Source organism: Epinephelus moara, chromosome 7 (assembly GCF_006386435.1).
Source record: "Epinephelus moara isolate mb chromosome 7, YSFRI_EMoa_1.0, whole genome shotgun sequence".
Lineage (NCBI taxonomy): Eukaryota > Metazoa > Chordata > Actinopteri > Perciformes > Serranidae > Epinephelus > Epinephelus moara.
In genome coordinates this window covers 10,638,090-10,707,064 of record NC_065512.1, presented here as the reverse complement: position 1 = coordinate 10,707,064, position 68,975 = coordinate 10,638,090, and the positions used below count along the sequence as shown (strand labels likewise).

Below are 68,975 nucleotides of genomic sequence, written 5' to 3'. Positions count from 1 at the left end.
ATAGTCTTCTCACACAAGTAGCGCGATGACGGACCTACATGTTGATCTCTTTGTTTGCAGGTGTGATGGTTGCGGCGCTGTGTTCCACACCGAGTGTCGTCAGAAAGCTCAGCCGTGTCCTCGCTGCGTTCGCCGAGAGCTCCACCACAAGAGGCCGTCCTCCTTCTGGTCACCTGACGACGACAGCCCTGGGTGCTTTCACCTGCCATACCAGGACACCTGAGAGTCAGAAACACAAACGCAGTAACAGTCAGGGTGCTGCCCGGCCATGACGCTGGACAAAGTGCCTGTTCTTCTGATTCATGTGTGTCTACGGGACAAATTCTTTGACAGAGCTTGAAGCGTCGTCAGGTTTGTGTTCATGTGTGTGTACCTACTAACACACACACACCTAAGCAAAGTCCTCTTTGTCCTTCTGTAAAGAGCAGGGAGAAAACCAACTGAAGAACTGCTGCACCGGACTGAACCACCTGTATTTTGTAGTCAAACATCACACGTCAAGGTCGTCCTCCGCCATCTTCGTCCCTTTACCACCTCACTACCTTCACTTATTCCACATCACAGCTGATGAACTGGAGACATTCAGACTTAATTCTTACCAAAGTCTTCCGGCACAAGTTTAGTGATGAAATGAATTTTCAACGGACAGAAAATAATCTGATGAATCATTTATCCAAAAGGCGTTCTCTGGTTCCAGCCTCTCAAATGTGAAGATCTGCTGTTTTTCTTTTGTTCTTTAACCTGTTGGTCAAACAAATAAGTAAACTGAAAACATCTCTTTGCCTTTGGGAACAGGTGATCAAGTTTTTTGTCTTTGTTTACAGACTAAATGATTGATTAAAAAAACAACTGACTAATCTATGATGCAGCCCAACTCATGTTAAAGTTACTCCACCCAGAAGTGTTTCAGTGTATGACCCTGACGCACTGTAGCATCTAAACATGGCTGTAAAAGGTTTGTAGTTTCCTTCTTCACAGAGAAAAACAGCTGCAGTCAACGTGAATTCATGTCATGTTATAATGGAGTCACATATTAAAGGGCAGGTCCACATTTTTTCAAGTCTGTCAAAAAAGAATAAATGATGTGCTCATGTGAGCAGCGAAACAGGTTTTGCTTTCTGTAGTATTTCCTTCTGTTCAGACTGGCAATTAAAAAGATCCCTTTCTAAATAGATTTCAGTGGAAGTTACTGTGAAGCTTCAGCAGACTGAGGCCCCGATCACACAGAAAGGGTTTTTCAGGTTGCAAAAGGTGAGGTGCACCGAACACTTGCTGCGCCTTTTTATTGCCAGGCAACCGCGCCATCGCGTCCTTACACTAACCTTCCCGGGTAATCAATCCACCGTTTTCTTATGTCACAGTAATTAGTATCCAGTTCCTAAAATGTTGAGGCAGAGGGTACTTGCTGTAGCTCTGGTTGAGGGTGAGAGGCTGTCAGCAGATAAACAGAGATCTGTGTGGGAACATGAGACCCTAAAAAAGAGGGTGGATCATGGGGAGTACCACCAGGAGACCCTAAAAAAGAGGGTGGATCATGGGGAGTACCACCAGTTGGTCCAGGAGCTTCTCCTTGTTTCCAGGCATATTTTAGGATGACTCGGGGGCAGTTTGACAACCTGCTGTCTGTTGTCGGGCCGTATAGCTGCTACCACCAGTTTCTCCTCCATTGTTTACCAACTGTAAACTTGTTGTCGTGACCACCACAGAAGGCCCGCTTCTCAAAACATCCGATTGGACAATGGGGGAAAAAAATGACGAAAAAAGAGGTGACATAGGGCGCTTTTTCGCTGTGTTGAAATTTTTCAGCTTGAGGAGGTGAATTATAGGTCTTCAATAAATAGGTGCCTGGAGCGCAGATACATGAGGTGTGTAGTAACGCAGAAACCGTGAGCAAAAAGGTTAATTTTCATTAAAAACAATCACAAAAAGCCACCTCCAACTAGACTCACAAGTCAGTGTGAGTCAGTTTAGACGCTTTGCTTAACTAAAGACTGATGTCTTTCTCCCTGATTTTGTGTTTAGATGGGCGGATACAATTTCAGAGTTTAAAAAAACTCCCTACGTTGCAGAACCAATAGTAAATCCGCAGGGCGGTCCTTCAGTGGCTCGCTGAACTCTTGTGCTCGTAAACATAGTCTGACTGCGTTAAAAGTTTTAAGCAAAGTCGCTGTAAGTCCTTCATTTCCACAATCTTGTGGACTGAGCACACGTTTGATAAAACGGAGTCAAATCTCTCGGCATCCATTTTCAAGCTCTCTCTGTGTTTATTGCCTTGCAGACGAGAAAAGGGGGAGAGCACATTTCCGGGAGGGCGTGTCCTTTTAAAAAATGTAAGAGGTGTTGCTTTGTTGCCGGCCGTTTTCTCCGGTGTGTTAAACACACTTTAGAAAGGAGAGTCCCCAGACTATCAGAACGCGGAGATCTCTGATTGTCTGGTGGCGAGACTAGCCTCCGACTGTTAAAACACTTTCTGTGTGTTGGGAGCCATAGTCAAATAGTTGGTATATTCCAAAGTGAAGGTCTGTTAAATACAAAATGTCCTCTTAGTGTCACTGCTCCTCTGCTTCAGATCAACAAGGAACCCGCTCGGGAATTAAAAAAGAAGGAAACTTTTGTACTAAAAACACCATAACTTTAGAATATTTCCACTTGATCTGACTCAGACAGCTGAAGCCTCATATAAACTTCAGAACAAGGACTGTGGATTTTGTCCAATCTGAAGAACTTTTATTTTAATGCCCAGTATGAACAGGAGGAATCATGTACGTGTGGGTTTCAAGACAGACTTGAATAAGTATGCACCTGCCTTTAACGTTGAGGAAAACAGAACATCAGAATCTTTTCAAACCAATCCTGCAGTACAATCCACCATTTCACCGTCTGTCTGTATGAACTGTGCATTCCAAACATACCATTATATTAGCATAATATTGCTAAATATGCAAGTTTGCAAGTTCCAGGTCTTTAAATGGGAGAATTCTTTTGCACGCGTAATGCATTGATTTCAGACAAAAAGGTATTTGCCCTGTTTTCCCGAATTAACAAGGAAAAAAATATCTTGTTAATTTAGAAAAAAGAAGTAATTTTTTTCCGTGATAACATTCGTCAGAGTTGTGAGATAATAATCTTGGTAATTCACTAAAACAATACAATTTTTTTCCTGTATTCTTCTTCTTCTTTCTTTGGGTTTAGACTTTTGGTTAGACAAAGAAAATTACCAATAATTTTGAAGATGTTGCCGTAAACTTGAGGAAATTGTGAGGAATTTATGTATTTATAAAGAAAATTAATTGATAACATAAATCATAAAACCACAGTTAAATAATATTTAGTGCTCATTTTTCCAAAACTGTGACATCACCTCTTTCTGTACAACATTACCTTGTGTCTTAAGTTGTATTTTAGAGAGTGTTTGGAACAAATGGATCCACAGTGGGGAGGTGTTTCATACTGCAGGGATGGTTTCATAAGCTTCTATGGACATTTTGTATACAATACAAAAGTTTTACAGTCATATTTGAGTCTTCGGGGGAGTATTTGATTACACTTGGGTTTACTTGGAAAATAACTGGAGCCATTCTTGTGGTGTTTTACAAATAATCATAATAAGATAATAAACTAAATGATGGCTGTGATTGACGTATAGAACCCCCTCTTCATCTCTTCTCCTTTTCCCTGAACTTGTAGACGTGGACTGAACGATGTTTGAACTCATTTTAAATCGATGTTCTTTTAATGTAAAAGACTTTAACTTGAACGAGACTCTGTCGGTCTGTCTGAGCACATTTTCTTCCCTCCATCAGTCGAACTGTAAAATAACAGAGGCAATAATCTACTGTAACTTCTTCTTTCATTGTTGCCTTTTCCCTCTCCTCTTCCTCCTCCTGTGATTCTACTTCCTGTCGTGCTTTATCCATGCAGAATCTATCAAACATGATAGCAGCTTTAGCTTTTAGTATCTCTATGCAACCTAGATGGCCTTTATGACTCACTGCTTTCATGTGTAAAGGTCTGGAAACGCTTTACGTTTACATTTTCACCGCAGAGCCGGCTGCGTTTCCATCCAGGCTAAGTTTACTGAAACGTTGGGAAAATAAATATTAGTAAGGTTTGTTTCTGTCAGCTGGCTGTAGCTGATAAATCCTGAGTGTCCAAACATAAAATTTACATGGAAAATGAAACAGAAAAAGAAAGATTTTATAAATTTTGTCAATTTCTTTTCTGAATCAATTCATGTTTTGGGCTTTGTTTAAAGTTTTTGGTGGGTTTCCAAAACTTTTGATGAGGCTAATCCCACTACGTTAATTTTTATTGTCAGATACATTTATCTTTCCTAAACAACCCGGTCTCACTCCGAATACGTTGAAAGCGTACCAAACCGAACTGTACCTTAGCGTAGTGCTTGGTGGCGTAACAGAGCTGTCAGTCAAAGAGCCCGGTCTCACTCTGAAGTCGTCGAAATCCAGCGCTTGGGCAGTGTCTTGCGGCGTCTGAAACAAACAAAAAAATAAGGCGTCCTTTAACGTCAGTATGATACGTGGCCGGTTGTGTTACAGTTTAACGGCACTTAGTGGTGTCAGGGGGAAACTTGGCGGGACAAGAACAAAAGTTAAGGTGGCGAAAGTCCGAGGTGGATGGGTGGGAGAGGTGGCGGATAGGTCCAACAAACACGGACTTCCACCCGGGAGAGTGGTGTTTGTGTCCCAGATTTTAGACCCTGATCTTTTTTCCTAAACCTGCATGCGTTTGTTGTTGGAGGAAAAATACTGTCAATTCGTGTTGTTGCACTGACGTTAGGGATGTTCCTGGCGACTAATTTCCCTGTCGACTAAACAAAATTTTTAATAAAGACTAGGCGACTAGTCCAAAAAAAGGAAAACACTCAGAAAACGGTTAACATTTAGCACAATATGTCTAACTTATGGTGCTTTAAAGATGCCAGAATCTGTAATAACCTGGATGGAAACGTAGCTGCTGTTTCTTCCTGCTTCCTGTTTCCTTTCCTCAGTGCTGATTTTACCTCACCTTCTCTTTTACGTCTTGTCTCTCTGCTCCTCGTCCTCATTTCTCCAGCTTGTTTGAGCCATAAACACACGTTAACCTTGAAGGGAAATAAGTTGCTGCGCTCAGCAGTGAGTTTATTCGTGAATATGTATTTTTGTGAGCAGACTGAGTTGTTCATGTTTATGAAGCATGTCAGATACTGTAGACTAAAACTAAATAACCCAGTGTAGTTAAAAATATGTCAGGAAACGTGCACTGATGTGTCGATGACATTTCTGTTGTTTGTGTTTTGTTTCGAGGGTCACACAGGGGATATTACAACAATAAATGTTTAAGTTATTATTGACTGCTGCATTAAGACTGATGAAGGGTTGTGAAGCCTTTGGTTGAAGTATTTTTGAATCTGTTTTTTGACTGTGTGAAGTTTTATTTTTTATCTGTTTTTTTGTTTGTTTTTGTAAATCATGCTGTTGATTTGTGTCCATGGAGCCCTGCAGGTTTTAAAGGATCTTTATTTTATTTTTTAATGTGTGCACACAGATTATAGCGCTCCTGGCAAAGTGTTTCAGGCAGCAGGGTGTATACAGGTTAAATTCAAGACTTTAAGACCAGTTTGATGCAACTTTAAATAAAATTTAAGACCAAACTTGCGATAGAATACACGCCAAAAGTGAAAATATACTCCACATCGATTTCAGTTCAAAATGAACAGTAAGGTAAAACGATGCTGATGATTTCAACAAAAATCACTATTAAGAATTTCAGGTATGTAGGTATTAAGACGTAGACCCTAATTAGAGCGTGTTAAGCTAATTTGTCAGTAATTATTTGGCTCACAACTAACTGAGGAAAATCACATACTGGACTGTAACGTACTGAACCAAACTGTTCGGGACAAATAGTTCCTGTTGTTATGTAACATTTGATGCTTACTGGAGAGCGTTATTTACTGATGTGTGCACACAAATTAACAAAACATAAAGACCCCACTACCTGCTGGGCTCTGTGGTGTGTGTATGTAGCCACAGTAGCCGACTCGTGCATCTGATCACTTTAAAACTTTAATTTATTTGCTTGTTTTATGCAGTTTGTTCATTCATACATAAGAAGTGTAGGTTTGTGTTTAGTTAAGTTTTTCTCTCTACAGTTTTGCCAATTTTCATTTCCATGTGGACACATAAATAAGAACATGTTGACGACCCTGTCATGAATGATGTTTACCTGTTATCATGACCCTGTAGTGACGAGTACACTGATCTGTATTTACAGGACTGAGAGTGTTCTTTATGTTGCGACACATTTCCATCAGCGCAGTATGTTTTACTTGATGTGTTTGGAGAAGAATATATTGTACAGTATTTAAGAAGAGGAACTGGACTCAACTTCTTCTCTCTTTTTGCACTTTTAAGTTATTTTTCTTGTTTTAAATCATTGTGGGTTTTTTTTTCTTTTCACCGCAGCCAAACCTCTTATGCAAATACAGGGAGTTGATTTTCTGATTTTGATCCTCCTGTCTGGTTCTGTTCAAGTTTGTCCGCTAGCCACTGATGCCAATAAAGACAAATTCTTAATAGTCAAAGTGTTTGAATCCTGTGTGGAGACATGCTGATGTTGTTTGTGGGTTCAGCTTCGTTTTACTTCTTCAGTTTTCCTTTGTGCAGGTTTATTTTGGCTAAATATTTGTGATGTTAGCAGTGTTGGCTTACAGTGGTGAGCTACCAGTGCTAGCTACACATAGAAGCTTGGATGAAGACCAGACAAGTGGATTATGCAGCAGGAGTGACTTAAAAAGTTTTAATGTTTGAGTCTTTCTAATTGTTCACCATAAAACTGGATTATTATGAATTCCAGCCACAGTCCTCAACAAAGGAACAACATAATAACACAATCTTTGTTAGCAGGTGAAGTTTGTCCAGTTTTAAATTGTCGGTCAAAAACAAAAAAAAACTATTAATCGCAGTTTAACCCTTTGAAACCCAAGAAAATTGGCTTTATTTCCTTTTAAAACATGGGAAGAAGGCAATGAGCAACGGAAGAACCCAAAGTACCCGAAAATTAGCAAGAAATTAGTAATAAGAGAAACTTAAAAACAAGAAAATGAGTAAAAAAGAAAGGAAATGCCGTGGACAAGTGCTTAAAATGATAATAATTCTGTAATATAATTTTAAAATGTAATAATACTAATTACTAATTTTCCCTATTTTTTTTAAATTCTAAATCTACTAATTTTTTAAAAAAATCCAAAATCTATTTTTTATATATTTATTTATTTATTTTAAATCTAACTCTATTAATTTTTTTGCAATTTGTCGGACATTTCTTAACAAGTTGCTCACTGCCTTTTTTCCCCATGTTTTGAAAAGACAAATCCCAACCAAGACTGACAGAAAGTAAGTTGCTTACCTCTACCATCATTAAACTCCTCCTGCTTCACGTTGGTTTCCATGTCAACCAGCAACAGCCGCTCTTGTCGAAGCATCCTCGGCTCTCTGTCTACAAATGTGCAGGAACAGGAAAACAGTTTGTTACAGTCACAATATCACTGACGCACAAAATGTTAAAGGTCCCATTAAACAGTGTTAATACTTCCCTGATGAAAAGCATTGGTGGAGATCATGAAACAGTCAGTACGCTGAGCAAGGAAAGAAGAAATAACCCAGAAAAATTAGCAAGAAATTAGTAAAAAGGGAAAATTAAAAACAAGAACTGACTGTTCACTGGGAGAGCTCTGGAGACAGTTCTTGAGTCTTACCTGAATGTAATTAATATAAGGGTGTGTTCACACCTGCCCAGTTGGTTCGGTTTAATCAAACTCAAGTTTGTTTGCCCCCTAAGTGTGGTTTGTTTGGGCAGGTGTGAACACAGCAATCACACTCAGGTGTGCACCAAAACAACCGGACTGAGACCTTCTTGAAGAGGTGGTCTCAGTCCGGTTACAAACAAACTCTGGTGCGGTTCGTTTGTGGTGAGAACGTGTTCCGACCTGGATCTGAACCAACTGCAGTCACATGACACATTGTTTGGGTTAAACATGAGCATGTTACAGTCCTGGAGGATTATTAATGTGCACCTCCTCCTGTACTGCCTTAATATGCACATTCAGCACATCCAATGCATCAAAACATTGTTTTCTAGTTGGAGCCGCGCCTCGTTTTCAAACTGTATGGTTTGACTAAAATGAACAATGACAGCAATATAGTCCACGATGAGCAGCGCTAAAATCAACCTGCGTAGTTGTCCCTCCATTGTGACATTAGAAAGTGTCACATTTATCTTGCAAGTGTACTCTTCTTCAACGTTTGCTTTACTTCCTGGATTTTTCCCACATGGAAATTCTGACCAATCAAGAGCAGCTTTCTCACACAAGGCATTTGATCTGGTCCGCTTGTAAACGCTGCCGTGAGAACATGAACCAACTCTAGGCAATTATACAACTTTGTAACAACATTAGTCCCTGATTCAGACCAAAGCAAGACAACTCTAGGTCTGAAAGCAGCCTGAATCTCAAATCTTAAATTTGTTGTAACTACTGTAGTTTGCTGTTTCTGCGCTAATTCAGCATGTTAGCACTGCATTAGCATTTAGCATTTTAACATCTCCATTTCACAACACTCTTCTTGACAAATGGTTTAAACTCAGGCTGCTGAAAAAGACTGTTCGATGTGATTGAAAGCTCCAGAGCAGCCACTAATGGACATTTTGGTGAGACTGTTTTGAGGCTCCAAAACCAGCTCAAAGTTTGGTGAGATGACAAACGATAACGTGTCAGTTTGTGGCTGGCTGTCAGGTTGTGATTCCCGTGAATAAAAAGGTGCACGTAAACCTGCCTGAGTGAATATGCATATTGTCTGAGAGCACGGGGAGCTCAGGGCTTGAATCATTTGCCTGTGATGTATGTCAAGCAGCGGGCAAATTGAAGCTGAGTGTTGACCACGCTTAATTGTCATCGCCAATTAGTGCATTGTGGGACGCCCACAATGGATCAACTGTAGCGAGTAGAAGGAAGTCCTTTGTGCTTCTCCAATGGCCCGCGGGCCAGTCAAGACTCATTTAGGGCCCGAACAACGACGGAGCAGAAATGCCAACGAAAATGAAAACAAAAGACAGTTTAAGGAGAAAAAGAGGACAGAGGAAAGAAAAAGAGAGGAGGAGGGGGGGAGGTGGACAACGGTCACAGGGGAGTGAAGGACTGGGCCTCTGCTCTCCCAACATGAGAGGAGGGTGTACACACACACACACACACACATAGTGCCCCCTCCCCTGACATTTAGCGAGCTGCTACACAAAAGCTGGCAGGGCCCCAGTGTTCCCAGTGACCCGGTTGTTCAGAGGCTCGTTTGGCCACGTCGAAGCTTTCAGCAGGTTCGAGCTGAACAGATTGTCTGTGTGCTTTTGTCAGTGTTAAAGGGTACATCCACTGTTTTTTTCTGCTACTCAAACTCTTATTAAAATGTGTTCGTAATGTGGCATAACATAACTTCCTCACCAGGCGACAGCACGGTCACAACAGGAAATCACTGAAGCAACAAACAGGAGTAAATTAATCTTATTAAGTTTACAGGTGGCGTGATAACCGGGAAATATTTGACTAGCCGCTGCCCAGTTTGTATGTCTACAGCTCACAAGCAGTGATTGACATGACTGACAGCTGCGTTAAGCCCTGTTAACCCCGTTCTGTGGACGATAAACGAGGTGCAGACTTCCATCTGTGTCACCAGTAATGAGGAAATACAGTGAGTGCTGGACGGAGCAGTGAGTGACAACAACCCTGCCCACATTTAAGAGCAAGTTTGTGGTGGAAACTCTAGGGTCTAGGTAGGTCTGGTTAAATCAGTAGTACCAGATTAATGTTAATGGAGGGACTGACTGAATTTAAACAGAACCGAGTTCACCTATCGCTGGTTTTAATAGACTGTAGCTCCGCCTCTGTCAGAAAAAAATAAAACTGAAAACAATAAACTACAATCCAAATATAACTGATAACACTAAACGATTGATGAGAGATTAAATCAGTTACTATTAAACATTTGTCAGAGTCTTATCACACATCAAAATGTGTGCATGTGTGCATGTGTGTGTGTGTGTGTGTGTGTGTGTGCAGAGGCTTTGTGCAGACACCTGTATGAGCCGACAGGGAGGGGAAATTAAACCACAGAGGAACAGATGTTGTTTCAAAAGGCTTTGACATGTAACAACTCTGATATCTGAAGCTGACAGCAGCTGTTTCAAGTGACATCTCACTGTTAAAACAATATCATACTGAGGCATGCTAACGTTTGGGCACCCCTGGTCAAAATGTCTTTTACTGTGGAAAGTGAACTGAAGACGAACTGATCTCCAAAAGGCATGGAGTTTAAGATGACACATGCTTAGCGACTTTTTAAGCAAGATTACTGCATTAATTTTTGTTTTGTGCAATTTTAGAGTCAAAAAAATTAAAGGAGCACCATGTAAAAGTTTGGACTCCCCAAGATATTTGAGCTCTCAGACAACCTTTAACAGGGTCTCAGACCTTAATTAGCTTGTTGGGGCTCTGGCTTGTTCACAATCAACATTAGGAAAGGCCAGGTGATGCAAATTTCAAAGCTTTATAATTATTCTGACTCCTGAAACCTTGTCCCAACAATCAGCAGTCATGGGCTCCTCGAAACAGCTGCCTAGCTCTCTGAAAGCTAAAATAACTGAAGCCCACAGAGCAGGAGAAGACTGTAAGACGATACCAAAGTGTTTCCAGGAAGCTGTTTCCTCATTTCGTCATGTCATTAAGAAATGTCAGTTGACAGGAACTGTGGAGGTCGAGTTGAGGTCTGGAAGGCCAAGAAAACTTTCCAAAAGATCTGCTTGTAGGGTTACTACAAAAGGCAAATCAAAACCCCAGTTTGACTGCAAAAGACCTGCAGGAAGATTTATCAGACTCTGGAGTGGAGGTGCACTGTTCTACTGCGACACCTGGACAAATATGACCTTCATGGAAGAGTCATCAGAAGAAAACCTTTTCTGTGTCCTCAACACAAAATTCAGCATCAGAAGTTTGCAAAGGAACATCGAAACAAGGCTGATGCATTTTGGAAACAAGTCCTGTGGATTGATGAAGTTAAAACAGAACTTTTTGGACACAATGAGAAAAGGTATGTTTGGAGAAGATCATCATATAAAAAAAGCTGAAGATGAAGAGAGGATGGCTTCTACAACAGCACGATGATCCTTAATACACCTCCAAATCCACAATGAACTACCTCTAGAGGAGCAAGCTGAAGGTTTTGCCCTGGCCCTCACAGTCCCCGACCTAACCATCATTAAAAATCTGTGGATAGACCTCAAACAGCAGTGCATGAAGACGGCCCAAGAATCTCACAGAGGTAGAAGCCTTTTGCAGGAAGAATGGGTGAAATCCAACACATTCTCACACCGACCTTGTCACATATCGACATTCGGTCATGGAATTTCCATGCCCAGAGACAACTTGAAAGGCACCCTGGGTGCGTTGGTTGTTGACGTTCTGGGATGCCGTGTCAAGTTCTGCCAGTTACATGTATTGTCTTCTTTCAAAATAAAAGCACTGCATTGGTACAACACCGCAAATTCATGTTTTTTTTTTTCCTTCAACAACTAACGCACGTGGTCAGGTTTAGGACAACAGAACACGGTTTGGCTTTATAATCTTAGGGGACATGAACACTGCTCTCCTGGGTTAAAGTCCATGTTTGTTTGACCCATCCACCACCACTCTCTCTCACCCTAGTTGGACTTTTGTCACCTTAACTTTTATTCTTGTTTGTTATAACTGTTTGCGTATCATGCCGATGTTAAAGGATGGCTTTTTTCGTCAGTGTCTGACACCGCAAGTCACTGTCTAAGCACTGGATTTTGACGACTTCGGAGTGAGACTGGGTAGGTCAACCAGAAAAAAGGTCCAGTACTAACAAGCTGTAAGGGGGTATTTCGCCACCTATCAGAGCGGAGTCAGACATACTTCGGTCAATAAACTGATTCCACTCCTGTGCTTGTGTACTGGGACAGGGACAGTAGTCCAAATAAATGGCCTAGTCGAGCTACAACTGTACCTTGACCTAACTGTGCAGCTAAACATACTGAGTGACTTGTAGTGTCTTGTTCTTGATGAAAATGCCAATAAAGTCTACAGATTTTTGTACTCTGAATGCATCAAAATCAACAATATAAGCCCCTGTAGTATCAGCAAACAAAATTAACAAGAAACTCCCACAGCACCTCTGCCTGTAGAAATTCACAGCTTTAGATATTAAAGTACTCTCAGGTACGTCACTGAACTCTAAGTTTTAAGACTTTTCAAACTGTCTCTCTCAATTTGTTTCCATTCATGCCACCACCAAGTCAAAATCAACTTGCAGGGACTTCATGCAGCCAGACGTAAACACAGATCAATGTAAGAAAGAAAGTCTGCCACAACATTAACTGTGACAACAAAAGCAGACGTGATGTTTGTTCACTGTGACAGATCACCTCACTCAAACAGGCGCCAAGTCTCTGCATGTTGATTCTCATGCAGCGCTGACATGAAAGTGGCTGCCACACAATTTACAGTACGCTTTGAAGAGAAAAATGTTCTGTAGTAAAGTTTGTAAGTAAATAGCCTCAGAGGTGTGTTCAGACTGAACACAAAGAGAGGTTTAGAGGCAGAGAGATTATAATCAAGTCAATAGAAACTCGCAGATTTGTTTGCCCGCATGTCCTCTCTGTCAACCATCACGATAAAAGCACAAGAAAATAGATCTGGATTTAATCAAGAAAGTGGTCATTTAGCTGAAGACAAGACCACAAGAGCTGCAAAAACTCTTTAAATATCATACTACAGCTACAGCTAATGTTTGTACAGTCGGTGAATTCGTCAGACTACAAGACAAACTGTTCCACGACCAGCAAGAACCCGCATTGCTTCTCCTGAATTCAAGTTCAACAATCAGTCGGAGCCTCGTTTCCAGCAACCTGGAGTAAACTTTCCCAGGGAGGCTGAGCAGTGTGACACCCCAGTAGTTGGAGGACACCCTCTGACCCCATTTTTGAAAATGGAAACCACCAACACCTGGGTCTGCCACTCCACATGACACTGAAAAGGTTATCAGCCAAGACAGCCCAACAATATCCATGGCCTTCAGCATCTCAGGGCAAATCCCATCCACACCCTGCACCTTAAATACTTGCAAAGGCCGTCTGAAAGCAGCACAAGGAAAGAGATGTCCTTCCAGGTTTCAAAAGGTTAAGGTAGAAATCTACATCAAAGAATGCATATGCTGATAAGGTAGTATAATGTCTCTTGTGGTTACAGAGAGAGCTGAGTGAAATTTAATAAACTGCCTCGAGTGATGTAACTCTGTGGCTCAGAGGTAGAGTGGGTCGTCCACCAATCGAAAGATCAGCGGTTTGATCCCGGGCTCCTCCAGGCTGCATGTCGAAGTATCCTTGAGCAAGATACTGAACCCCAAATTGCTCCCGATGGCTGTTCCATCGGTGTGTGAGTGTGTTAAAACTGAGTAGCAGGTGGCACCTTGTATGGTAGCCTCGGCCACCAGTGTATGAATGTGTGTGTGAATGGGTGAATGTGACTCGTGGTGTAAAAAGCGCTTTGAGTGGTCACTAGATGAATAGAAAGGCGCTATACAAATGCAGGTCCATTTACCATTCATGAGTCAGCATCTGTTGGTGCAGAGTTAGGACGCATTCACACTGCCGCTATTTGGTCTGCTTTAAACGAACCATGGTCCGCTTCCACAGATAGTTCGGTTCGTTTGGAGTGGTGTGAACGCTCATTCGAACTCTGGTGCGGTCCAAATGAGCGAACCCTGGTCCGTTTGAAAACTGGGGGTCTCGGTTCACCTGCAAGTGAACCCTGGTGCGGTTCGCTCACTGTGGGAAATGCAAATGGACTATCCAGCAAACCACAGAGAGGAAGTGAACCAAAGAGAGGAAGTGACGTAGAGCGCAGTGCATTGTTTTTGTGGTGACCAAGCCGGTTAAAGGGGACGGATTTCTGTTTTCGGTCCTGGTCAATTGATGAGCTGTGTTTTACTTCTTCCTCATGCTTTTTTTCTTCCTGCTCAGTGGTCGTCTCGGGCAATACTGCCCCCAAACAGGAAGCAGTTGTAACTGCGTGACGTTGTCCAGGCAACATTAAATTAAATTATTTTACTTTAACATATTTATCATTCAGCACCCAGAAATAAAATGAAGACAAAGTACCACCCTCAAATCACCTTTTTGCTGGTCACCTGACCCGACCTGATTCAGGACTCTCTGATCCAGCTGTCTGTGGTGGAGGTGCATTATGGGTAATGTAGGCAGCAGGTTATTGGTTTTACATATATACATCGAACACAACATATTTGCATAGTTTGTTTCAGGTGTTGTGGTCTTGTTCAGATGTGTGTGTGAGGGTTAAAGGTGGTGGTCATGTCAGTGAGGGTCCAAGTACAAATCTGTGTGTGTGTGTGTGTGTGTGTGTGTGTATCATGTGGTTACCTGATCAGCAAGTGATGCAGGTCACATCTACGTCTACTTGTGTTCTCACCTAAAGCTGGGAAAATCACCACAACACGTCACATAAGCGTGTGTGTGTGTGTGCTTGTGTGTGTGTGTGTACCCATGAGAGATTGATTCGGTCCAGGCTTTACACATGAACTCGTCACTGTTTGTTTTCATTAGTCAAAGTCATCTGAGTGAAGGTAAATGAAACGCAGAGAGACTTGTCTCCGCTGATGTGTTGATCACACACACATATACACACACACACAAATACACACACACCCTTTAAGACCTTTGTCCCCCAGAGAGCGTTGTGACCTTTGTCCGATGTGGGATGTTGCTCTGTGTGTGTGTGTGTGTGTGTGTGTGTGTGTGTGTGTGTATAGAAGGAGAGCAGAGTCATGCAGTTACTGAGCTCCACAGATTTTTGATGTAATCATGTTTAGACATCAATGTTCAGTACTGGCAGTGTTCACTCACTATATGTGTTTGGTTCTAGAAAATCATCATGGTAATACTGAAACCAGGAAACTGGCCCTTAAATATTTACGCACCACACATGTGGAACAATCTGCAGAAGCTTGTAAAGTTAGATAATATTCCTACAACTCAGTCTGGGTGAAAATGTGTGTGTAAATTAAAGTTTTTGGGATAGCAGCCATATTGGTAACATAAGAAATCATGAAGAAAATATAATATGATTTAAAAAATAAATCATAAATCTGAGTGTTCCAATGTGTTTCTAATTCTTAGAAATATGAAACAGACACCAAGTTTTCCATAAGAGTGAAAAAAGAAAAGAAAAACTTATTTACAAAGGAAACGTGATGGAGGATCTGCAATAAATTCTGCAATAAAATAACTGATACTGAAGTGCAAAATAAAAAGCAAATAATTCAGCAAATAACAGTTTTAGTTTGAGACAGATTTAGAAATAAAACAATCAATAAATAGATACATTGAAAACAGACTGAGTGATCAGGAATATCTGTACATTAATTCCAGTTTTAAAAGAGAAAAAAACTAAAAAGATTGATTTACACATCACGTTTACGTACAGACTTCAGTCCGTTCACTAAACAGAGGGATTACATTGTGAATTTGCTTTTCGGGTCAACGCCTCTGACATCATTTATGTGACAGTCCTGTTGTAACTTTACCTGTCGGCCCTTTGATGTAACAAACTCTTATTGTCTCACTGACTGTAAAATCCTCTGAGGCAAATCTGTGATTTGGGGCAATAAAAAACTAAAATTGACTTGAACTGAGAAATGAGGGGTCCTCTTTGCCATGGCAACAAAAAACTTATTTGAAAATACAGTATGAAGGTTAGAAATAAATGGTGAATCATAAGAATTCAGGTTGCTATGAGTGTGCATGTTTTTATGTCTGTTGTATGAGAGTTAGATGTGTCAGTCCATCCTGTCCTGTTGTCGTCTTCAGTGAAATCAAAGCTGAGAGGAAACGTCAAACTTTGACAGGATGTCTGTCAGAAGTCAGGGACAGTGTTTGTGAACAAACTGCATCTTAATATCCCTGTAGAAATACACCTGAGTGTGCATCGTGATATTGAAAGCACTGATTAAAAGATAAATTTGCTCCCTCTGGGAACGCCGGGGCAAAAAGACAGAAGGAAAAGGAGCCTCCAAGCATTAAACAATGGACGGACATAATCAAGCAATGGAAACGATAAAATTTTCTCAGAGGTTTAGAGGAGCAATATTCCTTAGAAAATGGGAGAAATGGACTGTATTTATTTCAGAAGGCATGGACGCAGCCTCACCGTGAATGTCTGTGGACAATTAAAAGGACGTTTAACACATGGACTCGTGAATATTCAACTGGTGTCCCCACACAGTGTTGTCTGTGGCATTTGTGTTTGTCTAAACGTCTAAAAATACTTCAAATAAGGAGTTAAAAAAAAAATTAAAAAATAAAGAATTGCAGCATTTGCTGGAGCGACGAAAGAAACAAGCAATGAGCAAAGAAAATAAACTAAAAATGTAAAATATATCTGTCACTATTAACATTAACTATAAGTGTGTGTGTGTGTGTGTGTGTGTGGTCGGGGTGTCAGTGGGTGGAGAGACCTCATCCATCATCCAATACCTTAAAGCTCTCCTGGTGAACTCCTTCCTCCTAATGCAGGAAGTCATAAATACAACTCACTGATGCGTTCAGGTGCTGTCGGTTGGAAACCAACCCAACATGGAGCGTGTCAAAAGAAGTTTTTTGGCTTCAGGCTTCACTGAGCTGCAGAATGAAACAGGAAATAAACAAGTCAGTTTTAATGAATTCAACCTGTGTGGATTCTACGTGAAGTGTTTTATAAATGACACATCCAGATTAAGACGGACAGTTTTCTTAAGATTATACTGGAGACCAGAAGTTTAACTGAATTACAGTGTTTAAACGAATAGTTAGTTAGATCTTTTCTTTAAGTGGCAAAAACACTATTTAGATCATGTATTCAAAACTTGAGGAAAAGTACAAATGTTACTTAATGTTACAGCAAAATGTACTTAAATCAAAAGTATAATCACTCATTACAGAGAATCGTTTTTTTTTTAAAAGTGAAACATTAATTTATGAAGTTTATTATGAGCTAATATTGGATTATTAGTGGTGATGCATTCACGTGCAAACAGCATTTTCAGGTTTTATACTTGTGTAGAAAATAAAAGCCAAAAAGTTTAATAACTGACAAATTGGTGAAAGTATTGTGTTAATAAAAACTGTCATATGAAACAACATATAGAAACATAAAATGGAAATACTCGAGAACAAGTACATTAAAATTACACCGAGCACTGGAGTAAAGTGTACTTTCTATTACTGCACTGAAGCTACTGTTAAACTGTATTATGTGCTGTTTGTCCGTTTTAATTTGAGTTCATTCTTTAAAGTGCTTTAATTTTCCTCATTTTATTATTTTATCAAACTTCAATACATTTTCTCTCATTGTGTCTATTATTTTTAAAATTATTTCATTATTCATCATGTTTTTAATTATAATTACTTTTCTTTGTCTCATATAAAGCACTTTATATGCAAACTTGCTTATGGCTGGTGACGACAGTCCAATATTTCACAATTCAGAATTAAACGCTGAGTAAGAAAAATGTAGTCAGACATTAACGATATCTAATATTCATCTCAGAACTGTCAATTTAATAATGAGAATAATAATAATGACTTATTAAGGACAAAGAAAAAGGTTTAAATCATTCAACATGTGCAAAATTTAATAGATACAATTAATAAATTGTCATTTTGGTCTGCTGTATGTTGTCATAAATTAAATTATTCAACCGCTTTTGAGGAAACATTTTATTTATTCATTTATTTAACCTTTATTTAACCAGGAAGTCCCACTGAGATTGAAAATCTCTTTTACAAGAGAGACCTGGCCGAGGTAGCAGCCAATCAAAACATTAAAATGCAACAAATACAATATATAATACAAAATCCACAATTAAACAAAACCTTTACAGCTGATGCTGTTAATCTTGTTTATATTTTTGTCATTATGGCTATTTTGACTTTGAAATGTGCTTATTAATATTTTTATTCTTGCACTTTTATTGATATTTCACATTTTTGCACTCTATATATGTGCACTTGTTCGTACTTTGTACTGTAACCTGTGTATTTTAGTATATGTAGTGTGGTTTATTGTGTCTTCCATTTTTACAGTGTATTATGGTTCTTATGATGTTTTAAACTGTATATTTTAAATAACATGTTAGGTCTACATGTAAAAACCCAACTAGGGACCACTGCTGAAAATTAGCAATAGCTATAAACTCTATGCAACACATCAGTCTCTCACTCTGTACTGGAGCTATGTTCAATCGCTTTGTCCCTATCAAATAAAATGAAAAGCTGCACAACAAAAACCCTCAGGATAAATTAAGTCCCTTTTTTTTAATATTATCTTATCCATGAAATGTGGTTTAAAGAACTGACTTTGTTGCATTTCCCCTTTCACTACCTGCTGCTGACATTTCCGACAGCCCCTGAAGGCATCAGTCCCTGTGTGTGATGAGTAGGTGCTGCAGCTTCAGACGGACTTTATTCCGTCCCGGGGTTCAGAGAAGGCTGCAGCCGCACAGTGCTGCTACTGCTGCTGCACATGATAACACGGGACAAGTTTCTCCCCCTGAATGACGCCTCGGATTATTCCTGTGTTTTATTTTATCTCCTTCAGAGGCAACAGAGGAGACAGCTGAGAAACTTTGACAAGGAGAAACTAACATGTGCCTGGAGGCTGTTTTCATGTTGCTGAGGGAATAAACGTGACTAGTAAACTAGTAAAAATAAACTAGTGGATTTTACGCACCGGGCTCCGGACGCACAGACTTTAAACACTGATATATGATTTTTGTTTTGCTTTTTTTTTTATTTTTAGCTTTTAGTCTTTTCTTCAAATAGCGTGATGCGACTTTTAGAGGCGTTTGCAGCCCGTCGGGAACAAGCAGGGCTGGTGAAAATGTTACAAGGTCGTTAAATTTATTGGAACGTGACCACCGGAGATGAACTTTCTCCGTGATGATTGCGGAGCTCTGGTGAATGATTGACAGCAGAGACTCGGCCTGACGCTCTTTGGACTAACTGGATCCACCTACAGGAGTTTAACTGGTTTAGTTTTAATCATTAAGAGGCTGGAAGGAGCAGAATGAACCTCTGGACCTGATGCATGCAGCAGGAGAAGAAAGTTTTTAAGGTTTCCGAGATGAAGTCATAAATTAAAGAAGCTGTTTCACCCTCCTCTGTTTTATTTTTATTGTTTTAATGACTCTAATGTTTCTAAAACATTTGATTTTCTATATGGCATCTTTGGTGAGGCACGCGCCCTGCAGCCCGCGGCCCCTCGTGCTGCTGCTGCTGCTGTTCCGGTGTCCTGGTCTCACGTCAGGAGCCTCCAAGGACCTGGTGTGTGAGCCCATAACTGTGCCCATGTGCAGGGGCATCGGCTACAACCTGACCTACATGCCCAATCAGTTCAACCACGACACCCAGGAGGAGGTGGGGCTGGAGGTGCACCAGTTCTGGCCCCTGGTCCGGATCCGCTGCTCACCAGACCTGCTCTTCTTCCTGTGCAGCATGTACACCCCCATCTGCCTGCCGGACTACCGCAAGCCTCTGCCGCCCTGCAGGTCCGTGTGTGAACGGGCCAAGCGAGGCTGCTCCCCTCTGATGAGCCAGTATGGCTTCGAGTGGCCCGAGAGGATGAGCTGCGAACAGCTGCCACAGCTGGGCGACGAGGTCTTGTGCATGGACCAGAACAGCAGCGAGACTACCACCCTGGCTCCACCTTTCCCCAAGCCCACCCCTAAAGGCCGGACCAGACCGCCAAGCCCTCTGCAGTGTGACAGGGAGTGTCGCTGTCGAGACCCCCTGGTCCCCATCAAGAGGGAGTCCCACACCCTGTACGGCCAGGTCCAGACCGGCCCCCTACCCAACTGCGCCCAGCCCTGCCACCAACCCTACTTCTCAGCAGACGAACGTGCCTTCACCAGCTTCTGGGTGGGACTCTGGTCGGTGCTGTGCTTCATCTCCACCTTCACCACCGTCGCCACCTTCCTCATTGACATGGAGCGCTTCAAGTACCCAGAGAGGCCCATCATCTTCCTGGCTGCGTGCTACCTCTTTGTGTCTTTGGGTTACATCATCCGCCTGGTGGCAGGTCATGAGCGGGTGGCGTGTGGTGCCAGCGGCAGTGTCAGTGGCGACCAGCTGCACATCCTCTACGACACCACAGGCCCCGCTCTCTGCACCCTCGTCTTCTTGTTGGTGTATTTCTTCGGCATGGCCAGCTCCATCTGGTGGGTGGTGCTGTCCTTCACCTGGTTCCTGGCTGCAGGGATGAAGTGGGGCAGCGAGGCCATCGCAGGATACTCGCAGTACTTCCACCTCGCCGCCTGGCTCATCCCCAGCGTCAAGTCCATTGTCGTCCTGGCTCTCAGCTCTGTGGACGGGGACCCTGTGGCTGGAATCTGCTATGTTGGGAACCAGAGTCTGGAGAACCTGAGGGGATTCGTACTCGCACCTTTGGTGGTTTACCTCTTCACTGGCTCACTGTTCTTACTCGCCGGTTTCGTTTCCCTCTTCCGCATCAGGAGCATCATCAAGCAGGGCGGCACCAAGACGGACAAACTGGAGAGGCTGATGATCCGCATCGGGCTCTTCACGGTGCTCTACACCGTCCCCGCCACCATCGTGGTGGCCTGCCTGGTCTACGAGCAGCACTACCGGCCCGGCTGGGAGCGAGCGTTAGCCTGCACCTGCCCGTCCGAGCGCCAGCGCCTGGGCCCGGACTACGCCGTCTTCATGCTCAAGTACTTCATGTGCTTAGTGGTGGGCATCACCTCAGGAGTTTGGATTTGGTCAGGGAAAACTCTGGAGTCCTGGAGGAGGTTTGTGGGGCGATGCTGCCCCTGCTGGCCGCAGAAGGCCACTGCTCCTCCCTCCATGTACAGTGAGGCCAGTAGTGCTTTAACTGGACATACTGGGACTGGGCTGACATCAGGGATCTACCACAAAGCTGCTCCGTCACATATATGAACAGAGTAAGGAGGTGTGATGTTCGCACAGTCTGGACACTCGTAAATAAATTGTCCAAACAGAAACTGAGTGTGGACGAACATCTGTGTGCTCTGAATTTCAGCTCTCACAAAAACTAGATGAAGATTCAGAGCGTAAAAAGGGAAAAATAAAAAGGTAATAGGAATTTAAACGAGAGAAAATCCAACACAGCATATTTAAGAGTCTGACTTTTCTGACTCCAACAGTTGCTTTTCTACGAGGTCGAGCAGACGAGAAAACAACCTTAAAAAAACAGTTACACACACGCTTCTTCCTACCTGCTTCTCCTGAGCACTGAGAGACAAACATATTTATTAATGTACATATTGTATAAATGTGCTGTAAAGAAAATTAGGTGTATAGTGTGATATGTTTAGTTTGTAACCAACCAATGCCACTGCCACAAGCTAAGTTCAAGACACCAGAGAAACAAATCTGGTCCGATTTGAAACTGTATAAACGTGTACATAGATGTGCTGTTTGATGTCAGTGTTTGAATGTGATGTCTGGTGTGTGATTTCAAAGTGAAACTGTGCTGAGAGGGATCCAAACAAAAAAGGAATTCAGTCTTTATGCTGATACTGTTCTGACCTGTGAGCTCCGTTATTGGTTTCTACTTTAAGTTTGTTTCTGAGCGTGTTCTGTTCATGATGTGTGAACTAAGCAGCTCTGATTAGGTTAAAGCCGCAGGATGGATCTGAGCCTGGCCTTTACCCCCACCTGCTGGCTGATGGTGGAGCTGCTCACTGTATGTTCCCACATCATGAACTCCCTTCGACTAGATCCATATTAGACCACAGACCCTAAGATTTTTTCAGACAAAAAAGACTATGAATTACTGAAAAATAATGGTTAAAATCAAATTTACTGTTAGAATAATTATTTATCCTCAATTATTTATGATTTCTGGTTTAACAATTCCTTATATGTATTAAAGGACCTTTATAAAGATCCCTGGACCTCACTTTGAAAACCATTGCTCTACTTGTCCAGTGATTTCACACCCTGGACTCTGAGCAGACAGATGTTGGGGTCATAGACTGATAGATATTTCAAATTAATAAGTTCATTAATGGATTAAATGATCGACAGAAAATTCAGTTTTGATTATCAGCTAATTATTAAACAAAAGAAATACCAAAAAATAAGCAGTGTCAGTTTAAAAAACAATCAATTTTTCTGCTTTTCTAAGTTTTATAAACAATATAAACTGAGCATCTTTGAGGTTTGAGCTGCTGATTGGAGAAAATAGGCACTTTGCAGACATTTCATTGGTGACAGGCATTTTTCAACAATCAAGATAAAAACTAGCAGCTTAATGTATCATGAAAATTATTAGTTGTAGCCCAATTTATTTTATAGTTGTGGTGAGAGTCTAGGGGTGGTAGAAAAATTGACACTGCAGTATGGCGATATTTTGTGTGGCAATTTTACATCGTCACACTGACGCCAAGTATCGATATTTTATTATATAAACTATTAATATTACAAATACAAATGAAACGTTTGGTAGCCTACCAGAATAATATTTTTTTCAGTCTTCTAGATACATTTTGCTGCAATAAAAATGACTGCAGTCGGATGAACTGACTGAAAGTTTAATCTTATTGGATAAAACATGATGCCAAAGTTTTCCTTTGGGGACATACAGTAATTTACAGTTGAAAAAAGGTAATAAATTGCAATATATTTAAATATATTTTATCGTGATGCTCAGCATATCGCAACACCTGTCAAATCGCAATAACATTATTTTAAGTATCGTAATAATATTGTATCGTGGGGCCTCTGGTGTTTTTCCCACCTGAGAGAGTTATACATATTATTTTTAAATATTTCGTTGTCTTTATGCANTATCGTGATGCTCAGCATATCGCAACACCTGTCAAATCGCAATAACATTATATCGTAATAATATTGTATTGTGGGGCCTCTGGTGTTTTTCCCACCTGAGAGAGTTATACATATTATTTTTAAATATTTCGTTGTCTTTATGCATTTTTTTATTTAAACTTCAGTTAAACTAGGTTTAATTAATCCTTAATTAGGTATAAACAGTGCTGAAATATATGTGATAATCAAATTTATAGAAGAAAAACAAAATATTTGTTTGCTCTGCCTTATAAAATATGCAAACTTATGCTTTTAGATGATCTTTAAAAAATTGTAAATTTAATATTTTCAAGGTTTTAGGCTGTTACTTGGACAAATTAAGCTCCTTTAATAGTCCAATTTATTCAGTGTCAATTCAATTTTACTTATAAAGCCCAATATCACAAATCACAATGTGCCTCAGAGGGCTTTTCAGCATATGACATCCCTCTGTCCTTGGACCCTCACAGCAGATAAGACTTTAAGTATTTGTTATATTTTTTACTATTAATAGCATAAACCAGCACTTTTGGACTTTTGGAAGATGCTACTTTTCTTTAAGATTGACTGTATTCTCACTATTTATGATTAACTAGTAAGTAAATCTGTGCAGAGATGAATAAAACATGAGTTCTGTAGGGCAAAATCTTATCAGCATGGATCTGTGGTCTAATGTGGATCATCTGTTTTTAGAGGCCTTCACAACAAACACTGAAGGACCCTCCCTGTCTTCTTATAGATCTCACTCGAGTACAAACTGCCTTAATGTAGCCTGAAACTTAAAGACATAAAACTACAACGATCTATCTTGCATAGTTCTGTGCAAAACGTCACATTACAGGACAGGTTGTGGATTAAATGACAGATTCGGTGAAAGTGAATTATTTGTTCTCTGCTGTGATGGTCTGTGATATTTTCATTCAGTGCTGTTTGGCCAGCTGTTGTTGTTTAGACTACTGTGTTTCCACACGCTAGGCAATATCTCTAATTTATTAGCCTGATTTGTGCGAGTGAATGTGATCGTGTGAGTGATGATGAAGTCCAGTAAGTGTTGGTTTAAACGGACATTTAGATTTGTTTAAGTGTAAATCTGCTTTCATATTGATAAGAGTTCCTAAAAGGATATTAAAAAATATTGTAGATTTTGATTCATATTGTGGAATTAAAACTGAGTTGACCTCAACTTTGGTGCACGAGTATTTGGCATTGATTGTACTGATTTATACTGTGGTCTCTAGATTTGTAAGCACAACTGGTTCTTGTTCTGGTGTCAAAGGTTCAAGTAAGCAAGAATACATGTGTGTGGAACAGACCGACAATGTTTGAGCTACATTTGTTTAATAACATGATTTAAAAGTTGAATTTGGGGACAAACTTCAGCTTCAGCTCTGATCATATTGTGAAAGTTTGGTGACGACAAATCAAATTTATGGACATTTATTACAACCTCTTCCCCAAAAAGGTCTCCTTTCTTGTGAGATCTGTAAACATTGTTTCTTACTCACTTCATGCAGGCTCCAGACCATCTCTGAACCAACATTCTAGTAAAGGTTGGTGACCCCTGGTATACATCATCATATCGCCAGACACTATTCCAGGCCCTATCATGATTTGTTGACCGCAGCAGCCCTGGAACCTCAAAGACTTTGTGAATACAGTTTCAGACTGTCTCAAAAACTGTCTTAAACTCACTTATTACATCGGCTGTACAACAGTTAATTCAAACACAGAAAATATCTGCAAAAAACTGTTTTTAAACATTAATGAGAACATAATTCACACTTACTCAACATGAGAAAAATCTCAGCTACAGCAGAGGAAGCATTGTTCCTGAAATCTTCATTAGCATCTGACGGATGTTACAAGAGTTTCCCAAAAAACTATCATTAGAACAAAACTCATCAATCCATCCTTATTGTGACGTCATTAAGTTTAGTACTCTATCAGTTTTAAATTCGGCACACAAAGAGGGACGTCTGGAATACTTTGCTCAGCCTGCTGCCCCAGTGACCTGGCTTTGGATAAGCTGTTGAAAATGGATGGATGGATAGTTTTCAATTCACTTTATTTAACAGCACAGGCTCCGTAGTGTTTGTATGCTGGCATTTCAAAATAATATACAAAAAAGAAGCATATTGAAAGCTTAAAAGGTGAATATACTTACAACTCATCCAGGTTTTGAGTCTCGCTGATCCTGACGCATCTTGTCTTTTCAGTGTAGTTGGAAGATGATGGCTGATACGACTGCCAAACTAAATACAATGTCTTTACCTGTGTGAAATCGCTGTTTCCCCCCATAAGAAAGGTTATTGTTGTATTTCACAAAAGTTTATTCACATTTTTATGATGTTTCAGGTCAAACACCACAAGACATCCTGCAACTGAGACTGGTTGTCCTGATTAAATCCTCTTGGTGGTTTGATTGATTGATGATTTGATTACCATTCAGAAGATTACAATGCCATTATTATATATTGCCATAATTATCAAAGCATTTTTATTAGGAATGCATAATATTGATTTGTTTGCAGATATCCGATATGCCAATACGTATTAACTTATTTGACTGATAACCAATACCGATATCAATGTATTCATTTTTCCCCACCACAGTTTAGTGATCATCACATTCTCGGAACCCATCGGCTGTATTCGGCGTCTGACTTCCAGCAGATGGCGATACAGCCTCTGGGGGCAGACCCCCGATTTTTTGGCATTCCGGTTTGATTTGGGCGGAGGAGGCTAATTTCCGTTTCCGACTTCCGTTTATATATAAGTAAATATGCTGAACCACTGCGATGGATTCAGAGTTTGCAGTGATGCCAATTATGTTCCGCCTCGTTTGTTCACCGCACGGACCGTTTAACCTGGCAACAACTGCAGCCAGCTCAAACGTGATTGGTCAATATCACGCGGACTACAAACAGCCTACAACCGGAAACCAGGGCTCTTCCGCTCTTCTTCCGGAGGCAAGATCTCCGGGGTTTGCCTACAGACTCTACATTCACTGAATGTAGAGTCTGTATATAGAGACTATGATCATCAAGTCTCTTCTATAGTGGAATTAACATCATATTATGCAGCGTAGTCTTATCATGACGGCCCACCAGCAGATGGGGACATGAAATAGAATACTTATCAGTGTATGTAATATTCATTCATAGTGTCAATCAAGAAAAAAGTGTGTTGGCTGATTCTGATGGTTAATTTTAAAGCCGACATCGGCAGATATTTTTGTACATCCCTAATTTTTATGCATCTAAATTTTTGGTTTCAATACATAATTTGTTTTTTTTTAACGGTGACAACTTTCTACTTTTAAAACATAGCGTATTTATTGCGATCCATGACTAAAAGAAACAAATGAATTTACTTCCATAATCTTTACATTATACAGTAGTACTAAAAAATGTTCTGTGTAACCTTTCACTGTCCAATTGGTTCAGCCCTAACGAGCGTAAAGCCCGGTCGTACAAAACTGTTTCAGGCAATCATCATGTCGAGAACTGATTATTTACCTTTTGACATCGATGGAAATGGGACCCTATTTAAACAATCTATAGCTCACAGTCTAAAGTGAATGGTGCAAGTACATTTAGGGCTCATCTAACTCCATTTCCGCTGGGGGTTTAAGAGTTGTTTTTAGTCTCTTAATCAATCATAGGTGTGTTTTGGGTGAAACCAGTGTCATCTCAAATTCCCTTAAAACACCACATGCACCTGCACCCAGGTAATACAGTCAGATCTGTAACGTCACTGCAGCAAATATCGTGGGTAAGCAGCAACACTAAAAACTGTAGTTATAAATGTGACAGAGGAAACAGAACTTTTAGCCTCTGAAATAATCAATGAAGTTACGCTGCTCCTTAAATGTAAACGCGCAAAGCATCTCTTGTAATGGGGAGTCTGACAGCAGCTCTTCTCTGTTCACATTTAACAGAATGTAATTAATATTTCCCTCATTAATGATGTATTATTTCATCCACCCACGACCCATCTGCATGTTCATGTGTGTGTCACAAGCAGAGTGTACATGTGTTGTGAACCCATTATGTAGGTGCATCTTACTATCTGAATATTGAGTCCTTTAAAGATACTATGAAGTTCTGACTTTAGATCAGGTTTCTGTTGATCTGTTGAACCTCAAAATAGCAACACGCCAACAATGTGCCTGACCATAGCGCATTTTAAGATCTACACGCCCATGGGAACACAGACGGGCGCTGTCTACCATATTTTGTGTCGGTTGTAAGATAGAGCCCCTGATCTTTCGAGATCATCCAAGAACTGATTTTTCCCCCACCTTCAAGTACCAAACACTCACAATCACAACACTTACAGGACACCTTGAAAAAGGTCACAGATCAGACATACAAACATTTTGTAAATACCACAACATATCTTTGTTACATGATTAGTGTTTATTTAAAATACTCCATCTGCAAATGTTTTTTTTTTTCAATTTAAAAACAAGACAAATTTCACAGCTAAGTAGCCTACATAGTAAGCAAAAAGGAGGGGAGTATCCATCAGTCTCTTTTCTCCCTCAGTATCTATGTAGTTTGTTCGAGAGCTCTGGCCGGGGGCCTGGGACAAGCAGGGGTTGGTAATCTGATGACGGGCTCTTTGAGGCGGGGTCAGGGTGGCAGGATTTGAGGGGGCACAATACTGAGGGTGGACAGCGTGGATCCAGCCTACATTTTGTCGACCTAACTGCTACATCGAGCCGCTCGGTAGCAATACTGATCCTGAATCTGTGAAATCGCTCCTGTTTGCCCACTTGGAGTGTCTCTGGAAAGTGAAACTGACCCCAGATTGGCACTCCTGATTCTCAGACACATTAGAACAGAAGGTTTGCTAAATTCAGCCAACTCCTGCGGAATAAAGCTGACATGCTGTTGAGTCTATCCCAATTCAAATGTGAAGATAATTTAAATAGTGTCCAACACCAGTGGAATTCACGTTAAACACCTCTTTTTACACTCTCAAAATTAACTTTTGGGATTAAATCTAATTTACAAGGAACTGCTTTGACATTTTATCTGTCGGGTGATATTTGTTATTTCCGTATTGTCAACAAATCCCTTGAAAAGACCAAAACCAATGATGAACTGATCCAACAAATACGGTCTGTTTATTTAAAACATGACATTATTCGTCTGAGCCATAGAGCTCTATTATTGTTCAGAAACTGTTAGAAACACATCAGCCACACTCTGGGCTGGTTACTGAACCCCTGTGCAACAGGTAGATTTTAGTGCCAGACTGCGTACGTAGCGAGTGCGCAAGAGCCAAAGTGTGCGAGAGATTGTGCAAAAGAGAGGCACGCTACAGTGAAGCTGCCGCGACCATCGCAGTGCTTGTGACGTTAAAACATAGTGCAATGTGAGTAAAGTTTAGTCTATTTGTCAGTGAATACATGCTACAACTCCTCAAGACCAAAGCCATGTTCCTGTGTCATGCTTGCCACCTGCTGATTAAAGAAGCAGGGTTAGCCTTGAAGTTAACGAGCGAAGTTAGCCTCTCATTTCAACCTGATCAGGCTCATTTAATTCAGCACCGTAGCGACTGTTTCACTGCTCCTAAACAGATAATGGAAAGATGACTGGCTTCTAGTTCTCTTCTGAGGTAGGGTTTTTAGAATCACCAATTAACCTGCATGTCTTTGGACTGTGGGAGGAAGCCGGAGTACCAAGATGAAACCCACGCTGACACAGGGAGAACATGCCTCAGGTCCTGTTGCGCCATTTTATGGACTCTCCAGAGAACTTTGCAGCGGGTGGTGCTTGAGCTGACGGAGGGACTTCCCACTGGCCACACTATTACCATGGACAATTTTTTCACAAGCCATGCCCGGGGGAAGCTGGCTATGCTCGGGACAATTCGAAGAAACAAGCCGGAATCACCACCAGCCCTCCTGGGAGGTCCTCTCCTCTGTGTTCGCTCACACCCCCACATGCACAGCTGTCAGCTTCCTGGCCAAGGGCAAGAGGAGGAAGCTGGTCCTGCTACTCTCCACTCGGCACAGGCAGGCTGATATCGCTGATGACCCCCACCGTAAACCAGTCATGATCCTGGACTACAACAGGACGAAAGGAGGGGTGGATCATTTGGACCAGGTAATTATTCATATATGAATAAACATATTTTTTACTTGTAGCTTACGCATGATAAATGTTTGTGTAATCATTTATTCATTTTCCTTTTTTTCTCTCTCTCTCCAGCAAGTTTCCCTGTATTCCTGCAAACGAAAGACCCAGCGCTGGCCACTCTGCCTCTTCTATAACCTGTTGGACATCTCCTGCTACAATGCCTTTGTCCTGTGGAGCCACATTGACCCTGATTGGAAACGGGGATGCTCGTACCGGCGCCGCCTCTTCATTGAGGAGCTGGGGAAAGCTCTGGTCACGCCGCTTATCCAGTCGAGCTCCCTTCGCCAGGGCCTATGTGGAGGCTGTCAAGGGGCAGGCAGCAGCTACAACAGCAGCGGGGTCATCTGCGGAGCCAGACGAGGGGGAGAGAGATAGGGGCAGCCGCATGCAGTGCAGCTTGTGTCTCCCTTGAGCGACCACTGGCAAAAGGCAGAAACGGGTGACAACCAGAGGCTGCAGCTGTGGTAAACCCGTCTGCAAAGATCATTCTTTCTTCCTTAGCAAGGACTGTAGTTCCTAAGGTTCTGGACATTTTTTCTTATTGTTCAAAAACCCAGTCTGTTTTATTGTTAATAATAATAACAATTGATGATAGTCGTTTTTAACAGGACCTGAGGGTTAAACGTATTGTTTGTCGCATTGGTATTGAGGAAAAAGCCCCAACAATACCCAACGGTAGCCAAACTGTTTCAGTGGGTGAAATTTTCCTTCATTACCATGAACACAATGTCGCTTACTTTGACTGAACCACATACACACCATCCTGCTGCTGTAATAAATCACTCAGAGCACCGAATGTGTATTAATCTGCCACTAAAAAAGTCCCTGACACACTTTTTCCTTTTCTTGATTTAATGGTTGAAAAACCCTGGCAGCTGTTTTGTTTTTAATCATTGGATTATATATTTGTGAGCGACATTATATTTATACCTTCAGCACAAAGCAGTGGGCTTGGGGCTGAACGCCACAGATGGACACATCGTTGGCTTTGGTCTTTTCATGGAATTTTGTGACCACAGCTAAAATATAGAAAAGCACCAGACTTGGAATAATTCAAATATTTTGGGGGGAAAGTTACATTTTTATGACAATACAAAGACTACCCCTCAGAGACAACTGCAGGAAATTCCTACTGAACACTTTCTCTGGGAAATAAGAAACAAGTAAAAAATAAATAGGGGATTTGTAAAAACAAAAGTTGTGTGGTCACGTTTTGGGTTAACACCTCAATTTCAAGTGTAATTTGACGATCACGCAGCTCTGCAGCCGTAATGCAAATTACTGTGTGGGCCGGTCTTACAGTAGCATTTCAATCCTGACTGACGTGGCCATGTTGAACCTGGGAGACAGCTGCATTTGTGCAGGGTTGGCTGTGGGTTAGCTGGGCTTTGGGAATGAGAGGGCAGCAGTCTGGCCTATGACAGCACAGCGTTGGAGCGTCGTATACCTATCAGGTTGTCAGCGCTGAAGGATCGTCTCATTGCCGCTCGACTCAGGTCCTTATACTTGTCTTCACATAGTCTTGAAATGGCCTGGACGGATGGACAAACACACAAAAGGAGTTACTGAAAAGTTCTCATAGATCACTGTGTTTTAATAGCAGGTGTTTGAATTCAAGAACTACGTAGAATCAAAAATGATCAATCAGTTGTTTCTCTGCAGTTTAGATCATGAGCTAGTTTAATTCACCCAAGTCCAACGACACAAACACACTTACGAACATTTAACCTACAGAAACAGCTGCTGAAATAACCAAGACAGCCTCTAATCTGAGAAATCAGATGCAGTACAAGAAGAGCGTGTTGGGCTCGCTGCAGAGCAGACAGATAAATATTACACGTGCATCATAATGAGACCAAGTGGAAGACCGGAAACTACTAATCAACATGATCTCTCGCTGCTCACCTCTAGTTTCTGGGCGCGTTGGTTGTTGAGAGGCTCCAGGGGGAAGCTGAGGTTGTTGTCGTCGGCCAGCTGACGCAGATCAAAGTAGTACTTGGCGTAGACACTGGCTGGCACGTTGATATTAAACTGAAGAAGTTCCAGGAAGTGGCGTTCCATCTCATTCCTGAAGGGTGGAGAGAGGCCTGAGGGTTAATCCAGATGGACAAAACTTCCTACGAAAACTCTAGCTGATAAGCTTTCTTCTATAGTTAATAGGCTATCACAGGGCTGACACAGAGACAGACGACAATGCACACTCACGTTGACAGGTACGAGCAATTTAGAGTCACCAATTAACCTGCATGTCTTTGGACTGTGGGAGGAAGCTGGAGAAAACCCACACTGACACGGGGAGAACATGCAAACTCCACACAGAAGAGCCTCAGCTGACCAGTGTGTTCAAACTAACTCCTGCTACTCTGTGCTGCCACTCTGTATGAAACAGATGCTTTCAGTTTGTAGTTGCAGCATCAGTCATCTGACTAATTACTTAAAAAAAGGCAAAACAACAGTGGGAGTAATGGGCGAACAATGCAATCGGTGTATGCCTGAACCCCCTGTAACATAGACTACTGTTGCAAGTCTAAGAGTAAACTACACCGATGGTAAGAGTGCAATAAAGAAACAGAGGATATAAATCCTTAACACCCAGTAAAGAAATACAAGATGCAAGACCATCTTCTCAGGTACAAAGCAAGCATCAAAATTAAAATCTTAACAAATACTTTCTAAGCTCTGAGCTCACTTGAGTACCCTGAGTTTTGCGCTTTTTCTAAATAGTGTTAAATATGTATTTTCAAATTCTATTCTTACGGACAGCGCTGAGTTCTGAAAATTCTTTGAACAATCTTGGTTTATCTGCTGAAACTAGGGATGTTCCCAACAATTAATTTCCTTGAAGTTTTAAACAGAAGTTTAAAGACTATTAGGGCTGCCCCTTGAAAGCTGAAGATCCGAATCATCAGTCAGAGCCGTTCTATGGATTTTCTGGGGACATTTCAATCCCCAGATTTAGCCGCAGGGTGAGCCATCCTTGCTGTCATGTTACTCTCTGGTACAGGTAGCTGCAGACCCAGGCCCCGGTTGAGTCTGAGTGAGACGGAGGAAGAGAGGATTTGCTCAGTGAGGCTCTGTGATACATTATTTTCTGCCTTCTGCTCTGTTAACTTGGCTTGTTTACTATATTACTTGAGGGTTGCTGTCACCCTGAACGTCCCGCCAAATCCCGTTAAAACTCTCAAACTCTGCATGGGAAAAAAAAAGCAATAATTAATATAATATTCATTTTGAAAAGTGTAATCCGATTCGACTGATTCTGAGCCAGGTGCAGCCCCACAGAAAACCCTAAGTTAGTACAATTGTTTAAACAACATTGTTCTTCTGCTGAAACCTGCACACAATTTGTTTTCCCAGCAAAGCCACTGTAACATGATAATCACAAGAGTAGCAACAAATAAAAACCCTGTTTCCCGTTTAATTCTATTCTTCAAAGACGAAAACACTTCATTCATCAGTGGTTACAGGTGATATTTTACTAATGAAACTGAAAGTCAGCAGCAGGAAGTTGTAGATCAGTTATTTGTGCACTGACTTTAAAAATTCTACATGGGAAGTACTTATGGAGATGGAATCAAATCTCTTCCACACAGACACACAGACACACACACACACACACACAGGCAATCAGACATGCATCTCCGAGCACCCACTTGGAGCATCACAGCTCATCTTTTTTCCAGACTACAACCTCCATCATCCTTCCTCCTCATCATCATCACAGCCATGAGAACAGCTAAGGGAGGTGGTCGCCAAGGCGACAGCATCTAGGATGCTTTGTTGGTCAGCAAAGGTGGTGAGAGTGAGCGTTAGTGTGTGTGTGATGTCTGGTCTCCCGGGGCAACTAATGGAGTGGGCGAGAGCCAGGGCCATTATGTAGAAGCAGTGAGAGCACTTGAGACCCTCCCCTGCATTTCTCTCCGTCTGTCTGTCTGTTCCTCTCTCTACCCTTCTTCCCATCCCTCCATCCGGACGCGACTGCGCTCACAAAGACACTTCAATGGCAGCAATGAAAACAGAGCAGAGAGAGTGTGGGTCAGACGTATATGAGAGGACAGAGAGGGAGAGAGAATCAGAGAGGGATGGGGGCTCATGGACATGCAGGCAGCGCACGCACCAAATCACAAAAAACAAGGAGGCACTTTCAACCTCTTTCATACACACACAAACACACACAGGGAAAGCAATTGTAGGAAATAAAGCCAGGGTGCTCCAAGTGCAGCCCCTGGCCTCTTCACCGGCTTATAGTCCGAGCGAGAGCAGAGATGCTCCAGCCTCCATCTATTCCACCACTCCTCTCCTTCTGTCTGCTTTAAATGCATCTTTGTTGTTATATTTCGTTTATTAGGAGGACAAGTATGTAGTGCTGGAGGAACCATGCTGTATTTGTTGGCACTGTTCTTCTCCGTAAATATCTGGAGCTCAGAAGCACAAACACCCAAAGCTACCAAATTTAGGATGATTTTGAAATGTCAGTCACAACTCAGGACACATCATGTTCAGATGTATTTTTATCAAACAAGCTGGACAAAGACGAAGCTACGCCAACATTTAAGTCATGCAAAGGGCTCCCGGGGCCATACCCAGGGAGAGGGGTTCGAACCAGACAGCCCTTCTGTGTGCAGTTTGCATGTTCTCCCTGTGTCAGCGTGGGTTTCCTCCAGGTACTCCAGCTTCCTCCCACAGTCCAAAGACATGCAGGTTAATTGGTGACTCTAAATTGTCCGTAGGTGTGAATGTGAGTGTGAATGGTTGTCTGTCTCTATGTGTCAGCCCTGTGATAGTCTGGTGAGCTGTCCAGGGTGAACCCTGCCTCTCACCCAATGTCAGCTGGGATAGGCTCCAGCCCTAGTATTAATATCACAAAATGAGTTTGGGTTGTGGTGGCAGCTAGGCAGTCTGGATATTCTTCCACCAAACCACATCCTCCAGCATTTGCTACGGCATACCAAGGTATTCTCAGGCCAGGTATGAAATGCAATTGTTGCAGTGTGCTCTGGATCTTTCCCTGGAGTTTCCTCAAGGGATAGGCATGAGTACTCAAATACGAAAATACCGTTTTCGTGTCAGTGTCAGTTTGCTAGGACCACCAAATGGCTTGATGACAGATGTTAGCCACTGCTGTATTGGCTCATGCTAACTGGGCAGAGGTTGAACTGACTGAAAGGTTTAGCGGCTCTTTCACTGCTGCATCTAACCTATGTAATGTTAACAACAGTGACAGAATGTTTGCTGATTTTTCTAATGTTCACTTTGAATTTATGAACTAGTCAGAGGTGTGGACTTGAGTCACAAATTTGAGGACTTTAGATTTGGCTTTACAAAATTAAAAAGAGACATGTAACTCGACTTGGCCTTAAACACCAATGACTTGTGACTTCACTTGTTCTTGAGCCTTTTGCCTTTAAAATACTTGAAACCTTCCCACAAGACCAAAAAAAGCATTTTATGTAAAAAGTGTGCAACCAATCGATTCATTTATTTAATGAACTAACATTAACGCTCGTCGCTAGTTAATGCTAGAAACTGACATCCTCATTCTTGATTTTTTATTGTGTTTTCATATAAAACCAACTCACATGTCCTCCACGGTGATGTCTTTAAGGATCTGGCAGTAGTCGACGTTCCACACAGCCTGGTCGTCCCAGACTTTGGAAGCCAACAAGATGGCTCCCAGGACGATGCGTTTCCAGTTGGCGGGGCAGATATCCAGCTCGGCGTAGGTCAGCAGGCGTTCCAAATATACCTTTAAGAAGAGGAACGTTGAAAGGTCAAAAATGTATTAAGGAAGTGACAAGGGTTTGGAAATTGAATCATTATAATCCCCTTGCTATTTCCGTATGTGCTACCAGAGACAACTGACAGGTTAAAGGTGGGTTATGGCTGTCTAAGTATTATTATGTACCAGCAAATTCCACTGTACCTGTATTTAGTGGTATAATACACATGTAACTGTATTACACCCACTAATCAACGAATGATGATATACTCATCTCCCTCCACCTTATAGCCTCCTGACAAAGTGTATCACAGTGAACTGTGCTTCATCACAGGCGATACATTTATCACTCACCGCTGCATCTTATATGAAAAGGCAGGATGGACCTCCTTAAAGGGAAATTTCGGTTTATTTCAACCCATCTCCTATCGTCCTAAATTTGTTTCAAGTGACTAGTGACATAAAAATAATAGTTAGCATGTTAGCCGTTAGCCTAGATACAGCCGGGGCGCATTAGTAGGCCGCGCTTTGGAAAGCAGAGCTAAATAGTAAACAAACATGGCAGCACACCGGTAAGGTAAGACAACACGTTTACATGTCGTTTTCTATATGTTCTCTGACATTTATCCTAACGATATGAGGCGGTCTTTGTGGAGAAAAAGCTTGTTTAGTGGACTAACTTTGCACTTGAAGGTTGCCCGTTCACTTACATTTTAACAGGTCTGACACTACTATATGCCCCGGCTGTATCTAGGCTAACGGCTAACATGCTAACTATTATTTTTATGTCACTAGTCACTTGAAACAAATTTAGGACGATAGGAGACAGGTTGAAATAAACCGAAATTTCCCTTTAACAAACAGAAGGCAGCAGCAATGTGTGTTGTTTATTTAAAAGCTCTACTGCAAACACTGCCTTTCTATCTCGGCTCTGTGGTGGCATTTATATACCATATGTACAATGTCAGGTCAAAACGTGGCTTTAAAAACTATGCTGTGTAGAAAAGGAATGAGCTAAGTTACATTCTCTTACTCCACCTGAACATTTGAACACCCTGAATTTTGCACTTTTGCTAAATACTGTTACTTAAAGGACGACTAAAGTTGTAAAACATATATTTCTAAATTTTACACTTGTCATTGGTTTTCTTAAGAGTAAACTGGGGATGCTGCGATTGTGAAATTCTGGGCTGATGCTGCTGTTAAAATAACAATTTGGCTGATACAACTGTATTTATTCCAAATTTTGATGAAAACAACATTTTTTTTTACAAAATAACATTTGATCACATCGTTACCACCACCTAAAACTCAATTTTACTAAAGAGAGCTTGAGCATCTAGTCTCTAGTCCTTCCTTTTAGCTCGCAGAACTGATATGACACAACATGAAAACTTCAGCCACAGCCATTGGTGAATGTCATCTTATCTGCCGATAGGCTGTTGACAGTCGACAGGGTGAATATCAGCCAATAAATCAGTGCATCTCAAGTGTAAACATGTATAATGCGTGTCTGTGTTTCAGCTGTATATGTTATTTTTGTACACAGTTAGTTGTCTCTTGAAAAACAGACAGATCTCAACAAGACCACCTGTTTAAATCAAGGGTTAAATAAAACAGTGGTATCTTTCTTTCATACTTTACTCACTAGAAACAGATCAAACCAGAGCAAATCAAACAGTCCGCATGCTATGAACTGCAAAAACTACAACACTGTGGTGATATCAGTTTGGGCCAGCTTGCCATTTTAAAAACAGAACATGCATGTTCTTGGTTTTCACTGCTCTTTCATCTTTACAGTCTTAAACAATTTTGCTCAGTTTTTAATCATAAACTTTCATCTCATCAAATCATCTCTGATGTAGAGACTGTGCTGTGAGACTGTAACACAGACACTCACCTGTCATTTGTAATGTTTGGGAGGCATCAGTTTGTAGGAGTTTACTGCCCTCTGGTGCCCAGCCTATAGTAATACCTCAGTATTTAACTACATGAACTAAAAGCTTTTGCTTCTGTGTCCTAAAACTCCACATTGAACTTCACCAAATGTAGTTTCAATGATGTCATGTTAGATTTCGGATCAACTACAAAAATATTTAACAGATTTCAGCTAGAAGCATCTTTACAAACGGCCTTGGGACCTAATAACAGTATTTCATAGACTGGAGTGTCTATGAAATATTGTTCTAGTGTCTAAGACTTTAAGGCCCCTTTCAGGCTTGTTTTGCGCTCAAGTAAGCCTGTATTAAACTCCCAGGTTACCAAACAATGACATCATTATTCTAATAATATATTGGTGTAAGCAGAACTTACTAGAGTGACGATGGCACATTCTGCGGTCAGCTGTGCAGCACTGAAGAGCGTTCTGACGAAGCGGTAGATCAGTTTGTGTTCTGGGTCGACACGGGAGTAGTCGTCTGGCACTGGCTCTCTCTGTATGGGACAAACAATGACACACATACGTCTGAGGAAAGCAAGTACAATGTTAGGTTATAGATACATCTGGACTGATTTGAACGCAGGTGGTGAGTGCCAAATTAGCACGACTTGTGCAGTTACAATACCCACATTTATTGCAAAGACACAACTGGAAATAAAAGACCACAATCTAATTTACTGAAAAGCAGACATTCAGCAGCAATGTTTGTTTCATCTGAGTGCTATTCTTACAAAGGCAGTTGTGATATTGTCTACTTTGATACCAGCTTTGCCATTGATTTTCCTCTCAGCCCTCCCCTCTATCTGATGTCATCTTCAGGTTGGAGTGGCCCTCCAAACAATGAGCTGTGAGGGTCAGCGGGAAAACAACTTCATCATGGAATGAGATGTCACACACGTCTCATCATCACTAGTCTACAACTAAACGGAAACCATTTATAAAAAGCGCAAGAGAGGATAAGAAAGGATGGTGTTTCGCTATGTTTATTTAAACCAGTGAATGACATCCATTATAATGATTCATAAGGACTTGATCAGACAGCGTGCGTCATAGCAGCGTGGGTCGGATTTTTCATGTTCTTTCCGATGACAGTGAAGTGTTTTGCATACTGCTTTTACATTGCTGAGGACCTTGCGCATCCCGCTCTATGTGCCTCGCATTTTCACAGGAGCACCCTGAACAGCTCGAAATGAAAATACTTCAACTCAGAGTAGAAAGAGCGCCTAAAGTCATCAACGCTCTTCTGCATTGTCCATTCAGATGAACAGAGAGGCGGACAACAAGTAGCAGCATTCATGGTTTGTGCCAAACTAATGTTAGCTCACTTGCTAACATGTCCTACTAGTGGAGCTGCAAGGCAGATTGTCAAACTGTCCCTGACTCATCCTAAAATAAGACTTGAACCGACCATCATCCAGGTGAAGCTCCTGGACCAGCTGGTGGTACTCCCCATGATTTCTTCTCTTTCTAAGAGTCTGATGTACCCACACAGATCTCCATCTCCCTGAGTTCTGAGTCCAGTCCCCTCTGTCTGTCCATTTTTTATGCAGATTTTAATGGTAGAGATCACAAAATTATCACAAAAGCCCACAGCACACTTGGATTGGCATCACGGCACACTGATACTGGATAAATCAAAACTACGGGCTTGACAGAATGACTTTTTGTTCATAACATACTCACTGATAAGGGGTGCAACTTCTCATCAAAGATGTCCAGTGACCTGTCTGAGTCCCTAAAGAACACACAATACATCTGTCAACACCCTTCAAATATATATCAATTTAAGCAACATAATTTGCCAAAAACGACATGATTAAGATCAACTTAAAAATGTACACCAACCTGTTTTTGATGTGGTAATATATTGCTAATGTGACACTGGAGAAAGAAAAATGAGGGGAGACAAGTAGTGTGAATTCGTTTTTGTGTTTCATAGCTTTAATACATACAAGAATACACGTGTCAGACGCTGTGGTGTGATAAAACATGTGCACACATGCAGCAAGGAGGCTTCATTTAAACACAGAGATAATCCTGATGCAATGTGTTTCCCCGGTCTCACTGAAATAATGTCATTACAGACGACTGCCCTAAATTAGGCGTGCGAGCATCTGCTTTAGTCACGCATTCATTAAGTATTACTCCAGGATTACCACGCTGTGATGCAACAGGATTTTCTCATGTGAAATGAGCGACGTTTGGACAACACGGCCCGGTGCGTTTGTGTTTCCTGTGTGTGTGTGTGAAATTCTCTCACCATTTGATTGTGCTTTTGAGGTTTGGCTGGCTGACGGTGTTGTCGTCTATAAAGATTGTGGAGCAGGAGCTGTATTTCTTTGACAGTGGACCAGGAGATACCTTGAGACATCGAAAACAAACAATTAGAAACTTCAAATGATCACAGGACAGAAAAATTCACGATGGCAGCATTTCATTAGACTGGTTACACACTTCTGAATGGTCTCTTGCTTTATAATAGGTCTGGTGTTCTGCTCGCTGACAGCTGTTTCCCCAGCCTGAGCCAATCACAGTTTTGTAGGTACAATTTTAAATCACAAGGAAGTCATCCTACCTGTGCCAAAGCAAGGAAAAACACACCAGATAATGGCCAGATAAATGGTGACAAACTTTTATGAGGTGTTGTAAACTGACACATCTACTTGACATTAGGGATGGGTATTGTTAAGATTTTAATGATACTATAACTCTTACCGATACTGCTCATCAATCCGGTATTTTAATGGTACTCTTAGGTGTTTTTTGCACCTTCAAATTCATTGTTTTCAATGTAGACGTGCGGCAGGCACACTCAAACGCCAGGAATGTGCCTTAAGATAAACCGAGTTTAACTTTTGGAACGCAGCAGCACACACTGCATGTCATGTGACAATGACCAACCACTCACAGCCGACAGATATCTTTCCCTTCCTCTGTAAATATCAGTCTGTGGTAAATATGGAGGAAAACTTGATCATGTTAGTGCAGGGCTACTCAGAGCTTTACATCTGTCCCACAGACGATAGGCCCACAAACTTCAGCTCCTGGAAGAGGATCAGCTCTGCACTCATGATTTTAGGTAAACAGGCCATGACATGGTACTTGTTAGATGCAACCTGGTGCCACGCTCTTGAAAGCGGGCTCAAAAAGGCACAAAAGTAGCGCCCGGTGCCCGACCTTGCTTTTTCCAGATGGTTAAAGACATGTGAATGGCACCTTAGCACTTTTTGGGGGGGATTTTAAGAGAAAAAAGTAAGAACAGAACTATCATTGCTTTAGTTTCTATGTATGCAAGTACAGTATATAAATTAACAGTAACCGTAACAGTAACCAGAATGAATTACTGTTATAGATTATAACATACCTGAGGTTGACGGGGTAATGGGAGATAAACTACGAGCATAGCAGTCAAAAACTGCATTTCTCCACCTGTATGTGATGCACTTTCACTAGATGACAGCTTGTGCTTCTGCCCTTACAAGCAACAGAGTTGTTGAACTTTCTCTGCCTTTGTCACCACGAGCAGTGCTTCTGTGTGTGACACAGAGCGGCAGAGCCCCCCCCCCCCAAGTTTTTGGCTATGTGCAATTATCACAGTGCTGAGCTTTACAAGAAGGCGGCTGAAGGAAAAAAAGAAAAGAGGAAAAGAGGGAGGCTGAGTTCTCTGTTCTCTTTTCCATATTCTGACGTGATAAAGGACACGTTAATTGGTGTATACATGGCTGCATCTAAACTAGAATATTAGTGGAATATTCATTTTATTAGCCCTGTAAACATCTTTGTAGGAATTTTGTCTTTCTGGGAATGAGGGCACAACACTGAAAATTATGTGCATGTAAACAGAGTGAGTGTGAACTCACCTCCAGGTCAATAAAGACAATATAACTCAGGTCATATATTATTAATTCACAATTAAGATGTATGATCAACATTTAGATTTTGATACTTACATGACTGATATGATTTATGTGGTTGCTTTTCCTCTTGTCTCGTACTGCAAAGGAATAGAAACGTTTTAACAAAGCCAAGTTTGAAGCAGGAGTCAGCATTTAAAACAATTACGTAATGACTTTTAACACCAGTGCCAGGATTGGCACGACAATAAAAACAGGGCCTGTGATTAATATTAGACAATGTATGAATATAATAATGTGTGGCACAGAGTTAACACCTCAGTTCCTGAAAAGTGAGAACATATCCTGCTTAACATTCAACACTGAATCATGTGTTTCAATGTGTGTGTTTGCTCTTCAAAGGATCTCGGTGAAGACAGCTACTGTGAATCATTGCTGTGTGTGTGTGTGATCATGTTAGGATTGCTCACCGTCTGTCTGGGACTTGCTAAGGAAGATGGTGCTTGCTCGGGCGTGGTCAGACGGGTTAGACTCCAGAGCCAGCTCTGAGAAAACAAGAAATGTACATAAGTGCTTTATAATGACAATCTGTCAACAAGCGGCACCTCGTGTGCTGCTTAGCTCTCACTTGTGGGTAGTGAGAAAGCCAGAGAAGAGAACAGGAAGCCATTAACTGACAGTGAACAGTATAATTCTGTTAATTGTCATTATCCGCCATGAAGAAATAATCCAAGTCTTCGGATTTATCTCGCAACAAAAAGCCTCAGAGACAAGCAGGAAGTGAAGTAAATCTGCAGTGCAGACTTGGCAGAGCCTCACCGGGGAAGATATCGCCTATCTGATTATGTCTGTGGACTGGAGGCTGCAAAAGACTTGACACCAAACAAGACTTAAGATAAAGAAATGTTAACTTGACGACTGTGTATAATAAAATGCCACAATCTTTACACAGTTCCCTTTCTGCCGAAATTCATAACTTTACCCCCATAATGACCATTTCATTTCAAATCGGATGTGCCTACGTAGCAGTGTTTGCTCCTATTACTTTCAGATATTATTGAAGATTTTACCAATAACTCAGTGTTAGCATTAAAAGCAGACACTGAACTTCTACCAGAGACACATTTGATTTTTTCATCAATATTCCCACCACCACCCAGTGCAGAGCAGTGTGCAAGATTTAGGGGTATTTAGTGGCATCTAGCAGTGAGGATTCCTGGGGTCTCATTTATAAAACAATGAGTAGATTCCATACTAAAAATGTATGTACGGACAAAAGCCAAAATGGTGTGTGCCAAAAAATACTCAGTGATTTCTACAATCAGGCATCCACTTCACCATCTGCAAAATGTTCGTTAACATGAGTTTAAGTTTCTTTAAGTCTCCCATCAAGTCTGTTTTTATAGATCACAACTTCTTTACGTCGGAAGTGGCGTACACCTGAGCAGGAAGCAGTGACAAAGGCAATTTCAAGTTACAAATCAGCATTTCTTCATTGTTGTTCCACTTATCAGAGACAGGCAGCAAGCCCAGCACCTGCTAATGTGTCCTCTCCTTTTTTCTCTGATAACTTAAGATCCACCCCTGTATGAGGTTTTTACCAGGAGCCAAATTATTTGCAGAGGTCTCACCTTCTCTCCAAAACAAACCCGTTGATTTAAATTGGTAAAACCCCTGAATAAAGCACCTGGGTGCAAAAAAATCTGTGTGTTTCTGACACTGCTTGTCTTGGAGCGCCTGCTAACCATGGTGGCCGACTTGAAACGCAAATGGCCCTATGTAGAGTCAGCGTTTGGTTTGTCCATTCTAGGCTATTGTTGAAACATGGCAGTGAATATGGCAAACTCCATAAACGAGGGCCCGCTCCATATGTAGATGTAAATGGCTCATTCTAAGGTAATAAAAACACAACTATTCTTATTTGCAGGTGAGTATACACTGAAGAAAACATACTATATTTCTGCCAGTATATCCCCTTCAATCCTACATACTGGACCTTTAAAGAATTGTTCTTTATCTAAATCCGTGCAGACAGCACATTACATAAAAGACAGGGGATTAGGCGATGGCAGCATTTGTGAAGTGAGGACAGCAAGAAGAGACATGAGGAATGTAGGAAGGACTGTTGGACAGATTCTGACCCTCACCCTGCCAACAGCTGCTCTCAACAAACTGCTCTCACACACTTCTGTCCACAACAACATGAACTGGATGAACACTGATGCGCATGTCTGGGAGCGAATGAGGAGTGGCGACAGTAGGACTTATGGTACCAAACTGAACTCGGGCCTAGATCACAGAGAAATATCTGAGATGCTTTCCCAATCGGGGGGCCTGTATCACAGCATGTGATCACAGCATGAACAAAAAAAACTGTGAGGGGGGACTGTTTGGAGACATGGCCCATTTGCTAACCTTACACTATGTCTCTGTAACAGTGGGCACTGTGATGCAGTGATGCAGTTTGTGCACAAGTACATATATTTACTAAAAAACATCATGTTTGTTCTGGTTGAGGTGTCCCACATAAAAGCGTGACAGACGCAGAGTACTTTTATTTTATTTTTCTAATTGATACAGAAAAGAAAAACCTCTCATTTCATATGTCCAACGTCCAAACAAAACCTACGCCCCGGCCTACTTAATAACAGACTACGGAAATAACACTGAGGGTGTTAAAAGTCATTAATGAAGCAGGGCTTGTTTTTTATTGCTAATCTCTGAGTGGTTAATGTGGCGCCAAGAAGATGAGGGATTTGTTTTCATTGTTAACGTCTGACTTGATAATGTGATGCCAGTGTGATGAACACGATGCAGTGCCCTACTGAAGACTGCAAAGAATGCCATCGCCATTACATCATAATCATCAGTGCACTGCTGGCAAGGGGGTGAGCAATAAACAAGTCTGGAAACTTGGCAGTAACTATAAAGAGGGGGTTTGTGTGTGTCTTTCCTTGCAGTTGCGATAGAGTTAAGGTCCAGTGTGTAGGATTTAGGACGTATTGAGAGGAATGGAATATAATCTGTATTTTTCCTTCAGTGTATAATCACCTGAAAATGGGAACTGTTGTGTTTTCTTTACCTCAGAATGAGCCATCTAAGTCCTTCATGTTGCACCACCATGTTTTAAAGTAGCCAAGAGAGCACAAACCAAACACTGGATCTAGACAGGGCCTCGTGTTTTCGCACAGGTCACTGTCGTCAGATACCCATCGAAAGGAGAGCTTCGGGAAAACTCATGTTTTTAACATGAAACTGCTTTATTTACTCTTTTTACCTGTTCTGACCACCTGGGGTCTCATTTATAAACATTGCGTATGCAAAAAACACGGCCTAAAAGACCACTTCCCAGGCAAATGTTGTGATCTATAAAAACAGGCTTGATGGGAGAAACTTTGACCCATGCTTAGGAGCATTTTGGAGACGAGAAAATAGTGATGCTGATGGTGAGGTGGAAGCCTGACTGTAGAAAGTGTTGAGTGTTTTTAACTTGGTAACTTGGTTCCCAGTAAAAACCTCCTGAACAAAGAATACTGACTAAATTCTAACCAGGAGAAGATTCAGCTGGTTGCAATCTGGCCTAAATTGTACACACACTTCCTTTAAGTTGCCGGATGTTTTTATATGAAGACTAACCTTTTGTGTGTCAATGTGTGTGAAGGGGATCCTTACACTGATCCAAGTAACTATGTGTGTACATATGGAGTGGCTATTTGCCAACTCTGTCATCAAAGTCAGTCTTGGGAGTCATGTGAAGGAGCTTCTTCAATGAGACAGTGACTAGATAAGATAAACCACCCAATAAATAAACACTACGGGTGGGACGCTTTATGGGTTCAAACACAGCAAAGGAAAAGTTCAAAGTCATCATCACGTGTGCTGGGAGTCAGGTGAGACACCTACCATCAGGGACCTCTCTGTCGCTTATGTGCTGCAGGTAGGGCACGGTGTTGTCATCGCTCACTTCGGTGCTGGTCTGGAACTCCTCCAGCCGCTCCGCCGGTTGTCTCGACGGGAGCTTGGGGCTCGACTCGGGAGAGACGCAGCATGACACCGTATTCCCCATACCAAACCGGGCGTAAGCTTCACACTATCGCAGCCAAGTCCAAGACGTGCAAATATCTGTGGCTAGCTAAAATTAGCTTCCCCCAGCTTCATAAACATTACCAGGCTTTTGTCAGTATTAGCACAACACTATCTCTGCGTGGTAAATCGCCGCTGTCCACCAACTCCCTGGAATGGCATTCCTGTCCATTTGAGGGGATGTAACGTTAACAGTCAAAGAGTTAGCCACACAGGCTCACCCTGTTGTAGTAAACCCGTGTCGTCTCATGAAATACTCGACGTGTTCTTGTAATAACAGCAAGCACTTGTTAGTTAAATGCAGTGGGACGCCGATTCATTCATTCATTCATTCAACCTGCCGGAGTTTCGCTGCTAGGTAGCTAACTAGCATTATTGCAAGCTAGCTAGTTAGCTTGTAACTTTTTTTTACTGCTCCGCATTAATTACAATTTTCGCTGTCGTGTAAACACAAGTGACTCTACAAAATAAACAGGTTACAACTTCAAACCGTCAAATTCAGGCAAACACATTTCACGAGACTTTCCAAACAATCCCGCAGATGTCCTTCTGCACTCGGCTCGGTGTGTAGCCAAATCTAGCCCGAGGCTTCTGCGGCCTCCGGTGGAAAATGTAGGCAAAAAGAGAAAAATCCAAGACTGTAGGCGAAAATTTCTCAATGAGGTCAGATTGACTAAGCGTTGTTCCGGTTCCTCGTCAGATAACCAAGTCTGGTAGCAGGTCCGGACTCCCCCATTAGTGCCTCCACCCCGTTAGATTTGTGCTGGACGTAATGTTACTCCCCGCCACCGCCGCCATCTGTTGCCGGAGCTCACAGACGGCACTACTTGGCACAGGATGTTGTAGCCCCGCCCACTTAGATATTCCATTCACTCTTATTGGCTGAGAAATCAAAACAAGGTCCATCTGAAGCCGCTGATTGGCTCAACTAGCTGTCTGTCAAAGACGATTTAAACCGATGAACTGTATTTACAACGCTACTATTTTGGTATCGTCACCGACCCACACCCTTTTTTGACAGTGGAAACTAAAGCCAGTCCCCTATTGCACCGTCCACCTGCCAATCAATGCATCCCTCCTCATTCATGCAATATGAAATATGACATTTTCAATCTTTTTTACAACTGTAATATTTTTACAAAAATAGATGTACCTGAAAAGTAGTTACTTTGCAAATTAAGATTATTCAAAGCATATGATCCCATTGTAAAGTATGATACATAGCTATACTTTTAACACTGCTTTTCCCTGTTGTTGCTGACAGAGTGGTGCACAGAAAATAACCTTACTCACAATATCAAGATGGTTCCATTAATTAAGCGCTTGATAGCTAAAGGCTCTGGCTCCCATTCTACTTATTACTGCAATATAATAAAAAATGCTACATCTGCATCATGAGTATTTTACTTATGATACTTACGCAAGTACATTTTACTGGTAATACTTATATACTTTTGCTTTAATTTTGAATGCAAACTTTAAATTGAGTATTTTAACAATTAGTATTAAAAAAAAATGGTAACCTAGCTCTTCAAAAAGCTACTCAATTAAAATAGTTGACACACTACATACTGTTATGTTTGTATATTAACATATATAGTTGTATTATATTATTTCCATGTATTAATTTTTGACATTAACAATTACAGTACTTTGAAAACATCTCAGAAATAGTGAAAATCATACTAATATTTTTTTAATCAAATATAGAATGGAATAACTTGTACATATATTATCTTAGCATCACTACTGTCACCATTTAAGGACAGTTCAACTGTTTGGTTTTACATGGCTTTAGACAGTTAAAGAAACTATACTTACAATATTATTCAGCATATATATATATATTGGATAACATTAAATGCAGAGCTTCCCGGGTTGATCTCCATCTCTGGCGAACTCGGTAAGTGGCATTTGTTTTTCTCCAAGGTAACAGATATAAAAGCATGAGGGTCAAAGTTCAGGGTGTAATGTTATGAGACAGTACGTACTTTTTAAGGGCACCTGCAAGACCTACTAAAAGTAAAAAGACAATGTATTCAGATTCGGAACACACCCCTAATGTCTGGAGTGACTTGAAAGGCATACTATTTAAAGACACAGTGACATCTAGTGGACTTTTTTTAGCATAGCATACTTAAACTGAATGGTAGAGATAGCTCAGTCAGATTGAGTTAAGTTCAACACATTTTCATTGAGATATACGGACTCAAAATGTGCTCTACCATGTATTTTACACCTGTACCTAAAGCATAAGATGCTATTCTTGCTCCTCTCTACATCACTTAACTCCCTCTGTACCTCCCGCCTCTTAACACGAAACTTCAAAAACACAAGTTTATTAATGGGGCCTTCCTTTACCTGTCACTAGCACCACCATGTCATGCAATTTTATGATATAAAACACAAAGCAACTGGAACATGTATTGTTTTTAAAATGTTAACCCTTTGTTTCATCAGTGTCTGTCATGAGAGGATCGTTCATACATATATGATTGACAATAAAATACGTAACAATCTTCAAGAGCAGTTTATTGCGACATAGCAAGTGTTTACAAAAGAGTGATGTAATGTCAGAGTAACAGCACTTTCAAATAATGGGCTGGTATAGTTTCATAATGTGACAATGTTGAAACAAACAGTATATAATGCATCATTTGGTGACCTTGTCTCTACAAGATACTTTACAATACATGGCATTTTAAATCGGTAACTTGTAAAAGTGGCAATATATAAACGGATCACATTAAAAGTTAGAAAAAATGTTATTATTACTGTTCTAGAAATTCTCTCTATATATACTTTTACACACATGGATATCAACCTGTTTCATGCACGACTGAGGCCCGTGGGTTTAAAACCGTTCTGGCACAGAAATGAAAAAACACTTTTGGTTTCGTTGGAAAAGATATTGTATAATTGCACGACAAAGTTGAGCTCACTATATCAAATCAACAGAAAAGATTTTTTTTCAGCACCAGCACTGGATGTGTGAATTACAAGATACACTTACAAAAGTTTTCATCTAAGTAACTCAGGTATCATAATGGCACCGGTATCTAAAAGTTTTAAGTGCTACCCCGCCCCACACACATATTTAACCCCTCGCATTGATTACTCTGTTATTCCTTAATAGTGACTCTGTCAAATTTACTGTTTCCTCTGCTGTGAAATTGACTTTACAATCAGCGAGGCCAAAGGTTTGGTGACATGTGTGGCTGCAGCACATGCTGATATGTTGAGGGCCAGAACGAGATGATTCGCACAAACCCTTCTGAATTACTCCAAATATGAAGTGCTGTGTGATCTCTTAAGCTGATTTAACCCTTTAATCCTCTATATATTACAAATACATACTGTACAATATCAAAAATGTTTGAAACTAGAAAAATAAAAACTGGCAGAGCTACCATGAACTGATGATCTTTTAAAAAGTAATATAAAAGAAACAAAACACATTTTAGGGAACACACTCTAATTGTTAGAGCGAGCGTTAGTGGCCCCAAAGTTTCCTCGAACCTCTTGATTTTGAAACTTATCTGTGAAATACAGAAGTAGATTTGTCATCAAAATAATGTTAACTCAAGGTCCTCTTACTAGCTTTCAACCAAACGAACCAAAGACCACCCATACTTTGTCACGTGCTGACAACTGAGCTTTGGAAAAAGCTGTAGTGGTTCTTTCGTAAGCCGACCTGGTTAGCGTAGCGCTGGTTCCCTCACCAAAAAGTAAAAGCTAACGTTTGTCTAAAAACAAACTACACCACAGTCGCATGACTGGTGTTACCACCACAACAAGGATGTAAAGCCGTGTTCGGCAATGACCTCTGTAGCCTCATGTAGCCACTTGTTAGTAACCGCCTTTTTTAAGATATGTAAAAGCTTCAAAATTCACAAGTGGGGTATTTACTGACGCATTCTATGTCATAGAACAAAGCGGGAACATTTCTTAACGGTTCCTACAGTTAAAGGGAAGTTAGATTTAAGAGTTTTCGAGACTTTTTAATGACACTCAGAATAAAATTTAAGACCAATTTAAGACAACATGGCTTGGCATCAATTACTTAGTGTTATGGATAATTTGGCCCAAATGTTTGGGGCGATTTTGTGTTTCTCGCTCTGCGTGTAGGGTTTCCATTTCCTGAATTCCCGTCATACTAAGTTTCAAAAACTTTTTGCGTAAAATACACTGAGCTATGTACGCATTGCGTTGTACGGGTTTCAATCATGCCACAATATCTTGGTAAAATGGCCATTTTTCGTTGAATTTGCACTTCCCCATGTCACTTTGCTATCCTGATCTGCATGACGTTATTGCGAGAGGCACTCTGTAAAGATGTGATCAATTATTTTTGACATTTTACATACTATGCCAGACAAAAAAATCCTACCTCCCACATCTTAAAATCTTTAAGACTTTTGATAGATTGATTTAAGACACTTAAATAAATTTAGGCCTTATTTTTCGATTAATAATTCAATGCTTTTGAGACTTTTTAAGGATTCACAGAACATCTACTTAAGCTTGTGTTAAACACAGACATTAATCCGCGCATAATACCAAAAACCCATTAAAAAAAGCCATCAACTTCAAGACGAGGGAACCTGAAGTGCTAAAATGCTAACTCATTTCCAAGTATTAGGACTCATTCCTGCAGCACTCGAAAAGGACCTTGAGTTAAGTAACAGAAGCTACCAGGATATAACTCCAGCTCTATGAGTATGCTCATAACAAGTTCAGCAGTGAGCTGGAGAAAGCATTAAACTTTGGAGTTTCCATGACAAAATCTTATACCCCAAAAATGTCAAATATATTCGTTTAGAGAGGATTCAGGTTACTTCCAGTTGAACTGAGCAAATACTGTGGTTGAGGATCAACTGAGTTAATCTGAAATTAAAATCTAATGTAAATTTGTAGTAAAATAAATGCAAAATACAATTAAAAAAACATAAAAAGGGCTCCAGTGGAAAAAAAAGTTGTGCTTTCATTTGATGAACTGGAAGGTATAAAAACAGTTATTGATGGAGCCATTTCTGCGAAAATCAATGAGATAAAAATACATTTACAGTTAAGAACTTGTGCGGCCGAGTTTGAAGCCACCGAGGGTTCTGATGTGCAGTTTCCAAATAAACAAAACAGTCAATTATTAATGGTACATGTTGTGGACCTCGACTGCTTGAAACAGACTCGCTCTTCTCTACAAACATCCTACACAGAGTACAGCACTCCGAAATATAACATCTCCAACAAAGGCCTTTTCTCATACACTTAGCTGCCATGACGGTGGTAGGCCTGGTGGATTACATGAATACACACATACATTGTCTCCTATTATACATCGATGTATGTTACAAATATGCAAAGTCGGTTTTATACAAGCCATAAGAACATTTTTCATATCAAATAAACAGAAATACATGGTGGTCTACACATGCTGTAGAGTCTATGTACAGGAATATAAAAAAATAAACACACAAATACGTACATGTATCTTCTCAAAAACCACGCACAGTCCCACAAAAGTGATCTCTTTTCAACAGAACGCACGTCGTCATGGATTATTAGTGTTAAACTCATGTAGTTGTAGCCTATATCACAAAGAATCTGCTACACATTTAAAAATGGCTCTGCAACCTCACACGTTGTCGTAATCCATATTTTACCTCCGTTGAAAAGACTTTGCAAAACAGACACAATATTATTATTGAACACTTAAAAATAACATGTAATAGGAAAATGATAACTTTGATCATGGTGGTCTTTTTCTCTTTTTTTTTGGACTACAAACGTTTACAGTGGCACAATGAGATGATCTGTGACCTCGAATTTATCGCTAGCTGGGTTTGGAAAACATCTAAGTCTCTGGTGTTAAATTAGCTCAATAAATGTGCATTTTTGTACAACCTGGAACTTCTTTTTAACTCACACATCACACTGATCTCTTATGAACCAATATTTTACCCACTCATAACTGGTGACACAGCGAGCCCAATTATCCAACCCAAGAACTAATCTGAATGCGCTTTGCCTTGAAAAACTACCTGTCTACAGAACTAAGTCGAAGTTGGACCACTAAGAAGTTCTGCAAAGTTTTTTGTCTTTTCTTCTTTTCTTTTTTTAGCCCCGTTTCCACTGTGAAAAGTTGTGGATGGTACCAATGGAACCGTTTCATACCGTCCCCATGTTTGGTCCCCCCTCTGTTGGGGTACCTAGCACACAGATCTGGTACTAAAAGGTGAAGCTGTGAACACTGCAGTCTGATTGGTCAGTAGAGGACGGTCACTCTGCTCAGGGCTGAGTTGTGTCTGGTTTTGAGGCTCATGTAACCACTGTTCATACTGTGGAGAGTTTTATTAGTAAACTGTAACTATGAAATGAAAGGATGTTTTGCTGCCTCTCACAGCAGCTGGAGTCTGAGAAAAAATAGCTTTGTTCACTGGGGCGACTGCCGGCAACTTTTAAGGTGGAACGTTAACTTGTACTGTCACTCAATGCATAAGCTGATGATGAGAATCCATCAGCACACCTTAATTTTCACTGTGACAACTTAGACTATTCCCTTAGGTTTAGTGTCTCTCTTGGATGGCACAGACTTTTAGTAACGAGTGGATCTTCAAGCGTTTATATATATTAATTTCGACCGGGTTATGTGAACTGCTTATATTCTAATCCTCACTTGGAGAAAAAATATCATTGCGGAGCGTCGTTCCTGTGGGCTCCGGCAACACTAAACCCCTGCACTTGCCAGAACAGGACTAAATCCACAAACCCACTATATAAATATCCCATGGAGAGAGACTCTCACTGCAGCCTGTTTTACATCCCCGCCCACATTTAAGAGTACTGTTTGCGGTGGAATCGCTAGGGTCTAGGTACCATGTCTGAAGGGTTACTGTTGGTTCCAAAGGTACCATACCGAAAGTATTTGGTGGAAACGAGGCTTTAGACACAACCAGGTTAGGTGATCATTTCACTTCCAAATAATGTGATGTCGATAACACGGCCCTTTGCGTTGCTGCCCCACTGGACTTTGGCTAGTGTGTAAAATGTTTGCATAACTAATAGAAATGTTGGCCAAAACTATAAGGATGTGACCGCAGGTTGTAAAAAAAATAATCTTGCTTTTAAACTGTGCTTCAACTTGGTAATGATCTCATTTTAACAGCATCTCTTGTGCAGGAGACTAACTTAAAAACAATCTACTGTCTACTTACACACAGAGCTCCACTTCCTAAAAGATCGGCAGTTGGTAGCATCTTTAAAAACCCTTAAAAAATGACATGTTTGTGCCTAATCAGTTGTAGAGTCCGCTATACAAGAAGCCATATATTTGAAAAGTTGGTTCACATCATGTGGATCAAGTAGAGATTCATAATTCATTCAAAGCCTTTAACTGCAACTGACTGAGCTCGTCTGATATGGAAATGTCCCAATCTTAAGTCCACAAATGTTTTTAGGATAAAGTATTTTCTGAACATACTTTCAATGCAATAAATAGACTTCATAATCACTGCATTTTTTTACAAGCTGGGTCTTGTTGTCATAATTTTGGCCACTCACCACCGTCAAAGTAAAGTTTCACCACTGCAACAGGACATATTCATCCATCAATAATTGGAAGCCGTCCATGAAATCACATACAAGGACGCCTTAAACATAACTGCAGGTAACCATAGCAACAGTGGCTTCAAGGACAACTTGTTGGGCATTATTGCTTACTCAAATGCTTGACTGGAATCCAACAAGGCCAATTAATTACGTGCTTTAGACTGATTTTCAACACCTTAAAAACAACACTTGAGGTCTGAGCAGAGCTGACAAAAGTTTGTACCCCAGTAAAAACAGTATGAACCATTTGCATCAGAAGGTTGTGCACCATTTTGTTTGTTGTACTCTGGCTAGGACAACAAACAGAGGCCATGTAGATGGTTGATAGAACCTCAGGGAGGTTCTATCAACCATCTACATGGCCTCTGTGGTCAAACATTTTCCAGTGAAGTATCCCTACAATGACCGTGATGAGTACAGCATTACACTAACTTATTTGGGTATAAGCCAAATCTACGACAAGAAGACGCAGGCTTGGGATCGCAGCTTCTGTTTTAGACTTAAAGTTTCAGTTGGCACTTGTCTAACATCAGACCTGGATGACAGTATGCACAGGGGTTTTAATGTTCTGATACGGGAAAGGTTTAGTGTGTTTTAAATTCATTGTTACTGAAGATAACATACTGTAAGCAGGACTGGAAGGCCAGGCAGGCTGAAACAGTCGGAGTATTTGAAGAGAACTGAAATGCTACTTGGCCCAGCTCGCTGTTCAGGACACAGCTACTCAGACTTATGGCAGTAAAGGTCTTTAAGGGCTTTCAGTTCTTCGATTAGTGTCTTGTTTTGGTTCTCCAGGACGGCGACTCGGTTCTCCAGACACTTAACATACTCCTTCTTCTTCCTGCGACATTCGCGAGCTGCCTCTCTGTAGGAGGGATAACACACAGTTTGTCTCGCTTATTCAATTTGGGGGGATTTGGGGCCACTAGTGTGACAATTTTAATAAATAAAAACCCTCGTTGAAACCCAGGCTGGCCTGTTATACTGTACATTGAGACATATTTCTGTCGTTAACCTTCTGAAGCAGCAGCAAAGCCACTATTGAGACCAAACGTACAAAGACACAAAATCCCTTGGTGTTCTTACCTGTTCTTCATGAGGCGGACTTCCCGTTTGCGGGTGACCTCCTCAGTAGCGCCCTGGGTGGGGAGGGCAGGGGATGAGGCCATGACCACCCCTGGGGCGATGGTGCTGGCGGGGGCTGCTCGGATCTGATAAGCCTGGACGTCACCGGAGGCGGCTGAAAGGTGGATGTTACATTTTATTTCTTGGTGGAGAGAGATCCACTTTGACTCGGAGAATCAATCAAGTTCACCAAAAGTTTGTTTGGCTGATTGAGAACATTGACTTTTTTTTTTGCTGCCAACATCTGAAAATGACCATGGATCTAGGTGCTGAATATCAGATACCACTTGCTTCTGTACACACCAGTTCATTAACACAGCTCACTCTTACCTTGCACCACCACCTGGTTACTGGGAACCAGTATCTGCTGGCCGTCACTGGTCTGTGCGTACTGGAGTATGGTGGCTCCGGGCTGGGCGGTGGCTGCTGCATTTGTCATGGTGAGAGTCTGAAGGCCCTGGACTCCATCTGTACCATTGTTAGCCAGCTGAATGGCCCCACCCTGTGTGATTGCAACTGTGTGTTTGGTGAGAGGGAACAAATGAGAGAATTACTCACATCTAAGAAAAGGAAAATGACACAGTAGCCAAGAAATAATCTGATATATTGATCTATTTTTATTCTCTTTTTATTATCACTCTTTCACTGCTTTTATTCTTTTCATTAATATTTGCTTATTATCACTGTTGTCTTGCTCTTGTCTGGCCTTACTGTTCGACTTTCTGTTGTTATATTGTCTTTTGAGTATCCTGCGCCTGCTTAGTCTGCCTAAGCATTTTGTAAAGCCTGTTTTTATTTTTCTCTGACAAACTTTCAAGGATTTCAAGGACCTGTGGGAACCCCTACAATGTGATAATCATTTTATCCTATAAGCCACTTGTGTGAATTTTTGTCATAATTAGTGTATGAATTCTTGAGATATGGCCAAAAAACATGTCTTGTGAGGTCACAGTGACTTTGACCTTTGACCACCAAATTTTAATTAGTACATCCTTGTAGGGGTGACCCCGAATAGTCGATGATTGGATTCGGAGAAGTCTGATTCGACTGCCAGTCTCGCCGTCGAATCGTCGCAAAATGTGGTTATGAAACAAGACCGTACCATTCTGACTATATGGGGGTGCTCACTGCTGCTGAACATCTTGATTTGACATAGAATGTATTTGTTTTCTAGTAATTCATGATATATAGCCTATTTTGATACAAATATCAGCCTAATTTCTGTTAATAAAAAACTGAAAATGACGTGTGCGTTTAATCAGTAGGCATAATCATTACTACGAATGAATAAATCACCCAGTTGCTCAATCCAAATAAGCTGAGGTGAGTGAGTGCGCTGCAGGACCATCAGAGCAGCATCGAGGCCTACGGTGATTTACGGTGGCGGAGCGCATAAACAAACACTTTGGAGGAGGTATGTGCTCTCAAATCAAATTTTTTGAAGGATTATTCATTTACCTGAAGTGTCTTGAAACGAATTTCACCGCTGATTGTTTTCTTGATAGACTCTGATTTTTTATTTGGCTACATTTTGTCCGACGTGGCCAAACAATTGAGAGCGGTGACGTACGGTCCGTGTGGATGAACTTGTTTGAACCTGAATTGATTAATGAAGTAACTTTAAGTCAGAAAGAAGGAAAACTGTTTCTAAACCTTTTGGTGATGTTTTTGGATGTTTATTTGTGAATGAAATGGCAAGTTCTGAGGAGTCAGAAACGACTCCTGTTAAAGACATGGATGAGGCTGCAGCGCATCTGCGCTCATCTAGAGCATCATACCGTGATGAAGTGAAAGGAATAAAGATAAAATGATAACCCTTTTACTTTTATTATTATCTTATTATGCCAACTGAAGAATTAAATTTGTTTATTTGGGTGCTTTAGCTCTTTTCTCTGAAGCGGAAACTGACGCAAATGAGCTCATTAATCAATGAAGGGGAAAACAACATGATTCGACAATTAGTCGGCTAAAGGAAAAATCTGTAAAATCAGATTCGACTATGAAAATTCTTAGTCGGGGACACCCCTACATCCTTGAGTCCAAGTTGACGTTTGTGCCAAATTTCAGGGAATTCCCAAGAGGCCTTCTTGAGATATTGCGTTCATAAGAATGAGACAGATGCAGGGTCACAGTGACCTTGATCTTTGACCATTAAAATCTAATCAGTTTATTTTTGAGTCCAATTGGACATTTGTGCCAAATTTAAGGATATTTGAGATGTTCTTGAGATATCACATTCATGAGAATGGGACTGACGGGCAGACGGATGGACAATCTGAAATCATAATGCCTCCAGCCACGGCTATTGTTGGTGCAGAGGTATTAAAAAAACAGATCTATAAAATCCAAACAACCCTTAATAGTGACACAAGCTGTGAAGTTTGAACAGGGTGTGATGGGTGGAGTTCACCACCCAAACTATGATCTCTGAATCACATCAACCTGCAGCCTCAGACACAGCTCCACCAACCCTCCATCACCTACTGTATTGGCCACTGCTGGTCTGGTAGATGGGCGTGGGCACAGTCACTGTGGTGATCGAAGGTGTGGCAGCTGCAGCAGCGGCAGATGAATCCTCCTCAGCCTTTTCCTCCTCGATACGAGGGACAGCAGGTGCGTCGGACGAGAGATCATTCAGGATTTTCCTGTTGGAACAAAGAACTGTATGAGTCACTCAAAACATGTTGTCCATGTGATGTCCTGTGCTGTATTATAGGCAGCTGGACTTGCTTGAGTTTCTTGGAGATGTTTCACCTCAGGCATCTTAACGACTCTGAAACCCAGAGCTCACATGTGACCTCAAGTACTCTGTAAGGGATCATATGCACAAAGGGTTTAAAGCCTGCTACTCTGCACCAGACATTAGAGCTGAGGAAGCCTCTTCGACGAGAGGTGAAATGTTGTTAAGAAACTCAAGCAAGTCCAATTGCCTACGATATAGTACTTAGGACACCCAATGTTTGTAGTTTGTGCTATTAATGCAGGGGAACACCCTTTAAAAATACAAATGTAGCCAAAAAGTACCAAATTTTTAGTGTTTGATTTAGTTATGAAATATCCTGATCATCTTGGTGATCTTCTCAAAGTTTTGCACTGACCTGTATGAGGGGCGTCGTGACAGAATCTCTCTGCGCTTCTGGGAGTCAGTCACACTGTCTACTGACTCCTGTGAATCCTCACTCTCTGCTATGGTGGAGATCTGGAACAAACAAACTAACCGATAAAGAAGACAGAAAAACACTGCATATGTTCTTCATATTGTGGCTATGAAACACCTAAAACTAGAATTTCACACGTGTTTCACCTGTACAGCCTGGACCTGTGGGGACTGGATAACAGATGGCTGTGCAGCCTGGATCACACCGTGGACCTGAACCGTCTGTCCGTTGGGAAGCTGTACGAGTGTTACTGTGGGACCTGTTGCTGAGGCGTGGCCTGTTGTCATGGTTACCTGAAATCAGAGGTGATTCATGTACACTTGAACTATTTTGTTTTTGGCACATTTGTGGCATTCAAAATTTTATTTTTTTTTCAAAATGGTTGGAGCCTCACAGCTAAACACTACTTTCCCAACACCTAATGGCGCTGACGTCCTCTGTTACCTGTGCCAGAGTAGCGATCTGTGCCTGGGCGATCTGATGGGTCTCCGCCTCAGTCACAGCAGCCTCCACTCCCTGCTGAACCTCCACTGACTCCATCTTCATCGGCTAAGCTGAGGATGAAGATTAAAGAGAAGATGTTAACACTGACCTTCACAGCAGCCGCATCATCTGAAGTATCTGATTCACAGATGGTGTGTGTGCTGCAAAGACAGCAAACAATACAAACTGAAAAAACACACAAGTAGATTCTGTGTGCTGATAGTTTTATTATTTCTTGTTGAGGACAAGATTTCACTAAGGTCCAAAAAAGGCAGAGAGATCATTTTATAACTCTGAGTTTTGACAGAAATCCCATCTGCAACTGATAAAGAGCCGACTGGGCTCCAAAAGCTGAACGTTATCCAAAATGTAATCAGGTGAAACAAAGGCAGCATTCTTTCAACAGTGTTGCAAGTCATTGTGAAGCAGAAATACAAAACAACACTAAGGCATTCAGAGGGACAGCTTAGGTTTCTCTTCTTGTTTACATACTAATGCCACCATGACCAACAACAACCAACATGTTCAGGAGGAAGAAGCCAGACGGTGACAGGGAGACTGGCTCCTCTGTGACATCACATGACCCTTCCTCCTGTAATAGACACTTTTTAAACCAAGCGGTGTGAATGACCTTTTTAATGGCCAGCCATAATTATTAACAAGAATACACTGAATGCATCACTTTCATTGAGGGTCAGGTTGTGGTAAAGGAGGCGACCGAAACCATTAAAGACCCATTAAATCTGAATTTACGACTTTTTAAGGCCTTATATTAAGAAAACTTTACTTCAGGCCCTGTAGACACCCTGTTATTCTTATTCTATTAATGTATATATTGTAGCATTATACATATTTTATATTTCTCATTGTAGCACTAGTTTATACAGTGTAATGTAGAACAATGCACATATTTGTATATTTTTTACACACTTAGTCTCAGCACAGTGACAATATATATTTTACTTTTAATATCTTAAGTACTGTTATCAAACACCATAGTATAATGCACATTTTGTTTCGAATGCACATTTGTATTTCTATTTTATTTTATTTAATTGCTTTATATTTATATACTTCTATCGCATACTCTTATACTTATTTCTTATAATTCTCTATTCTGTACATCATTGACTGTAATGAATCAAAATTTCCGCTTGGTGATCAATTATTCATATAATAATAATTATAATTATTAATATCAAGTATGTCTGATCCTGATTTACACACTTATAGTTTCAGCACAGTGACGATATATATATTTTATTTTTAATATCTTAAGTACTAGTGTTAGACATTGTAGCATAATGCACATTTTTATTATACTGCTTTATATTTAAATACTTCTATTGCATACTCTTTTTCTTACTTCTTATAATTCTCTATTCTTTACATCTGAGCAACTGTAACGAATCACAATTTCCCCTCGGGAATCAATAACATATATCTGATTCTGATTTTATAACTTTACATCACACCACAATGTCCCCTTGCTTGAGACAGTATTGCACCAGTATTAATTCAAATACAACTCTGTTTGCATTGTAATTTTTAGTCTAATCTAGTTTTATATACTTCTATTTATTTTTATTGTGTGAATCTGTAATTATTTTTTGTCACTGATCTGCTTCAACACTCCAATTTCCCCACTTAGGATTAGTAAGGGTTTATCTTACATTATCTTAAAGTACAAGTACCTCATAAGTAAATGAATAAATGTATTTAGTTGTCTCAACCTCTGGGATTCAAACTAAACACCAAACAGTATAAACTAACGAACTAACTCTGCACCACTCTAACTGCACATTTATTATCAGTGTAATAATCTGCAGAGGCTCTCAGGTCTGACTCCAGGCGCTACAGTGAGTGTTGATCTGGGGACGTGTTGTTCAGTGATCTCACACTGTGCGTAGCTTCTCTCCGCTGCATGATTGGCTTTACACATTTCTCCCTCTGCTTTTCAAAAATCACTTGTGTGACAGCAGAGCCACATGGCCGGGCAACGCCCCCTCAACGCACACACACCGGTCACATCCCGGGAGATAACCAGCCATTCAAACTTCACACACAACATGATGCGAGTTAAATCTCCAGGCCCGGAGTTTATGTTTACAACGTGCACGTGAACGCGACGGCCTGCATATGGCCCATATCTACCAGGAAAATTAATATAATAATAACAATAAGATAATAATTGACAAGGTGAGCAGATGTTGAATCAGAAATAATCCACATAAGATCGCAAAGATTAAATAAATGGAGCAAGCAGCAGGAATAAATAGACATATCGTGAATGGCGGGTTCAATGCGCTGTTTACGGGAAAACAGCGCAAATCTGTGCGCATAAATTTATAAAGGTTACAGCACCATCTGACATTTGGGTGTATTAACAAGGCTAAAGTCCTGTCACGGTTCCTGGTGTGTTCACACACACACTGTCCCTCCTGGTTCACTGTCAAAGCCGCGTATTAGCTCCGTTTCTGCCCCAAACAGCCGCAGCCTCCCCTCCCTCCATCCTGCTACAAACACACCGCGGCGCCATGATCTCTTTGTTTCCTTCGGGCCGAACCCGACCAGACCGACACTTTCTAACGGCCGCGTCCCGTCTCCCTGAGACCCGGACACTGCTCCGTCCTTACCGATACAGACTCCCTTCGTCACTCCCGGGCCTCCGGAGCTCCACTTTTATTCTGGCCGACACGTAAGAGCCCGCGTCAGGCTACACCTCCGCCGCGTCACCGGGAACAACAACACGGAGATTGGAGAAGGACGAGAAACCAGATGGCGACACTGGCCGGAAATGGCCGACGTGCGGACGGAGAAAGGCGGAAAGTGCCGAAGAGTGGCGGAACATAACGACACCCTCCTGCCTCGTAAAACGTTTGGCTAAACGACAACATTTTTTTTTATAATAAGCAGTTTAATAATTATGTAACAAGAAAAACAATAATCTGTTGGATAAACACGACGGTCATTAAAGCTGCACCCGCCATAGCCTATTATTAACTACAACTTAAAGGGTCATTGAGTTCACCTGAATCTAATAACCTGTATTTTTATTTAAATATGGAAAATAGTTTTGGTTTGAGTATAGATATACACAGTATGGACAATTTTAATGAGGGGATGTAACAAAGAAAATGTACTTAAATACTGTACTCATTTATTTATTTATTTATTTACTAATTTATTGAATTAATAATACTTTAAGTAAGTATAGTTTTGAGGTACTTGTACTTTACTTGAGTAGCCTATTTTCAAAGGCATGTCCAAAGTCTGGCCTGGGGTAGTGGCATAAGGTAGTTACGATGGGCCCCAGTCCATGCTATTATGACGGGCCCTAGTGCATGCTATTGTGCACATACCATCTCCTCACATGACACTGGATAACATCAACATACATATTAACTAGCTATCATCATTTCATATCTTTATATAACAAAAAATATCTAAGAAATTATTCATCTAATTTAACAATTTTAATAGCTGATATATAATTAAAGAATATTTGATTTACATAATAGTTGATTTATAGTTGCAGAATAAGCATATAATTTTGTTACAGATGTGATTGACTATTTTACAGAAAAGAAAAAACAAACTGCGCAACTGCACTGCCTTCAATGACTATACTTACACCTGGGGGCAAATCGTGGCCCGCAGGCCAATTGTAAACGGTCCTCTGGTCGTTGTTCAAAATAAACTATATGTGGCCTCACACATTGTTGGTTAATCAATCAAGATTACACTTACATTTTTTCCACTCACCTCACAATGGCAGGACTAACATACAGTTTGTAGACATGCACCAACCAGGAACTACCCACGCGGAATTAATGTGTTTTCATAAACAGACAGCAAACAAGCAAACGAACGGCCACCTAACGGCAGACATTTTCCACTCCACTGTAAACCCCAATCCATCCATGACGCAAAATTTTATTGCAAAGTCACAAATGCCCCAGATTCTCAAAATGACTTAAAAACTTTATGTTCACTTGACACAACCTACTCATCCCTTGTGGTCTGGACATATCTTTTCTATATGAAGTCAACTGTTGTAGAATTTTGAGTTAATCTGACTAAAAATCATAAAGCTGATTTCGCCTAATTAGTTTAAGACCAATGAACAATACTACCATTGTGCACTTAACATATTGTGGTGTGTTGGGGCTAAATGGGTGGAGTTTCCCAGCATGCCATGAGACAATGTGTTCACGGCCACTTACATTACCCATTACACATTGATTAATATTTCTGTATTTCAAAATGGTTCTAATGGGTCACACTTATTGTTGTGGTAAAAGAGATTTTACACCATGAGTTAGGTCATATACACAGTTAGTGACATCCCATCTGTGTGGCCAATAAGGTAATAACATAGAATTGTATTAAGGAGAAATGTGAAGGACTTCCCAGTTCAGACTTAATCTTATGCCTGTCATTCTTGCAATAAAGACACCAGAGTTCACCACAATACTCTTTATAAAACAATAAAATGTAAAATAGCAGTAGTATAATGTGTACTTGAAGTTTCTATGACATATAATTTTAATGCGCATACAAGAACACCATAAAGTTATGTTAAAATGACATAAAATTCCTGCAAGGCAATGATCACGTGCTACATTTATTTTATGTCTGGAACACTCAAAACTTTTATGTCACCGTACTGTACTAAACTAAAAGTTTTGAGTGCAAGCTGTTTCCAGAAAAATGTAAGTTGAGTGAGCGAACTGGGGTTGTCAGTGTAGATAACAGAAATGGCCACAGCAAAGAAGTGTCAAATTGACTGCAAGGGCTGCTGCCTTCATGAGAGGTGTGAAGTTGAATACTTTTTCACTGAAAGATGAAACAGTTGCGTTTGTCTCGTTTGTATGAGATTTTTTTTTAATAACTTGTATTACGTGAGAAGAAGCTGGCTGCAAGTATTTTCACATTATCTAATCTGACTCCCATTCATACAAGTTTGGACACTCCTGGGCTTGAAGCAAGGTCCATCACTGAGAGGTTGCCGGTCTATCATTCTCATTCACACATGAATTTAGTCTTCAGTTTAAAACCTAGGACCACCCTCTCGCTGTGAGGGGACAGTGGCAACCACTGTGCCACCATCTGGCTTACAAACATCACTGTGACATTACCTAAGAAAAAAAAATCAATATACTAATGCTACTCACTAGTCATCCAAACCCCTCCATATGCATACTTTGACATTTTGACATGTCAATGTAGGAAAAGCACAGGTTTAGATTGTACTGTAGCCTCAACAAGTCCAAATGTTTACAATGGAAAGAGGTCTATTTTGGAGAAAGCATTCTCACTGTAACCACCAGAGGGAAGCATGAGACCATTAATGCACACAGCAGCTGAGCTCTGCAGGTACACTGGAATACATACCTCACATAAAATACATATAGATAGTCTTGAGGTTTTGAAGATAATAAATCTATAAATAATAAATAAAAAATAACAGGATTTTGTCCTCATGCTTCATTGTGATAATGAGGTGATTTATTTGACCAAATTACCACCTCCAACCCGAGGCTAAAACCATACCTTTTGCTACCTAATCCTGGGATAGAGTTTTGAGCACCAATATGCCTCAGGATGGGATACATAACTAAATCTTGGTACCAGATTCTCCACCACTCACCTGAGAATGATAAAAATACATCCCTTACATTTATACTAGTGACAGCATTGCCACATCTTTAAACACACAGTAATCTGGCTCTCCTTATTTCTGATCCAGATGTTCAGGAAGTTTTTAATGGGAACCGAATTATCCGAAAAGGTCTCCTCCCCAAAACAAACAGACTAAAACTGGTAAAAACACTGAATAAAGCAGCTTCATGTCACCAAATCAATGTTTTTCTGATGCTCTCGTCACAGAGGAGATGCTAACTACGGTGGCTGACGTGAAAACAAGAATGGCCCTAACTAGAGCCAGTGTTTGGTTTGTCCATTCTGGGCTACTGTAGAAACATAGTGGTGCAATGTGGCAATCTCCATGGAAACAGACCTGCTCCCTATATGGATATACACTCACCGGCCCCTTCATTAAGTACACCTGTTCAACAGGTCCTTAACACAAATAGCTAATCAGCCAATCACATGGCAGCAGCTCAATGCATTTAGGCATGTAGACATGGTCAAGACGACCTGCTGAAGTTCAAACCGAGCATCAGAATGGAGAGGAAAGGTGATTTAAGTGACTCTGAACGTGGCATGGTTGAGTATTTCAGAAATTGCTGATCTACTGGGATTCTCACACACAGCAATCTCTAGGGTTTACAGAGGATGGTCTGAAAAAGAGAAAATATCCAGTGAGAAAATGCCTTGTTGATGCCAGAGGTCAGAGAAGAATGGCCAGACTGGTTCAAGATGATAGAAAGGCAACAGTAACTCAAATAACCACTGGTTACAACCAAGGTCTGCAGAAGACCATCTCTGAACCAACAACACGTCCAACCTTGAAGCAGATGGGCTACAGCAGCAGAAGACCACACCAGGTGCCACTCCTGTCAGCTAACAACAGGAAACTGAGGCTACAGTTCACACAGGCTCACCAAAACTGGACAATAGAAGATTGGAAAAACGTTGCCTGGTCTGATGAGTCTGGATTTCTGCTGCCACATTCAGATGGTAGGGTCAGAATTTGGTGTAAACAACATGAAAGCATGGATCCATCCTGCCTTGTATCAACGGTTCAGGCTGCTGGTGGTGGTGTAATGGTGTGGGGGATATTTTCTTGGCACACTTTGGGCCCCTTAGTACCAACTGAGCATGGTTTAAACACCACAGCCTACCTGAGTATTGTTGCTGACCGTGTCCATCCCTTTATGACCACAGTGTACCCATCTTCTGATGGCTACTTCCAGCAGGATAACGCACCATGTCACAAAGCTCAAATCATCTCAAACTGGTTTCTTGAACATGACAATGAGTTCACTGTACTCCAATGGCCTCCACAGTCACCAGATCTCTATCCAATAGAGCACCTTTGGGATGTGGTGGAACGGGAGATTCACATCATGGATGTGCAGCCGACAAATCTGCAGCAACTGTGTGATGCTATCATGTCAATATGGACCAAAATCTCTGAGGAATGTTTCCAGCACCTTGTTGAATCTATGACACCAAGAATTGAGGCCGTTCTGAGGACAAAAGGGGTCCAACCTGGAACTATCAAGGTGTACCTAGCAAAGTGGCCAGTGAGTGTAAACAGCTCATTCTTAGGCAACAAAAACACAACAATTCTTATTTTCAGGTGATTATACAGTAAAGGAAACATACTTGCAACATTATATTCAATTTCTGCCAAAATACCTCCCTAAATACAACACACTGGCCCTTTAAGGAGCAAAAAAATTCCATTTGAACTAAAGTTTTAAGCCTGACAATAAAAACATCACATATAATATGACAGGATGCAAGACAGAGAGGCAGCCTGTTTTTTTTAATCTCCCCAGATGGTGTCGCTGTAGAGCTGTATAAACTCTCTGACCATGTGCTCCTCAGTCTGCCTCCCCTCCTCCTCCCCAGCGACAGGGAGAAGAGAGCTGCTGGTGTGTCATCACGCAGATATGTGGAGTTTATCAAGGCAATTCCTTTTATAATCCTCCTGATGCTCGTTGCCGGTGTTTTATCTGTTTAATAGCATTTTACTGCTACACGCCGTAAAAAACACCCTTTTTATTGTGACACCAAACACATTGTTTGGGGAATTGACCCTGCCTGGGTAATGAACAGCAGTGAATTTGCAGCCAGTTATAAAAAAACCCAGGAGGGGCGGAGGGCGGAGGGGGCTGAAGGGGGGAGACAATTTTGACCCAAAGAGGAGAGGAGGAATATTTTACAGGAAGGGGGAGGAAACACGTCCCATTAGAGGTTTCAACACCGCTGATTTTTAGTTGTCTTCTGGTTTCGCAGGATTGTCGCCTATTAGTCAACATTCAGTGACAAAACAAGAGTGCCACATGTTTAATGGCACAGCTTGAGTGCCATTTTGTAATTTGCAATTTTGAATTAGTATCAGCTGTAGGAATATTGCAGTAGTACAAAGCTGAAGAAACCTACATATAAAAATAAACAAAAAGGAAACAAATCAAAGGAAAAGCCTGAATACATGAGAGAGGAGAAACATAATGAACACAGAGGCTTTCATACAGGTCACCAGGGCTCACTGAATGTCTAAACATTATGTAAATCATATGCTATGGCCTTCACCAACTAAACACCTATGGGACATTTCGGAGCAACATGTCAGACAGCACTCTCCAGCATTAACACCAAATAAGGTAGGATCTTTTCGAAGGTGTTCATCCCTCCGGAGACTTGAAGAATCTATGCAAAGAAGCACTGATGCTGCTCTGGATGCATGTGGTGGACTAACACCTCACTAACAGCCCCTCTCCACTGCAGGAATTTAATAAAACATAACCTATCATGTAGTCATCAGAGGTTCTGCATTTGTTGCCTCTGTTCATCCAGTTCTTCAAGACTAAATTTGGGCACTGCTCAGAAGGTGATGGTAAATGCATGTACTTTAGGTACTTTGAAGCCTCAGGGACAACCAGACATTAATGCTTGTTGATCAAATGACAACAAGTCCTCCAAATTAACACCTCTCCAGAACCAAGCATTGTCTGATCTGGTTCCACCTTGCCTTATATCAGACAGAACTGTCAACTCTTTCCACTCCATGTCCATCTTCAATTGGACATTTCGTCCACTGATTTGGAGAGGAGGAGGGGAATTAGATTTTCCCAAATCAGTCCTAAGAGACCAACGTAACTGATGCATAGCCATTCCAAAATACTGCTTTTCAGAGTGGAGCGGAGCGAAGTTAAACAATCCCTTGATAGCAGTGTTTTCCGGTCTATACCGGTCGCCATTGTTGTACTCCTTATTGGTCCCGACGCACAGCTTGACAACAGCTTGATGGCATTAGTTTACAGCCATGGCGCTGACTGGGACTTACTGATTCATCTGGCATCGTGTTTCATGTCACAATGCCAGATGAATGAGTCAACTCAGTGGAGTGGGTAGATTCAAAGGTCTGGACCCAGGCAACTATTGGCCTTCAAGAAGTGTTAAAACTGCCATTGGGGGCACCCGGTAGCTCAGTGGGTAGAGCAGGTGCCCCATGTACAAAAAAAAGGCAATGTCCTTGTGGCAACAGGCTCGATTACAGATCATGGCCCTTTGCCGCATGTCGTCCCTTCTCTTTCCCCTTTCATGCTTCTGTCTTTGCAAATTGCCATTGCAAATATGGACCCACCCTCTGATCTAACACTGCTATGGTTACGGTTTGGTTAGGTCTAGGCATAAAAGCCTCATTTCCACTACATGTTACAGCACGACTCAATTCGTTTGAACCGTTCTTTTTTGGTTTTCCATTGGTAAAAGTTGTGGATAGTGCCTGGTACTTTTTTTGGTACCACCTCGGTCGAGGCTCCAAGAAAGCTGAACCGACACTAGAAGGTGGAACTGAAACACTGCAGACCACTGACTGGTCAGAGAGAATCGTCACGAATGCGACACGTCACTTTCTGCACAAACCTGCCATTTTTAAACAGCCAACCTACCGCCAATGGCGACTGCTAATTTTTTTGTCACTCGACCCACATTTTAAAAAATGGCAGTCCACAATGCCATGCTGCGGCCGGTTGATTAACTGCACTCATTCCCCTGTTTAGTTGCCGAAAAAGAATCCAACAATGGCTAGACGGAGCAATGTGTGCTGTGTTGCAGTGAAGATGATGTCACAGCAGTTTCACAAGGCGTTGCTATGACAATCAGCTAAGAATCCTGCCTACTTTTCTGGGGTACTGTCAGCAATGGAAAACAAAATTGAGAAAAGCGCCTGGTACTAAAAATGAGATAAGTAGAGTTGAGTCGAGCTGCACTACGCAGTAGAAATGAGGCCAAAGACTACTCTGATACGGACAGGGAAGATATCGAAGGAATGACCCATCCTACTCTTTCTATGATTAGCTAGTACTCTTTGCCTTCGTTGGTTGGATTTGATTGATTGAGGAAAGAGGAGTGGGATTGGTTAGGGTTAGTGTTAGAATATCAGGGTAAGCCATAAGGAGGCAGAGTAACGCCACGATCACACAGAAAACATTTTGCAGGTTACTTTTTCCACGGTAATAAGTAGCTAGTTCAGTCTGACAACCTGCTGTCTATCATCGGTCCGTATACCTAGGAGTTCAGAGCACTCCGGCAAAAACACTAGATGCCTAGTGCGCAGAAACACAAGGTGCGTTGCAACGCAAAAACCTAGAGCAAAAAGCTTCATTGTTATTAATAACAATTACAAAAAACTGCCTCCAGCTGCTAAAATGCTTTCTGTGTGATTAGGACCTAAGGCGGAGTAAGGCGGGCCATTTCTTCACTATCCTAGGACTGGCAAATTTGCGGTCAGGGGACCTTCATCGTCATGGGTACAATAATAACCATCTAAGATAAGGGAAACATCTGTGACAAGGTTAAAAGAAACCAACGCTGATTGTTGGTAGGAACCTGGCAGCAAACAGTGGTCTCCAATATGAATGTCCAACATTTGATTGACCCATTCAAGCACCTCCATCTGCAGACTGTGGCTCCATAACAACGTCACACCAGTTCCTACTTTGCTTCCAAAGAGCAAGTGTCATAATTCCGTCCCAAAGAAGGCAATGTCATCCCAACATTAACATAATTTTGGGCATTTGTTAAAACCACTGATGCTTTTGTCTTTCTTGGGACGGCAGTTTCACACATGAAGACATCCAAGCCTTCATTAGCATTTGGGGAGAGGAAGCCAATCAGAGGATGCTGGAGTAAGTGGACTCGAAGAATACAGATACAGAACATCTATAAATGGGGTAATATTTTCTTAATTTGCTGTGACCACTGAGAGTACAGTCCTTGAACATTTCCACGGCTGCTCCTGTTACAAACATGTAAAATCAGATCATGCCATCACTTCTTCAAGTGGAACAGGGTGCTGCTGCAAGGAGAAACACATGTTCATGTTTCATATTTCTCATGAGCAGCATCTTCTGTGTTTGTGCTCTGTGTTTTAGGCTGACAAGGATTTTCAATTTCCACCGAATTCAAACCCCCGCTGCTCATTTTCACTAACACTCGGAGTGTTTTTGACACTTTCGGAAGAAACTGTGAAAGGTTACCTTTCTGGCAAGATCTTGTTTGTGTGTGTTCGGTGTGGTTCAGCAGCTGTACACATTTTGTTTTTCCGTGTGTGCAATTTTAGGTGTTCGTGTTCGAGCAAAAAAAAAAAAAGAAAAAGAATGGAAATTATAATGAACAATAGATTTCCAGGATAGGATTCAATAATAAACGGTGAATGATTTATGGAGAAGTAGGACATTGTGGAGTGAAAAAGGAGAGCAGGGGAACAGAAGTGTGTTCTCCATGTAGGAATAAAACTGATTCTACATGCACACACAGACGCAGACAGACACAGAAAGAGAAAGAATCAATAGAAGCATTTGGTCTATTATCATAAACACACAGTGAGCGAGTGTGTGTGTGTGTGTGTGTGTGTGTGTGTGTGTGTGTGTGTGTGAAGAATGGTGTTTTTATCTCCAGATGGTTGACTGAGACTTGGCTGGTTGGTACAGAGAGTCAGAGAGAGAAAAGCAGGCAGAAGGCGTCTTTTCTACTTGAGCTCGACTACGTGTGTGTGTGTGTGTGTGTGTGTGTGTGTGTGGTGTGTGTGTGTGTGTGTGTGTGTGAAGAATGGTGTTTTTATCTCCAGATGGTTGACTGAGACTTGGCTGGTTGGTACAGAGAGTCAGAGAGAGAAAAGCAGGCAGAAGGCGTCTTTTCTACTTGAGCTCGACTACGTGTGTGTGTGTGTGTGTGTGTGTGTGTGTGTGT

General features: G+C 41.2%; 4 protein-coding genes across 4 annotated transcripts in view; 1 reads left to right on the top strand and 3 right to left on the bottom strand.

The window, feature by feature from the left end:
- LOC126393477 (tripartite motif-containing protein 45-like) overlaps nucleotides 1–7,483 on the bottom strand; it is an 18,307-nt gene extending 10,824 nt beyond the window's left edge. The window contains exons 1-2 of the mRNA XM_050049664.1: nucleotides 7,408–7,483; nucleotides 91–202 (exon numbers count right to left, since the gene is read on the bottom strand). Of these exons, the coding sequence (XP_049905621.1) occupies nucleotides 91–202; nucleotides 7,408–7,483 (188 nt within the window). The remainder of the gene's footprint in view (nucleotides 1–90; nucleotides 203–7,407) is intronic.
- An 11,101-nt stretch (nucleotides 7,484–18,584) lies between these two features.
- On the top strand, nucleotides 18,585–21,898 carry fzd5 (frizzled class receptor 5). Its single transcript, XM_050048101.1, has one exon. The coding sequence runs from the start codon at nucleotides 19,297–19,299 to the stop codon at nucleotides 21,067–21,069; it is 1,773 nt and encodes a 590-aa protein (XP_049904058.1). The 5' UTR covers nucleotides 18,585–19,296; the 3' UTR covers nucleotides 21,070–21,898.
- A 5,471-nt stretch (nucleotides 21,899–27,369) lies between these two features.
- On the bottom strand, nucleotides 27,370–45,516 carry ccnyl1 (cyclin Y-like 1). The gene is made up of 10 exons (XM_050048109.1): nucleotides 44,530–45,516; nucleotides 41,097–41,171; nucleotides 40,723–40,766; nucleotides 39,033–39,133; nucleotides 38,618–38,653; nucleotides 38,456–38,507; nucleotides 37,147–37,266; nucleotides 34,694–34,860; nucleotides 31,020–31,182; nucleotides 27,370–30,646 (listed from the first exon to the last, which is right to left on the bottom strand). Exons 1-10 carry the CDS (start codon nucleotides 44,690–44,692, stop codon nucleotides 30,530–30,532), a joined length of 1,038 nt encoding a protein of 345 aa, XP_049904066.1. The 5' UTR covers nucleotides 44,693–45,516; the 3' UTR covers nucleotides 27,370–30,529.
- Nucleotides 45,517–52,698: 7,182 nt separating this feature from the next.
- On the bottom strand, nucleotides 52,699–59,859 carry creb1b (cAMP responsive element binding protein 1b). The gene is made up of 8 exons (XM_050048111.1): nucleotides 59,720–59,859; nucleotides 57,045–57,154; nucleotides 56,747–56,893; nucleotides 56,541–56,641; nucleotides 55,927–56,087; nucleotides 53,773–53,958; nucleotides 53,404–53,557; nucleotides 52,699–53,182 (listed from the first exon to the last, which is right to left on the bottom strand). Exons 2-8 carry the CDS (start codon nucleotides 57,144–57,146, stop codon nucleotides 53,038–53,040), a joined length of 996 nt encoding a protein of 331 aa, XP_049904068.1. The 5' UTR covers nucleotides 57,147–57,154; nucleotides 59,720–59,859; the 3' UTR covers nucleotides 52,699–53,037.
- Nucleotides 59,860–68,975: the final 9,116 nt, after the last annotated feature.

Coding starts and splice junctions, on each gene's coding strand:
- fzd5 (XM_050048101.1), top strand. CDS start 19,297: ATGACTCTAATGTTTCTAAAACATTTGATTTTCTATATGGCATCTTTG.
- ccnyl1 (XM_050048109.1), bottom strand. CDS start 44,692: ATGGGGAATACGGTGTCATGCTGCGTCTCTCCCGAGTCGAGCCCCAAG. Junction 37,267..38,455: donor AGAAGTTGCACCCCTTATCA/GTGAGTATGTTA, acceptor TGTCCCATACAG/AGAGAGCCAGTGCCAGACGA. Junction 31,183..34,693: donor GACATCACCGTGGAGGACAT/GTGAGTTGGTTT, acceptor TCCACCCTTCAG/GAATGAGATGGAACGCCACT.
- creb1b (XM_050048111.1), bottom strand. CDS start 57,146: ATGAAGATGGAGTCAGTGGAGGTTCAGCAGGGAGTGGAGGCTGCTGTG. Junction 56,088..56,540: donor TCACGACGCCCCTCATACAG/GTCAGTGCAAAA, acceptor TTGTTCCAACAG/GAAAATCCTGAATGATCTCT. Junction 53,183..53,403: donor GTCCGCCTCATGAAGAACAG/GTAAGAACACCA, acceptor TCCCTCCTACAG/AGAGGCAGCTCGCGAATGTC.